Source organism: Lolium perenne, chromosome 6, assembly GCF_019359855.2.
Source record: "Lolium perenne isolate Kyuss_39 chromosome 6, Kyuss_2.0, whole genome shotgun sequence".
In the NCBI taxonomy this organism is placed as follows: Eukaryota; Viridiplantae; Streptophyta; class Magnoliopsida; order Poales; family Poaceae; genus Lolium; species Lolium perenne.
Window position 1 is genome coordinate 269,925,204 of NC_067249.2, and position 72,089 is coordinate 269,997,292.

At 45.9% G+C, this 72,089-nt stretch overlaps 1 pseudogene across 1 annotated transcript; it reads right to left on the reverse strand.

The window, feature by feature from the left end:
* Positions 1–6,485: 6,485 nt before the first annotated feature.
* Positions 6,486–56,057, reverse strand: LOC127326707 (pathogenesis-related protein 1-like; annotated as a pseudogene). Its single transcript, XR_011746946.1, has 3 exons — positions 55,885–56,057; positions 55,552–55,820; positions 6,486–6,675 (listed from the first exon to the last, which is right to left on the reverse strand). The product of XR_011746946.1 is annotated as a pathogenesis-related protein 1-like (transcript).
* Positions 56,058–72,089: the final 16,032 nt, after the last annotated feature.

Below are 72,089 nucleotides of genomic sequence, written 5' to 3' on the forward strand. Positions count from 1 at the left end.
TGAAAAGCAAGCACTTTACAATCTTGCATCAAAATATGATATTCTACCAAATCCTATATATTCCTTCAAATATTTTGCCTAGCCTTTTCGGAGCTGATATCCAAATATAGCAAGTCTTGCTGATGTATGGGCTATTGTACGGGACCTGAAAAAGCAAAGATTCATTGTAAGTATAAAAGTGCTAAAAGATTGTGAAGGGTAGTGATCTCTACTAAGTACTTACGTACACTCACCTTGGTGGCAAGCCAAAGCTAATTCAGCACACAACTAATTTTTTCTATCCTTAGCATTTGAAATAGCTCATAAGATTCGCAAGTTATAGTGCTGACCACACAGATGGAAGTACGGGAGGAAATAATCTGGATATGAAATAACCCTGATGGGATCTGAATGAATCCATCTAACAGAAGACGGGAATATTTTCAGTGACATCCATGTAATGACATCCATGTAATGACATAGCATACAAATTTGGGGCCATGCCGTAAAATCTAACCATTATTATGTGCAGTATTCGGGGTAAAGATACATCTTTGCACAGTCAGAAGCCCCTCGCTGGTCGCTGCTGACCTTAGTCCCTTTGCCTTCCTGTAAAGAAATGGAGTGCACGGAATCAACAAAAGCTATTAGAAAAATTAATTTTAAAAATAACTTTCGAATTCCAGCATACCTGCACAGACTCTGAACCAACGTGAACAGCGACGCATGTTATTTCCTAAATCCTGCAGTGCATTAAACTGTCAGTTCCAACTCTAGTTGTCCTGCATCACCATCAAAAGATAATCTTTTGTCTTACCTTACCCATCAGTACCCACTGCTTCATGTCCTTCACGCTTGCCAGCATCAAATATAACAGGAGGAATAGCACTGAGGCCAGAAGATTACAACCTGAACTTTTTTCACGCAAGACTAATTCCACTAAAATCAGAGACTCTCCCAGCTTCCACATGAATGAATAACTAACCTGCTGCAGTGGGAAATATTTCAGTTGTAGTGCTTGAGAAAAAACATAGATGACGCCAAGTTATGAGAAACATACTTGTATTTTTTGCCAGTCTTTAAATGGTGGACATTAGTGTATCCATATGATTTTTTCAAGCCACCTAACCTACGCCCTGCCCTTTCGTGGTGTCAAAACTATCATTGCAGTTTTAGGCTAATAGGCTAAATTAAGTAGGTGATGAAAAATCATGAATATGCTAGTTTTGCACATGGTTCCACCTTTCGCAGGCATAATACAAATGAATATATTGTCATAGTAAGAAATACTTTACCGGAATTTCTTATACTATGTCACATGTGTGGTTTACCTGATAGTCAGGATGTTTACCTCCAAGTAGACATTTTAGTCTGTTGCAGTTACAGCATGGACAGTTCACATGCTGAAAGGGAAGCAGTTGAGACCATAACAGATGCATCATTTTTTTCGTTTTCTATTTTTCATATGTCCTTCATGAAAGAACCATCTTCACCTGTTCATATAAAGATTTCATTTGTTCAGATAAATGATTACAGTGACTATACAAAGACAAAAATAGTAATGTACAGATTGGCTGCTACCTTGGCTTGTTTCTTTCAGCCCTACAATGCACTGGCACTGTAACAGCCTTCAGCATTATTGTTGATTTGGATCTGATTTCCATTGATTGCATGTACCACTCAAAGATGCTTTTATATGTGCGATTATAAAAGTATAAGGGAATTATCACGATCAGATCATTCCATCAACAAAAATTGTAAATAAGAGACAAAAATCCAACCAGATCATTCCATCAACACAAAACGTAACCTGGAAAACACCCTCGTTTTAAATCAAATAGATTCTGGAACAAGCAATAAGTGTATACATCAGTGTACTACGAGAGTTAAACCGTAGTTAATGAGCAGCCATGTCAAGGCGGTACAGTAAGGTTGCACAAAACATTGGAAAAATGATAAGCGGATCAAGCCAATGGAAAAGGAGAAAACTGAAAGGGGAAAAGAGAAATCACACTCTGGATTACCGGACCCCTCCATCGCGCCTCCAGTGCCCAAACGCATGGCCATGCATCATTGACAGATCATCGGACAAATCCAGCACGGGGAAGATCTCGTGGTATGCGAATGGCAAAATCCAAGCCAAATTCGAGGCAATGGCAGGTGGAACAGAGAGGCGAAGCAGAGAGGAGGTAGATCGCCGATTCCAGTGAATGGTCTAACTAGGGTTAGGTTGGTAATATGCTTCGGGAAGTGGATACACAATTTGGTGGTAGGAACGGAGAAACAAATCAGAGAGGAGGTAGGATCTCAGAGCATCATCGACAGCGCTAGCCGCTAGTAGGAGATTGGATCGGCGCCGGGGATAGGAGACGAGCAGGCGGCAGGATAAGAGAGATGAAGAGATGAGAAGTTTAAGGTGAAAGAGATAAAATCTGGCCGGGAATAAAGGGCCAATAACACGCCAACTGCCCAAAAATAAATTATGGCCCGCGCATCTCCACACTTAGCGCGAAACACAAGTTTAAGTTTCTAATGCGCGCGCAGTTTACCAAATGCAATTCGTGTGCTATCTATGTATCAGAGAACGGATGCAGTCTACAACGTATATATCCGTATCTACCCTATAAAGTTACAACGCATATGGACATCGTTGCAAAGTACGTGTTGGTATAGGATGGGTTCTCTTGTAGTGAGTCTTATAATGCTTGCAATATGTTCTTATGTAAGTTTTGCTGTACCGGTTCATACTTGTGTTTGCTTCAAACAACCTTGCTAGCCAAAGCCTTGTACTGAGAGGGAATGCTTCTCGTGCATCCAAAACCTTGAGCCAAAACCTATGCCATGTGTGTCCACCATAACTACCTACTATGTGGTATTTCTCTGCCATTCCAAGTAAATACTTCATGTGCTACCTTTAAACAATTCAAAAGTTATTATCTCTTATTTGTGTCAATGTTTTATAGCTCATGAGGAAGTATGTGGTGTTTTATCTTTCAATCTTGTTGGGCAGAACTTTCACCAATGGACTAGTGGCTTCATCCGCTTATCCAATAATTTTGCAAAAAGAGCTGGCAACGGGGTTCCCAGCCCCAATTAATTAACTTTCATTAATAATTCTCTTCACATGTTTTGCTCTGATTCATCAGTAAGCAACTTAAATTTGCAAATAGACACTCCTTCATGGTATGTGAAATGTTGGAAGGCACTCGAGGATTCGGTTAGCCATGGCTTGTGTAAGCAAAAGGTTGGGAGGAGTGTCATCCATCAATAAAACTAAAGTACATGTGTAAACAAAAGAGAAGAGGGATGATCTACCTTGCTGGTAGAGATAACGTCCTTCATGGGAGCCGCTCTTTGAAAGTCTGTTTGACGAGGGGGTTAGAGTGCCCACTACCATTCGTTGACAACAACAAACACCTCTCAAAAGTTTACTTTTATGCTCTCTATATGATTTCAAAACTTGAAAAGCTCTAGCACATGATTTAATCCCTGCTTCCCTCTGCGATGGGCCTTTCTTTTACTTTATGTTGAGTCAGTTTACCTACTCCTTTCTATCTTAGAAGCAAACACTTGTGTCAACTGTGTGCATTGATTCTTACATGCTTGCTTATTGCACCTATTATATTACTTTGTGTTGACAATTATCCATGAGATATGCATGTTGAAAGTTGAAAGCAATTGCTGAAACTTAAATCTTCCTTTGTGTTGCTTCAGAACCTCTTATTAAGAATTTATTGCTTTATGAGTTGACTCTTATGCAAGACTTTTTGATGCTTGTCTTGAAAGTACTATTCATGAAAAGTTTTTGCTATATGCTTAGTCATTATCTATTTGTCAGCAAACTATAGATCATTGCCTTGAGTCACTTCATTCATCTCATATGCTTTACAATAGTATGATCAAGATGATGTTAGTAGCATGTCACTTCAGAAATTATTCTTTTTATCGTTTACCTACTCGAGGGCGAGTAGGAACTAAGCTTGGGGATGCTTGATACGTCTCCAACGTATCTATAATTTCTGATGTTCCATGCTAGTTTTATGACAATACCTACATGTTTTGCTCACACTTTATAATGATTTTATGCATTTTCCGGGACTAACCTATTAACAAGATGCCACAGTGCCAGTTCCTGTTTTCTGTTGTTTTTGGTTCCAGAAAGGCTGTTCGGGCAATATTCTCGGAATTCGGCGAAACAAAAGCCAAACCTCCTATTTTACCGAGACGGACCCAGAACACCGAAGGAGAGACAGAGAAGGGCCAAGGGGGCCCCACACCACCTGGCGGCACGGCCAAGGAGGGGGGCGCGCCCAGGTATGGGGTGGGCCCCCCAGGCACCCGCTCGCGCCGCCCTTTCGCCTATATATTCCCTCGCGACGCGAAAACCCTATACCAATCGACGAAACTCCAGAAAGACTCCAGGGGCGCCGCCGCCATCGCGAAACTCCGATTCGGGGGACAGAATCTCTGTTCCGGCACGCCGCCGGGACGGGGAAGTGCCCCCGGAAGCCATCTCCATCGACGCCACCGCCTCCATCATGCTCCGTGAGTAGTTCCCCCATGGACTACGGGTTCTAGCAGTAGCTAGTTGGTACTCTCTATCCCATGTACTTCAATACAATGATCTCATGAGCTGCCTTACATGATTGAGATCCATCTGATGTAATCGGTGTTGTGTTTGTTGGGATCCGATGAATTGTTACATTATGATCAGTCTATCTATATAAGTTTGTGAAGTTATTGTTGCTGCAATCTTGTTGTGTTTAATGCTTGTCACTAGTGCACGAGTGGCATGATCTTAGATTTAAGCTCTATAATTATTGCTTAGATTGTATCTACAAGTTGTTTGCACATGTCTATGTCCGGAACCCGAGGCCCCGCAGTGACAAAGAATCGGGATAACTGGAGGGGATGGCTTAGATATGAGGATCACATGTTTTCACCAAGTGTTAATGCTTTGCTCCGGTGCTCTATTAAAAGGAGTACCTTAATTACCAGTAGTTTCCCTAGAGGCCTGGCTGCCACCGGCTGGTAGGACAAAAGATGTTATGCAAGTTTCTCATTGCGAGCACGTATGACTATATATGGAAAACATGCCCTACATAATTAATAATCTTGATGTTCTGTCTTAATGCTATTTCAATCATATCAATTGCCCAACTGTAATTTGTTCACCCAACACTTGTCACTTGTTATTGGAGAGTTACCACTAGTGTAGATAGCTGGCAACCCCGGTCCATCTTTCATCATCATATACTCGTTCCTACATGTCATTGGAAGTAGTATCAACTATTTTCTGGTGCCATTGCCTCTGTGTTACTGTTACTGCTGCTGTGTTACTGTTACTATTGCCCTCATATTACTGCTGCTTTCACATCACCCCTGTTACTTGTGCTTTTCCAGGTGCAGCTGAATTGACAACTCAGTTGTTAAGGCTTATAAGTATTCTTTGTCTCCCCTTGTGTCGAATCAATAAATTTGGGTTTTACTTCCCTCGAAGACTGTTGCGATCCCCTATACTTGTGGGTTATCAGAGGGCTGCGTTGCCAACGAAATTGAGCATGGCAAATTTGACTTTCATCAAATCTGAGATGCCGTAGATTTCGAAGTACATTTCACAGTTGTCCTTCCAAATGGAGGGATCGGTTCCGTCGAAACGGGGAAAATCCATCTTAGGCGTGAATCGCGAGTGGTGGGTGGGTGGTCTCTCATAGTACTCCTCCTCCCCATGCCCTCGGAGATAGGGTTGAGCAACGATCGTACCATTTTCCGGGGGTAATCGATGAGGTCCGTGGACCTCAGGGATGTTCCCCCATGTAGAGTTGTCGAAGCCGTGCCCATCGGGCCGTCGCGCTGCCGCGCCCACCGCCAGTGGCGTCGGAGGCAGTCGCGACTCGATGATGCCCAACCGCGTGGCGGCGTCCTCTGCGTGGAGCTTGAGCGTGGTCATCGTAGACGCGAGATCCGCCACCGCTGCATCCATGTTCTTCGTCCAGGCGGCGAGCCCAGCGAGCTGCTCCGTGAGCGCATCCAGCTTGGTGTTGGTAGCCTCCGTAGCGGCCATGACGCTCTCCGCCATCTTCCTCTCCGCCACCGTGGGTCGCTTCGGTGCCAGGGTGAAGCCCGATTCTCCGGTCAACCGTCGCAAAATGGAGATGCAGATCGAGACCCGCCTCCCCACTGCTTCGGAATTACGCACGGAAGAAAAAATCTGGTGGTGGATTTGTGGCTCTGATACCAGATGCAAGGTTCCTAGCGATTCAACCTCACGAATTCATCTCCAATTACATGATTCATACGAGATCTGCCCCGAATTGGGGTTACACAGAGAGAAAAGGGAACGAGACTTAGTCTAATCTGTTCAGTTCTCCCGTCCTGGGGTCGTCCTCCTTTTACCGAGAGCTTGACTTCGGGCTCACGTCTTGGGTGTCTTGGGCTGGGCCTTGTCGGGAAGCATCTGGTGGCCCATCTTGTTGGTGGTACCGGCCTGTGCCATGACAAACAACTTCAAACAAACACGCTCAGGTTCACACCCAGCTTTCTTTTATTTAACATCTTAAGTTCACACCCAGCTTTATTTTATTGAACTTGTTTAGTCCACACTCAGCTTGCTCTAGCATACCACTAAGGTTGGAGCAGTTTTATTTGATCACGGAGATGCAGCATTATTTTGGATGATCCCTCTTTAGTCACTTAGTTGCACTAGTAGAAAAAGGGCCTACAGTCCCGGTCCATTTGGACCTTCAGTCCCGGTTTTTCAACAGGGACCAACCAGTCAGGACTAAAGCCTCAACCCTTTACTCCCGGTTCAAATGTGCACCGGGACCAAAGGCCCCGCCACGTGGTGCGGCCAGGGGGCTCGTGGTGGAGGACCTTTGGTCCCGGTTCGTGATACGAACCGGGACTGGAGGGTCTCTGCCGCGGCAGAAAAAATGGCCATTTCTCTGCCGCGGTAGAGGTTGAGGGTGGAGCAGCGTTTCTCTGCCGCGGCAGAGTTTCAGGTTTTTATATTATTCATTCAATTCTACAATGCATACATCATTCAAGAAACCACAAACGTCATCATGTATATATAGACATCATCATGAAATACAGTACAAGTAATGCATGTTTACATTATATAAAGCCGGGACCAAAGGTATCATATCTATTCATATCCCTAACATATAAGTACGAACTCCCGATGGTATTCTCCATTTCGAGCTATGACTTCGCTAAGAAAGAATCCCGCAAGTTCCTCTTGAATTGCTCGTATGCGATCCTCCGTTAGGAGAGAGTCCCGTAGGCGTTCCATCTAAATTAAAAAAAGGAAATCAATATATATGAATGGAACTCAATAGAATTGATGGTAGTAAAATAAGATTGTGAAATATTGTTCACGTACACAAATGGCTTGTATAGCCTCCTCCGGTTCCCTGTGACAGGTCATCTCGCGAATGAACTCGCAGACGTAGAATCCACATAAGTTATTCTCGGGTTCCTGCTTCAAACACTTTACGAAAAAAATAGTTTGATCAAACTAATAATCAAGCATGGTATTGAAACAAAATATCAAAGAGATTCACGGACATAGCTATATATATAGTACTACTTACAGGGTGATCTTTAAATGTAAGCTCCATTTTCCATTTTCCCAGAACAGTATTGATGAACCGTTTCCAAGCCCTGCCCGGCAAAGAAAAAATGAGTTAAATGAGTTATTTGATTAGTTGATGATATCATCGAATGAGAACATATGAAGATGCATCGATACGATATTGATTGAAATTACCTCTGCAGCAGGGCAGCCATGTTCGCCCATTCCTCATGTTCTTTACGTTTCGAGTCCATGACAAGTACTACTCCTTTGTTAAGCTTAGTGATTAGGAGAATATAGTGAAAGCTGCACACGCATAACTCGCCGGATTATTTAGACTTCACATCGAGTAAGCGAAAATCGAATGTATGTAAGACAGTTATAACACTCACTTGAAGTTATAAGGAAAGAATATTTCCTCTTTGTTTGCTTGCTTCAGTAAAAACATTAGAATGTTGTCCTCTGTGTCCTTGGTGTACCGTCAAACCGTAACTTCATGAACGGTGTTTGGGTCAATGAACCCAATGTCATGGAGCTTGCCTTTTTTGCATTCGAACATCTTCATTCTGCATAATATATAGCGTACAAAAAGAATATAGTGAGGATAATTGTTAGTGCAAATGAATGAGCTAAGCTACAGACTTAATGACATAAATAAATCACTTACAGGCAGTAGAAACCAATGATAGATTTGTCGAGGGCGTCTTGATTGAATAACTGAAATAGTTCTTCAAACTCAAGGTTTATCTCCTCCTTCCCCCGGAAGTAGTGCTCATGTCTAACTGCCACCGTGAGGTAGCGATCACAGTTTCGACAGGCTTACAGGTACCATTCATGCAACCTACGCATCCGAGTCCCTAGACGCGCGAGCTCGCCAGGTTTGACGAGATCATGTCCGTATTGATACTTGTTTACGACTTCAGCCATTGGATAGTAATCTTCGTACTGAACATCTCCTCCAAGATCTCTAGCCGCCCGTTCGATCAGCGATGCCGTCTCTAGATCATCATAGGAGTGCACGACGAAGGGGGTAGCGACTGATTTTCCTGTTGTCCAAGCTGGGAAGTTTTTGTCGCTTTTCTCGCTCTAGAGGACTGTCCGAGAGAGGTCATAATCACATGCCAACTCAGCTTTCTTTTGTCTTGTCTAGACAAAGTGCTTCATTGTATTCGGTGCTATAAATAGCTTTGGCGGAGGCTTCTTCGGCGCAAGAAACACCTTCAACTCGGCGGCTGCGACTGCGTTGGTTTGCTCATCAGTCTTCTCATATGGTAACAAATCTGGAGTCTTGGACCTCTTCGGAGCTGATGATCTCTTCAGAGCTTTAAGAGGTGCCGCGGTACTTGGCTTCCTCTTTTGCTTAGGTGGTTGCATACTTGGCGGAGTCTCCTGACGAGGAGGAGGCGGCAGAGTATTCTCACGCGGAGGAGACCGCTCACGCGGAGGAGATGGCAGAGGCGGAGGAGACCGCTCACGCGGAGGAGAATCATCACACAGAGGAGAATCATCATCACGCAGAGGAGAATCATCATCGCGCAGAGGAGAATCATCTCGCGGAGGAGACTGCACAGGCGGCGGAGGCGGCGGAGGAGGCGGAGAATGAGTTGGATGTCGCATGCTTGGCTTCGAACCTGGAAACACAATGTTCTCCTTCCACCATTGAACGGTGGTTCTAAGGGCTTCTCCCAGTTCTTTGATTTCCCCATCTTCACCTGCAGGTTGCTCAAGGATCAACAGCTCATATCCTGCCATCACTTCATCCACCATCACAACAGCATAGTCATCTTGGACCGGACGGCAATGGTAAGTTCTTGAAGGTAAGAGATTGCCGACCGCCGCTTTCATGGATAGGTTGGCAAATTTTACATGCAGCTCACAAGGACGGCTCTCTGTGAGATCATCCACGGGGGGGGGGGGGGGGGGTAGCGAGGAGGCTCCATCACCTTTTCACCATCAATATCCTGCTGAGTGGAAGCCACACTGCTTTTCCGGTATTGAGATTGCAGCGGGACGATAGCATCGAGCAATGCAGTATCTACATGCTGCCCCTGAGCCATCTGGGAGGTAAGTACTTGGGTTACTTGGGCAACGGTGGCTTGAAGGGCACTCATAGAATTCTCTAAGGACGCTATGCGGTCTGTTTCCTTTGCCTTTCTCCTCGCATGGCTTTATCAGGAAATCTCTTCCTTTCCGGAGGAAAGCCATACTTCCACAGAATGGAGCCTTTTGTGCCTCGTGTTCGTCCGCCGTGTTCTTTGTTCCCATGGGCGCGTGTCAGCTCGTCGTTCTCTCTTTCGGGGTGGAACCTCCCCTCCTGCACGTCCCTATGTGCTTGTTCAAGGGCTTGAATGGGTTGCTTAAGATGTTATTTATTATAGATACACTTCCCTGTTTCTGGGTGCAACCTTCCCCCAATCCCGTAGAACCACTCCTTCGACCGTTCGGTCCAACCGAATATCCCTATTCGGATCCCTTTGTTGACCAGTTCCGCCTCAGCTGCCTGCCACTTAGGCCGGTTAGCCTTGTAGCCACATGGACCCGTAATTTGGTGATATTTCTTGAACGCAACATTTGCCTTATTTGTTGCCGACCTTTTCTTAAATTCTTTTGACTCCGTGGTGTACTTCACGAATTCACCCCAGTGATCTTTTACCTTGTCATACCCTGCATTGAAGTCTGGAGTCTTCTTTTTCTTGATAAGGCTGCGCAATCTTTTCTTGTGGTGCTTGAATAGTTCGGCCATCTTTTTCAAAGCAAAGTCATTGACTACCTCCTCCATCTTTGCCTTTTTATCAGCATCCTCCTCTGGAGGTAGGTTGAAATGTGCCATGAGCTTAGTCAAAAGGCTGCGTTTGGCTACATCATCGATATAATGACCAGCTGGTTCATCAGACTCTCCCTTCGGCTTGTGCCATTCTCGACCGGTGATCAGGATGCAGTCCCTAACAAGCACTCCGCATTGACTTATAAATAATTTTGCATGCTTCTCGGGAGCAATCGGTTTACCACTCTGATCGATTTCGGTGATGTAGCGCCTAACACCATCGGCCAACTTTTTGGCCGGGCCTCGCTTCGACTTTACAGAAGAATTGCTCGATCCGGAGGGCTAAAAAAGAAATAATTCATCGTCAATACAAATTAGTTAATGCATCTAGTCAGCAGCGGCTTAATTTATATACCTCGGTGATAACCATGGTTCCATCACCGGAGCCATTATGATCTTCTTCCTCACCGGAGCCATCTTCTCTTCGGTCGATATTATCCGCTCCCTCACCGGAATCATTCAAAAAAGTTGCGGTGACATCGTCACCGCCATCATCCAGAATACCGCCGCCGCCATCATCCAGAGTACCGCTGGCTATGAGCTTAGCCACGAATTCTTCTTGGTCTTCGTCTCTGTATACCTCCATGCTTTCTGCAACGACTTCCAAGTTATAGGAACCATCGTATGATCACATATACATAGATATTAATTAAGGATAATGCAAAAAACTAAAATTGGAGTTACATATATAATTATTAATTAAGGATCGATAATGTAGTGCTGAAAGCAGATAGTGCAGTTACATGCATACTGTCAACACCCGGATTTTTAAGTCCAGATGCCTATTATGCCGTACATCGCACTCCCAGGAATAATGTTTTTGCGAGACATAATAGTAAGTAGCATAGAGTCATCATTTATTACAACACATATTGTCTTACAACCATAGATCACATGATCTAATATTACACGAATATATTGTTCAACATCACAAATAGTAGCGGAAGCGAAGTAGTAGTGGACGATATATTCCACAGGCAACGCTTGACGTTAGAAGACGATCCTAGTTATCGTAGACGTCCTGTTGTCCGTCATCCTGATACAGGTGCTCTCCTTCATAGTCTGGCATTGGAATAGCCAGGGCAAAGCCATGAGTACTTTTAAAGTACTCGCAAACTAACTCTAAGATAAATACTCATTAAGTGTAAGGGGGTGCTAAGCTCTAGGTTTATTTGCATAAAGCCAAGTTTTAGTTTCATAAATCTTTGGTAAAGCCTAAATCATGTGCTAGACTAACTCAAGTGGGAACATTAGTGTCATTCCCACAACTCATTATGGATCACCATAATGTCACCTTTCAAACCACCATTCATTCCTAGAACCAAAACATTTTAAAGATAACGGAGATAGTATGGCCTTTCCAAGCGTCTGTAACCGTGGACACGGCTATTCGAATAGGTTTAACACTCTGCAGAGGTTGTACTCTTGTGCCACAACTTTTGATTACATCCGTCGAGGGTAACCTCGAATCATCGTAACACAGTACGCGGATCATCAATCGAAACCTTTCACTTATATATGCTAGTATGAGCACCTCTCCCCATGAGCTTGGCCTCCCGGTGGAAACCGCAGTCAACCCGGGAACTGCACAGGGCTTGGGCCGTATATTCACCTCATTTCAGCATCAATCCACCAGTAACGGAGGCAGCCGCAGCGTAACCCCTATGATGTTTGTTCAGAGGGAACCCATACTAAAATACACAAGTTTCTAGTCAAGCCCTACCCATAATCAGGTATTGTGGGGGTACTTGTATCATTGGAAAGGTATCGCATTCAAACTCAATCATCTATTTTGTCAAAAATCACCATCTTCTCTTGGTCATATTCACCTTCAATATCTTTCACTTCAAACCATTCACAAATGTTCCCATCTAGAGTAGTCAATTTTAAGTGCTTAGCACTAGCCACTATGTGAAAGGGGTGCTATCTAGCTTTATTTGCTTAGGCTAACTTTGATACTCTTGTTCTAATCTAGACAAGGGAAACATAAATAAAAAGGGTACTTTGGAATAAATAAGCAAAAGCAATTGTAAGTAAAAAACATGGGATAGGTAATACATAAAAGTAAAGTGTGAGGGTGCCTTTGCTCTTGTAGAGCTAAGCACTTGTTTTTAGCAAGGGTTAGCTTGCCTTGAGCTGGGTAGTTATCGAAGTTCTCTTCTTCTTCCTGAGAGTAGCCCCCCTCTTCTTGGTATTCCTCGTTACTAGCGTCTATATACGAATACGAGGTATACATACTAAACCAAGCTCACATGCTAAACTAGAGGCACTCAAAAATAGTTCACACATTAGTCCTATCATCAATCAAACATGGCATGGTGGATTATAGGATTGGTCTTTATTAGAAAGAAAATAATTTCCTCTCATTATTCCTATTTCTTAGATTTGATATGTAGGTCTTTAAAGGATTCCATTTCTTTGTATTACTTAATATTAAGACTTAATCTCTCCATATAATAATAGGGTATGAAATATAGGTTGACCCCAAAGTCAACATTTCATATCTATTACATGTGAGTTCAATTTAATAGAAGTGTTACACTTCACATAGTTTTAAAAACTTGGCATTTAAATGAATTAAAATCTCTAAGTATAATTCTCAAGGGTTCATTAGCCTAAGTCATTCCCCCTGGTTATTAGTACTTAGGATCAAAATTTAAATGAGAGGTAATTCTCATATTGGTGTTGAGTTTGAATTCCACTTAAAAATGCTCTAGAAATGACTACATAGCCATTTTATTTGATCTAGTCCATGATCATACAAACAACAGGGCTATGTTATTGCATAATCAATTAGAGGACATCATTTGTGATTTATTAGAGTTGGAATTACTTCAAAATCTATTCTGGTTGATTTTTAAATAAAGTTTGCATGTGTAAAAGTCCCTGTCTTGTCTTTTTTGTCAAATTAAATCTATAACGAAAATGGAGATGGGGCCAGTGGCATTGGATGGGTAATTTTATGGGCTTTCCAACGGTATAAAACTTGCTAGATTTGGTTTGGTAGAATTTAAACTATTCAATTTTTACTAAACATTCAGCAGAGCAATTTGAATTAAAGAATAAACCAGATTTGAATTTTTGGGCTGGGCGGGAAAAGTAAATGGGCCGAAACGAAATTCGGCAGCACTTCGCAGCCCAACACGCGGCTGGCGCGCTCGGGCCGCGCTGACAGGGTGGGGGCCACCTGTCGGCGCCTATTTAAACGCCGAACCGGTATGTTCTATCTCGACCGTAGGATTAGAGGGAGGATCGACGGTGTGGGAACGTCGTCGTCCCCGGCGGGATTCCGACGAGGGCACGGCGGCAGCAGGGGGTCGGGGAGCCTACCAGGCCGATGCAGGACTCAGGCAGTATGCGCGGTGAAGGTGTAGTCGATGGGGAAGAGGTTGGGAGCAGCGGCGGCGCTTGGGGTGGCGCCAATCGTCGACGGTGAGCTGCGTCCCCCGGCGGCTCCGATCTTGAAATTGCTCCTCCTCCGGCGGCAATCGAACGAACTAAGGTGGTGAGGATGATCAGGGGTGAGAGGGGAGTCGAGTGGTGTGAGAGGAGCTTGCTGGGAGGGCCTCTATTTATAGCGGCGAGGGTGCCGTGGGGTGCTGCAAGGGCGCGGCCATGGCGTGGCGTTTCCGGCGAGCGAAAGGGCAAGCAAAGGACGGGAGCGTGTAGGCCTTGTCCTGGAGATGCTCAAGGAGTAGCTGGCGCGGCAAAAGGGGGATGGGATCGCTCGGGCGCGTGCAATGTCCATCACTGGGCGCGCGGCATCATTTCGTCTCGGCGCCGGCGACGGTGCAGGGCAGGCACGGCGTTCGTCTAGCTCGTAGAGGGTGCGCAGGCGGTGCTCGATGCGATGCTAGGGATGCAGGCGAGGACGGTGGCGTGCAAGTGGACGACGTCCTTGCGCGTCCGTGGCGTGATCACCACGCCGGCTGGCACGTCCTGGCGCGTTTTGGACACGGGCGTTCTGGGCAGGGCCGTGCAATAGCGATCGATCCAGTGGTACGGGCGGGATCCTTATGTATCATAGATGTTCAAGGACATGGAGGAACGACAAGGGAGTGGCCAGGGAGATGGGTGCCAAAGGTGGCCGGCATGGCATTGTGTAGCATGTTTTAGGGTTTCTCCTCCACTTTAATCAGCCATGCAAGTACTGGGCTAGAGGCAGGGGGTGTAGGGGAGGCTGATGATCACTTTGCCAAAGTGGTTTAGGGTCAAAACTGCTGGATAATAGCATGTATCACTTAGTCTAGAGGCTGCACACTGCTCGACAAAATGCCCGCAAGAAACTTTCTTTCGAATTTTGCAAAACTTTTTGGTGATTCTCATTTATATAATTGATGTGATGTATGGGTGGTGGTGGCACTCAATTTGGAATTGATTTGCAACTTTTCAAATTTGGGGTGATCTTCTTCTCTCTCTCGGGTTCCTTCTTTGCCCTCTTATTCTGGTCAACCTAGTCAACTTTAGGGAGGGTGGTCAACACCAAAGTTACTCACCTTGACATGGTCTTGGATGACCTGGCTTTAGTTGACCTTGCTTAGTTCAAGATTTGAGAAATACAGAGGGGTAAAGAGGGGAAGAAAATATTTTTGTGAGAGGTGACCATTATCACATGTGTGAAGAAAATTTGATTTCCTTTGGTTTGTTTCTTGATCCAAGGCTGCAAAAGGGTTAGTTTATCACATTGAAGTATTTTAGAAGCAATGGGGCAAGCTAACTTGGCCTTGGTTGAGGATTGGTTATTTTACATAGAGGGTATGTGAGTGAGAGAGGGGTTTTTCCCAATTTCTTTATTTCTCCCCAATTTAGGGTTTAGTGAACTTGGTTAGGGTTCACATAGTAAGGTTTACACATACTAACACTCATCATGGCAATTGCACAAAAGAAATCACTCAAATGCATTTATCTATATGTGGCCCTATATGCATAGAAAAAGTTTTTGTTAATTGCAAAATATGAGTTTGGGGAAATTTCTCTTTCTTGATTATTATTGTTGAAACTTGAGATGTTACAAACCCTTCCCCCTTACAAAAGATCTCGTCCCGAGATCTGAGAAGACTAGGTACTAAAGAGATCTGGGTACTCAGTCCTCATAAAGTCTTCTCTCTCCCAAGTGGCTTCTTCTTCGGTGTGGTTACTCCACTGGATCTTCAGAAACTTGATACTTCGAGTACGGGTGGTTCTGAAAGCTTCTTCCAAGATGCGAATAGGTACTTCGCGGTATGTCAGATCTGCGTTGATATCCACAGCTCGATGGTCGATGTTCTTGAAAACCTCGGTCTTCTCAGGTACTTCTAAACACTTCCGGAGTAGCGAGATGTGAAACACATTGTGCACCGCTGACATTTCTTCCGGTAACTCCAGCTGATAGGATACTTCTCCTCGGCGACTCAGGACCTTGAAAGGTCCGACATATCGGGGTGCGAGCTTTCCTCGAAGTTGAAATCTCTGCATTCCCTTAAGAGGGGACACTTTGAGATATACGAAATCTCCGATCTCGAAGGTCATCTCTCGGCGTCTCTTGTCGGCGTAGCTCTTCTGTCTTGATTGGGCTGTCTTGAGGTACTCGCGGATCTTGTGAACCTTCTCTTCGGCTTCTCGGAGAATATCTGGTCCAAAGATTTGACTCTCTCCTACTTCCGACCAATTCAGAGGGGTACGGCACTTCCTTCCGTACAGTGCTTCGAAGGGGGCCATCTGCAAGCTGGCTTGGTAGCTGTTGTTGTACGAGAATTCTGCGTACGGCAAGCAGTCTTCCCACTTAGATCCATACTCTAGCACACATGCTCTCAACATATCTTCTAATATCTGGTTGACTCTTTCGGTCTGTCCATCCGTCTGCGGGTGATAGGCTGTGCTGAAATTCAGGCGAGTTCCGAGTCCTTCATGTACTTTCTGCCAGAATCGGGAGGTGAATTGGGATCCTCGGTCGGATACTATCGACTTCGGGGTTCCGTGCAGGCTGACTATCCTTGAGATATATAGCTCTGCGAGTCTCGGTCCTTGATAGGTGGTCTTGACGGGGATGAAGTGGGCGACTTTGGTCAGTCTGTCGACCACTACCCAGATGGAATCATTTCCTTTACTAGACTTGGGCAGTCCGGTGATGAAGTCCATTCCTACGGAATCCCACTTCCATTCGGGAATCAGAGGGGTTGCAACAGTCTGCTGGGCGTTGGTGTTCTGCTTTGACTCTTTGACAGATGTCACACTTGGCGATGTAGCTTCCAATTTCTCTCTTCATTCCATGCCACCAGAATTGTTCCTTCAAATCCTGGTACATCTTGGTTCCTCCGGGGTGAATGGAGTATAGGGTGTCGTGAGCTTCCTTCAGGATAACTTGCTTCAATTCTGAGTCTGACGGTACGCAAAGGCGCTTGTTATACCATAGCACTCCTTCTTCATCTACGGTGAATCCTGGTGCTTTTCCGGCGGCTATTTGGTTCTTGATTCCGTCAATGCTAGCATTTCCTTTCTGAGCTTCTTTGATCTGACTAATCAGGGTGGGTTGGAGTTCAATGCTGGCGAGGTATCCTTCGCTAACCAGTTCAAGTCTAAACTGTTCAAACTCTTCAAACAGGCTAGGTTGCTCAATTGCTAACATGGAGTTCAACTGACACGGCAGTCTACTCAGAGCATCCGCTACCACGTTGGCCTTGCCGGGGTGATAGTGGATTTCCATGTCGTAATCCTTGATTAACTCTATCCATCTGCGCTGTCTCATATTCAGCTCCTTCTGCGTGAAGATATATTTCAGGCTCTTGTGATCCGAATACACCTCGCATCGATTACCCATGAGGTAATGACGCCATACTTTCAGTGCTAACACCACTGCTGCTAGCTCTAAGTCATGGGTTGGGTAGTTCTGTTCATGCGGCTTCAGCTGTCTTGATAGGTAAGATATCACTTTGCCTTCTTGCATCAGCACACATCCAAGACCAATCTTGGAGGCGTCACAGTACACATCGAAGGGCTTGGTAATGTCCGGCATAACCAGTATTGGGGCTGTTGTCAATCTTAATTTGAGCTGTTGAAAGCTCTCTTCACACTTGTCGGTCCATTCGAACTTCCGGTCCTTCTTCAACAATTGGGTCATCGGTCTTGCTATACTCGAGAATCCTTCAACGAATCGGCGGTAATATCCCGCCAATCCGAGAAAAGCACGGACTTCGGTCTGAGTGGTTGGGGCTTTCCATTCTTCAACAGTCTTGATTTTTGCGGGGTCAACGGCAATTCCTCCGCCGACAAGATGTGACCCAAAATCCTACTTCTTTCAACCGTAACTCACACTTGCTGAACTTGGCATACAATTGATGTTCCCGAAGGGTATCTAGGACCACTTCCAAATGTTGCTCATGTTCTTCCTCGGACTTGGAGTATATGAGGATGTCGTCGATGAAGACAACCACAAACTTGTCCAGGAAGTTCATAAAGATCTTATTCATGAGATTCATGAAGTAAGCGGGGGCATTGGTCAATCCAAATGACATGACATTGTACTCATACAATCCATATCGGGTGGTAAAGGCAGTTTTGGGGATATCGGTGGCACGAATCTTCAACTGATGGTATCCTGTCCGTAGATCAATCTTTGAGAAAACTCGGGCTCCGGTCAGCTGGTCAAACAGATCTTCTATCTTGGGCAACGGATACTTATTCTTAATGGTGACATCGTTAAGCTTACGATAGTCCGTAACCAAACGAGTGGCACCGTCCTTTTTATCCACAAACAAAACTGGTGATCTCCAGGGTGACGCACTTGGTTGAATCAGACCTTTGAATAGCATATCATCCACTGTTTCTTCATTCCACTAACTCGCCGGGTTCATGCCGTAGGCTCTCTGGGCTATAGGTCCGGTTCCGGGGATTAACTCGATGATAAACTCGATATCCCGATCTGGGGCATACCGGGTAGATCATCCGGGAACACATCAGATATCGACAAACGACCCTGATCTGATCTAAGGTGGGTTTGGCTAGGCTTTGGTTACAGGTAAAATTTCGGGGCATCTTTTCAGATATGTGTTCGACTATTATTCCGGTGCTACTAGTCATGGTGATGGCCTTCTTGGCACAATCAATCAGTCCATGATGTTTCGCCATCCAGTCCATTCCCAGGACTACTTCCATTCCTTTGGCTCCCGTAACAATCAAATTTGCATAGAAATCTATTTCATGTATTCTGATGGGCACATCTTTGCAAATTTTTCTAGCTTTAGTTGTTGATCCCGGTATTTGAACTATCATGACATGCTTCAAACTGATGGGTTGAATCTTACTAGTGCATGCAAAATCTTCGGTAATGAATGAATGCGATGCTCCAGAATCAAACAGCACTCTTGCGGGTATTGAGTTAACAGAGAACATACCCAAGACAACGTCTGGGGCTTCCCGAGCTTCTTCTCGCATTCATGAGGTAGAGGCGGCCGTTGCGGTTGTTCGGGTTGTTGGGGGCGAACTTCTTGTTGGTGGTGACACGACGCTGCTGTTGCGCAGGGCCTGAGGTGTTGGCGGCAGTCTTGGCGAGCTTCTTGGGGCACTCATAGGAGAAGTGCCGGCCACTCCGCACTCGTAGCAGTTGTAGGTGGACTTGTCCTTGGGGGTGATGGGAACAGCGTTGCTCCCAGTCCTTGGAGCAGTGGTGGAGTGATTGTTGGGGGCGCGAGTTGGGGCGCGGTTGAAGTTGCTGTTGTTGTTGTTGTAGTTGTTGTGTCCTCCAGACCTGGGGTTTCCTCCACTCCTGTTCTGATAACTCGGACGTGGATTCTGCATCGGGGGCTTGTTGTTTCTTGGGGCGAACCCTCCACCTGAGTTGGGACGATACTTTTGGTGGTTGCTGGGCCCACTCTGGTTCATCATACGTCGCTTGCGGTTCTCATTGGCTTGGTGTATCTTCCCCTCCATCTGAATGGCGGAGTCAACGAGTGCTTCTAAGTCAGCAAAGGGGATGTTGATCAGCACAGTCTGCATCTCATCATGCAGTCCATTCAGAAACCTCTCCTTCCTCTTCTCGACGGTGTCCGTCTCATCCGGGGCGTACCTTGACAAAGTGAGGAACTTGTCGCGGTATTCCACCACGGTCATTCTGCCTTGCTTCAGTTCCCTGAACTCATCCCTCATCTTCTTAATCAAACCCGGGGGCACATGATACTTGCTAAACTTGAGTTTGAAGTCTTCCCAAGTCATCAGGTTCCCCGCATGTAAGGCGCGGGTACTTGTCCACCAGGCACGTGCAGGTCCAGCCAGATAGTGGGTGGCGAACAACACCTTCTCGTTGTCCTCCACTCCGGCAACCTCGAGATTGTTCTCCATAGTCTGGAGCCAATCATCAGCATCGAGGGGTTCCTCTGTCTTGTTGAACACAGGTGGGTTAGTGTTCTGGAAGTTTTTCAGCTTTGACCCTGGGTGGTCGTGGTTTCCGTGGCCTTGGTTGCCCTGAGCAAGTTGTTGAAGTGCAGCTAGGTTGGCTTGCCGTTCAGCTCTCTCAACTTCTCTATCAGCCATCATCTGTTGCAGCATCTGCAGCATTGCCTCCTGAGTCATGTTGCGAGTTGGGGGTGCCATCTGAATGGTGATAGGGATCATGAGATAAGAGGGAAATGTCTATGGCTCATTTTGGGATAAAAATACAACTTAACTTGATTCATAATAATAATAATATTACACACACACAAACATAGTCATGGAGGTAGCACATATTACAAGCCAAATGTTCAGGAGGGTTTTAAGAACCCTTTCAACGAACTACGATACATGGGGCGGGTACAAAGGACCAATACATAACACGGGGCGCAAGTGCTCAGACGGGACTACTCGCCGTCGACGTTGATAGGGTAGACATTGTCTACCCCGGCATCGAGGTGCTCGTGGCCATCCTCGTAAGGGTGGAACTCCAGGTCGTCGTCTTCCTCCTCCTCGTAGTCGTCGTCGTTGCTGACGTAGGAGTAGCCGTCCCCCTGGATGTTCTCCCCTTCACCTTCACCTTCCAGCTCCTGGATCTGCTCAGCTTGTGCAGCGATGGTCGCCTTCAGAGTGGCGATCCTGGCCTTCAGGCGGTTGATGGTGTAATCCTTCTTCTGGTTGGCACGGCGGAGTGCCCTGCGTTCTCCGGCGATGACCTTGATGGTCTCCGCCTGCTGCGCCAACTGGATGTGAGTGTGGTTGGCGTATTCGCGGGAGTTGTCGAGGTCGATGCGGGTCTCGCTCAGCATGAAGTCCAGATGGTCAACATGGTGGCGAAGCTGCGGGTGTGACGGCAGGTTCATTGGCACTCCGAGTGAGTTGTGCCTTGCATAGTGCACAAAGCGACTGTCGGTGAAGTCCATGAAGTTTTGCCCGCACAGACGTGCGAGTCCTTCCTGAAGTCCCCTTGCGAGACCATCCGCCCAGTTGTTCTCCCTGAAGGAGAACTGGATCCTTGCGCTCATTGGGAGCGTGAACCTCCCACGAAGGTCCACCATGATCACCCACTGAAGTTGACCACCGGGTTGGTCATTCAGCATTCCGCCAAAGACTTCCGGTGGTGGGCGCCCGAGGAACTCGGAGAGGGAGAAGAGGTCCCTCTCGAAGATGATCTCTCCACCGTTCCCCAACTGATAGAACTCAGTCTGGAGAAAGGGCTGCGCGTCCACAACGTGATCCATCTGTAGAGAGATGAGATGATTAAGTTAGATAGGTGCAAGTGTTCCCAATTTTAATTCTATTAGAAGAAGGGCATGAATTTAAAGTTTGTAAAAGACTCTTCAAGGTAAGGAGGTGAATAAGATTTTCATAATTAGTCAATTCATGGAATTTGAAACTAAGTTTTTGAACGTCCATTCTAACTAGGGTCTCCTAAGGTCAAACAATGGCTCTGATACCAACTTGTCAACACCCGGATTTTTAAGTCCAGATGCCTATTATGCCGTACATCGCACTCCCAGGAATAATGTTTTTGCGAGACATAATAGTAAGTAGCATAGAGTCATCATTTATTACAACACATATTGTCTTACAACCATAGATCACATGATCTAATATTACACGAATATATTGTTCAACATCACAAATAGTAGCGGAAGCGAAGTAGTAGTGGACGATATATTCCACAGGCAACGCTTGACGTTAGAAGACGATCCTAGTTATCGTAGACGTCCTGTTGTCCGTCATCCTGATACAGGTGCTCTCCTTCATAGTCTGGCATTGGAATAGCCAGGGCAAAGCCATGAGTACTTTTAAAGTACTCGCAAACTAACTCTAAGATAAATACTCATTAAGTGTAAGGGGGTGCTAAGCTCTAGGTTTATTTGCATAAAGCCAAGTTTTAGTTTCATAAATCTTTGGTAAAGCCTAAATCATGTGCTAGACTAACTCAAGTGGGAACATTAGTGTCATTCCCACAACTCATTATGGATCACCATAATGTCACCTTTCAAACCACCATTCATTCCTAGAACCAAAACATTTTAAAGATAACGGAGATAGTATGGCCTTTCCAAGCGTCTCAGAATCGTGGACACGGCTATTCGAATAGGTTTAACACTGCAGAGGTTGTACTCTTGTGCCACAACTTTTGATTACATCCGTCGAGGGTAACCTCGAATCATCGTAACACGCACGCGGATCATCAATCGAAACCTTTCACTTATATATGCTAGTATGAGCACCTCTCCCCATGAGCTTGGCCTCCGGTGGAAACCGCAATCAACCCGGAACCGCACAGGGCTTGGGCCGTATATTCACCTCATTTCAAAGCATCAATCCACCAGTAACGGAGGCAGCCGCAGCGTAACCCCTATGATGTTTGTTCAGAGGGAACCCATACTAAAATACACAAGTTTCTAGTCAAGCCCTACCCATAATCAGGTATTGTGGGGGTACTTGTATCATTGGAAAGGTATCGCATTCAAACTCAATCATCTATTTTGTCAAAAATCACCATCTTCTCTTGGTCATATTCACCTTCAATATCTTTCACTTCAAACCATTCACAAATGTTCCCATCTAGAGTAGTCAATTTTAAGTGCTTAGCACTAGCCACTATGTGAAAGGGGTGCTATCTAGCTTTATTTGCTTAGGCTAACTTTGATACTCTTGTTCTAATCTAGACAAGGGAAACATAAATAAAAAGGGTACTTTGGAATAAATAAGCAAAAGCAATTGTAAGTAAAAAACATGGGATAGGTAATACATAAAAGTAAAGTGTGAGGGTGCCTTTGCTCTTGTAGAGCTAAGCACTTGTTTTTAGCAAGGGTTAGCTTGCCTTGAGCTGGGTAGTTATCGAAGTTCTCTTCTTCTTCCTGAGAGTAGCCCCCCTCTTCTTGGTATTCCTCGTTACTAGCGTCTATATACGAATACGAGGTATAAATACTAAACCAAGCTCACATGCTAAACTAGAGGCACTCAAAAATAGTTCACACATTAGTCCTATCATCAATCAAACATGGCATGGTGGATTATAGGATTGGTCTTTATTAGAAAGAAAATAATTTCCTCTCATTATTCCTATTTCTTAGATTTGATATGTAGGTCTTTAAAGGATTCCATTTCTTTGTATTACTTAATATTAAGACTTAATCTCTCCATATAATAATAGGGTATGAAATATAGGTTGACCCCAAAGTCAACATTTCATATCTATTACATGTGAGTTCAATTTAATAGAAGTGTTACACTTCACATAGTTTTAAAAACTTGGCATTTAAATGAATTAAAATCTCTAAGTATAATTCTCAAGGGTTCATTAGCCTAAGTCATTCCCCCTGGTTATTAGTACTTAGGATCAAAATTTAAATGAGAGGTAATTCTCATATTGGTGTTGAGTTTGAATTCCTCTTAACACTGCTCTAGAAATGACTACATAGCCATTTTATTTGATCTAGTCCATGATCATACAAACAACAGGGCTATGTTATTGCATAATCAATTAGAGGACATCATTTGTGATTTATTAGAGTTGGAATTACTTCAAAATCTATTCTGGTTGATTTTTAAATAAAGTTTGCATGTGTAAAAGTCCCTGTCTTGTCTTTTTTGTCAAATTAAATCTATAACGAAAATGGAGATGGGGCCAGTGGCATTGGATGGGTAATTTTATGGGCTTTCCAACGGTATAAAACTTGCTAGATTTGGTTTGGTAGAATTTAAACTATTCAATTTTTACTAAACATTCAGCAGAGCAATTTGAATTAAAGAATAAACCAGATTTGAATTTTTGGGCTGGGCGGGAAAAGTAAATGGGCCGAAACGAAATTCGGCAGCACTTCGCAGCCCAACACGCGGCTGGCGCGCTCGGGCCGCGCTGACAGGGTGGGGGCCACCTGTCGGCGCCTATTTAAACGCCGAACCGGTATGTTCTATCTCGACCGTAGGATTAGAGGGAGGATCGACGGTGTGGGAACGTCGTCGTCCCCGGCGGGATTCCGACGAGGGCACGGCGGCAGCAGGGGGTCGGGGAGCCTACCAGGCCGATGCAGGACTCAGGCAGTATGCGCGGTGAAGGTGTAGTCGATGGGGAAGAGGTTGGGAGCAGCGGCGGCGCTTGGGGTGGCGCCAATCGTCGACGGTGAGCTGCGTCCCCCGGCGGCTCCGATCTTGAAATTGCTCCTCCTCCGGCGGCAATCGAACGAACTAAGGTGGTGAGGATGATCAGGGGTGAGAGGGGAGTCGAGTGGTGTGAGAGGAGCTTGCTGGGAGGGCCTCTATTTATAGCGGCGAGGGTGCCGTGGGGTGCTGCAAGGGCGCGGCCATGGCGTGGCGTTTCCGGCGAGCGAAAGGGCAAGCAAAGGACGGGAGCGTGTAGGCCTTGTCCTGGAGATGCTCAAGGAGTAGCTGGCGCGGCAAAAGGGGGATGGGATCGCTCGGGCGCGTGCAATGTCCATCACTGGGCGCGCGGCATCATTTCGTCTCGGGCGCCGGCGACGGTGCAGGGCAGGCACGGGCGTTCGTCTAGCTCGTAGAGGGTGCAGAGGCGGTGCTCGATGCGATGCTAGGGATGCAGGGCGAGGACGGTGGCGTGCAAGTGGACGACGTCCTTGCGCGTCCAGGGCGTGATCACCACGCCGGCTGGCACGTCCTGGCGCGTTTTGGACACGGGCGTTCTGGGCAGGGCCGTGCAATAGCGATCGATCCAGTGGTACGGGCGTGATCCTTATGTATCATAGATGTTCAAGGACATGGAGGAACGACAAGGGAGTGGCCAGGGAGATGGGTGCCAAAGGTGGCCGGCATGGCATTGTGTAGCATGTTTTAGGGTTTCTCCTCCACTTTAATCAGCCATGCAAGTACTGGGCTAGAGGCAGGGGGTGTAGGGGAGGCTGATGATCACTTTGCCAAAGTGGTTTAGGGTCAAAACTGCTGGATAATAGCATGTATCACTTAGTCTAGAGGCTGCCTGCCACCTGTTCGACAAAATGCCCGCAAGAAACTTTCTTTCGAATTTTGCAAATCTTTTTGGTGATTCTCATTTATATAATTGTTGTGATGTATGGGTGGTGGTGGCACTCAATTTGGAATTGATTTGCAACTTTTCAAATTTGGGGTGATCTTCTTCTCTCTCTCGGGTTCCTTCTTTGCCCTCTTATTCTGGTCAACCTAGTCAACTTTAGGGAGGGTGGTCAACACCAAAGTTACTCACCTTGACATGGTCTTGGATGACCTGGCTTTAGTTGACCTTGCTTAGTTCAAGATTTGAGAAATACAGAGGGGTAAAGAGGGGAAGAAAATATTTTTGTGAGAGGTGACCATTATCACATGTGTGAAGAAAATTTGATTTCCTTTGGTTTGTTTCTTGATCCAAGGCTGCAAAAGGGTTAGTTTATCACATTGAAGTATTTTAGAAGCAATGGGGCAAGCTAACTTGGCCTTGGTTGAGGATTGGTTATTTTACATAGAGGGTATGTGAGTGAGAGAGGGGTTTTTCCCAATTTCTTTATTTCTCCCCAATTTAGGGTTTAGTGAACTTGGTTAGGGTTCACATAGTAAGGTTTACACATACTAACACTCATCATGGCAATTGCACAAAAGAAATCACTCAAATGCATTTATCTATATGTGGCCCTATATGCATAGAAAAAGTTTTTGTTAATTGCAAAATATGAGTTTGGGGAAATTTCTCTTTCTTGATTATTATTGTTGAAACTTGAGATGTTACACATACATAGGTGGGTCCATTCTTATTTAACCCTAATACATCACTAGAGCCTCTCAAAGGCGCCGACCGGGTCCTGAGCCGCGTCGGCTGAACACCCAAAGCCACGGAACAATAAAAGGATCATAGCTAATGTGAGATCCCTGCATAACTGACCATCACCTCCTATGCATGGTGTCTAACGCATACATGTAATGGCGAACGTGCTCGTCCTCCTCTCTAATGCGCTGAGCTACCACCTCCTGCGGGGTCGGCTCCCTCTGAAACGACCGTGGCCCACGCGACCTCCACCAGAGAAGATCCGGGTCGACGACGGGACCCGGATTCCGCACCAAGGTGCGCGCCCCGGAAGATAACACCTCCCAGTGCCACCCCGGCGGAGCCCAGTCCCGGACCTCCCCCATCTCCCGCATCTGGTCCAGAACGGACCCTCCACGACGCGGCATCGTAGCTACGAAAACTAAATCATATATGTAGTAACATAAATAAAAAAACATAATATTGTGCTAAATAAAATAACTATATATACATACTACTAATATTTAGTAAGTAAATATTTCTAACTAATACTACTACTAATATTTAATAACTAAATATTACTAATAATATTTTTATCTAACAAATATTTGTAACATATAATTTCACTACTATTTTACTAACAAATATTTCTAACTAATAAAATTTATCTAACAAATATTACTTTTTTCTAACATACAAATATTTCTAACATATAAATTTCACTACTTTTTAAATTTCACTAACATATTATTTTTTATAAATTTCACTAACTTATAAATTTCACTATTTTTTATAAATTTCACGAACATATAATTTTCACTACAGTAACTATTTTTCTAACTATTTTTCACTACTACTAATTTCACTACACTAATCTAACATAAAAAATATTTCTAACTAATTTGGCAATACTACTAATTTCACTACACGAATTAATCTAACAAAAAAATAAAAAAAATAAAAATACACACATGCATGCCTGCCGGCGGCCTGCCGGAGGAGAGGGGGAGTGGGGCTTACCGGCCGGCGTGGAGGAGGGCGGCGACACGTGGAGGAGGGCGTCGACGGCGTGGAGGAGGGCGGTGACGCGGCGGGCGGCACGCACGGTGGAGGCGACGCGGCGGACGGCGGCGGCGCACGGACGGAGGCGCGGATGTAAGGAGGAGAGGCGGCGCGGGTGGTCGGCGACGCCCGCGGAGGGCGGCGGCGAATGGCGGCGGCGGTGTCGGCGACCAAGAGGAGCGGCAGCCTGGCGGCGTCTCGACAGTTTCCTCCGCGCGATTGATCTCCGCGCGGATATGAAGGGAATAGTTATAGGGAAGACCCCTTTGGTCCCGGTTGGTGGCACGCACTGCGACCAACCGGGACCAAAGGTCAATTTTCGGGCTGTTCACTGCCCGCGCAAAATTACCCTTTGGTCCCGGTTCGTGGCACGAACCGGGACCAAAGGCCAATTTGGATGTGCCCTTTCAAATAATTTTCGTTTCCCGCCTTATTTCAAATCAAAAAATGACATATGATATATCAAAATGTTCAGAAAAGAAATCTCTATGTAATAAAAGTATAATTTATTCATTATGAACATTTAAATATTTACATTCCTTATGAATATGAATTTGAATAACTTATGAATATGAATTTGAATATGAATTTGGATATGAAGTGACTTTTTCAAATAATTTCGTTTCCCGCCTTATTTCAAATCAAAAAATAACATATGGTGGGTAAGTTTCCCTCCAAGATGCCGCGCGGGAAAGTTTCCCGCCACGACGCCGCGAGGGAAAGTTTCCCACCACGACGCCTCTATAAATAGCTCCTACGTCCCCATCTGCCACTTCACTCATCGAACTCTAGCCCATTTCAGAATGCCCCCAAAGCCGCACCCGCCACCGGTGGAGGTGGACCCGTAGCTCGCCGAGATAGAGGAGTGGGAGGAGCTGCAGCAGCTACTGCGGCAGGAGGCGGCAGCCAAGAGGGCAGCAGCGGATGAGGTGGACCCACAACTCGCGGAGATAGAGGAGTGGGAGGAGGTGGCGCTAGCGGCTACCATAGAAGCATTTGAGAGGCAGAGTCTCCAGGAGCTGCATAAGCGGCAGCGTGTGGTGGATCTGGATAGTGAGGAGATGCATAAGCGTCGTCGTGAGGAGGAGCTGCAGCAGCTGCTGCGGTAGGAGGCGGCAGCCAGGAGGGCAGCAGCGGATGCGCGGAAAAACTAGTCGAAGTCTTTATTTTAGTTTAAATTTAGTTAACGTATCTAGTTAAATTCCAATAAAGTCATAGTCATTACTTTGGTTTAAATATAGTTAACGTATCTAGTTAAATTTCAATAAAGTCGTTGTCGGTTGTTTTAGTTTAAATTTAGTTTATATACCCCTTTTATCCCGGGTGGGGGCTCAAACCGGGTCAAAAGGTGGGGGGCTTAATCTGGAGGAGGAAGAAGAGGAACCCAGAGCTGGTGGCTTCATCGTGGCTGACGCTGATGATGAGGAGGAGGAAGAAGAGGAAGCTAGAGCTGGACCATCTAACCTTTAGTCCCGGCTGGTGGGTGCAACCGGGACTAAGGTGGTTTTAGAAGCCATGTACCAAACTATCGGCGGGATAAGGACGTGCGGGCAACCATTAGTCCCGGCTGGTGGGTACAACCGGGACTAAAGATGGGTTTTGTGTCATCTAACAAAACTATCGGTGGGATAAGGACATGTGGGTAACCTTTAGTCCCGGCTGGTGGGTGCAACCGGGACTAAGGTGGTTTTAGAAGCCATGCATGTACCAAACTGTCGGCAGGATAGGGACGTGCGGGCAACCATTAGTCCCGGCTGGTGGGTACAAACGGGACGAAAGATGGTTTTTGTGTCATCTAACAAAACTGTCGGTGGGATAAGGACGTGTGGGTAACCTTTAGTCCCGGCTGGTGGGTGCAACCGGGACTAAAGCTATCGGCAGGATAAGGACGCGTGGGTGGACGCACTGCTCGATGAGATAAAGCATGTAGCGCTCGACGCCCTGTCGAAGGAACAAGACAAAGTAGAAGCGGCATCGTGCCTATAAAAGGAGCATCGATACGCCTTGGCAAGTAGATCAACAAGCCAACCTAGTAGGTAGGGAGAGTTTCATCCCCATAGATGGAGGAAAGGGTTGGGAAATCTCCCGTGGCGGAACTTCTCGAAGATGTCGTTGGTGCACACGCCCTACGGCATCTTCGGAAGTTTCGCCTCGGAAAAAATTTCCTACAAGCCCGTGAAAGACTCCATCTCCTCTAACAGTGTTGGGGAAAGGGTTGGTAAATCTCTCGTGGCGGAGCCTCTCGAAGATATCGTTGGTGCACACGCCCTACATCATCTTCGGAAGCTCCGCCTCGGAAAATTTTCCTGCAAGCCCTTGAACGACTATATCTCCTCTAATAGTGTTGGGGAAAGGGTTGGGAAATCTCCCGCGGTGGAGCTTTTTGAAGATATCGTTGGTGCACACGCCCTACCGCATCTTCGGAAGCTCCGCCTCGGAAAATTTTCCTGCAAGCCCGTGAATGACTACATCTCCTCTAACAGTGTTGGGGAATCTCCCTATATATATGGTACAAAAAGCCAACCATCTCCACTTTTAATATCTTACATACAGTTACATGATTACACAAAATAAATGGGAAATTGATTGCCATGTTGAGATACTCATTTGTGCCATGAACATTCTTCAATTAACTTGATCATGGAGCATCTTCATCATTGAACCTTCTTCGGCCGTAACCATGGAGCATCTTCATCATTTAACTTGATGCTTGGGTCAATGTTCACTGTGAAGGGTGGAATTTTATCAAACTTATTATAATCTTCTGACATGTCTGTCTTGTCCTCCACTCCACTAGTGGAAAACGGGGCAATAGGCCCGGTTCGTTTGGGGATTCAGTCCCGGTTTGCAAACCGGGACCAACAAGGCGGGACTAAAGGGTCCCCCCTTTAGTCCCGGTTCAAAGTTGCACCGGGTCCAAAGGCCCCGCCACGTGGTGCGGCGAGGGGGCTCACGGTGGAGGGCCTTTGGTCCCGGTTCGTGGTACGAACCGGGCCTGGAGGTTCTCTGCCGCGGCAGAGAAATGGCAATTTCTCTGCCGCGGCACAGGTTTAGGCGGCAGAGTTTCAGCAATGCATATATCATTCAAGAAACCACAAAATATCGTTGCGAATATATAGACATCGTCAACAGTACACGTAATGCATGCATATTTACAATATAAAGTCGGATCTCTTTACTAAATCTAGATGCCTTTACGAAGTTGCTCCATATCTACGACCTTCCGATAGTGCTCTCCAGTTGGGGCAATGACCTCGGTAAGAAAGAATCCCGCGATTTCCTCTTGAATTGCTCGTATGAGATCCTCCATTATGAGAGTGTCCCGCAGGCGTATCATCTATATTTAAAAAAGGAGATCAATATATATATGAATGGAACTCAATACAATTGATGGTACTAAGATTAATTGTGAAAATTTGTTATCGTACACGAGTGTGGAGTATAGCTTCATCCGCATCCCTGTGACAGGCCATGTCATGAATGAAGTTGCAGACGTAGTATCCACATAATTTATTCCCGGGTTCCTGCCTCATACACTTTACGAAAAAATAGTTCGATCAAACTAATAATCAAGCATCGTATTGAAAGTAAATATCATAGAGTTTCACGGACATAGCTATATATATAGTACTACTTACAGGGTAATCTTTAAATGTAAGCTCCGGTTTCCATTTACCCGGAACAGTATTGATGAACCGTTTCCAAGCCCTGCCCGGCAAAAAATAATGAGTAAATGAGTTATTGATTAGTTGATGATATCGTCGAATTAGAACAGATGAAGATGCCAATACGAAATTGATTGAAATTACCTCTGGAGGATGGCAGCCATGTCCGCCCATTCCGCATGTTCTTTACGTTTTGAGTCCATGACATTTACGACTCCTTTGTGAAGATCAATGATTAGGAGAATAGAGTGGAATCTGCACAAGCATAGCTCAATGATTACGAGAATAAAGTGGAAGCTGCACAAGCATAATGTATGTTATATATAACACTCACTTGAAGTTGTAGGGAAAGAATATATCCTCTTTGTTTGCTTGCTTCACTAAAAACATTAGCATGTTGTCCTCTGTGTCCTTGGGGTACTGTAGAACCGTAACTTCATGAACTGTGTCTGGGTCATTGAACCCCAGCTCGTGGAGCTTGCCTCTTTTGCATTCGAGCTTCTTCATTCTGCATAATTAATATATAGCGTACACAAAGAATATAGTGAGGATAATTGTTAGTGCAAATGAATGAGCTAAGCTATAGACTTAATTACATAAATAAATCACTTACAGGCAGTAGCAATTGATGACAGCTTTGTCGAGGGCGTCTTGATTGAATAACTGAAACAGTTCTTCTAACTCAAGGTTTATCTCCTCGTCCCCCCGGAAGTAATGCTCATCTCTAAGATACACCGTGAGGTAGCGATCACCTCTTCGACAGGCTTTCAGGTACCATTCATGCAACCTTCGCATCTGAGTCCCTAGACGCGCGAGCTCGCCAGGTTTGATGAGATCACATCCGTATCTATACTTGTTTACGACTTGAGCCGTTGGATAGTAATCTTCGTACTGAACTGATGCTCCCTGAGCTCTAGCCTCCCGTTCGATCATCGATGCCGTCTCTGGATCATCATAGGACTGCACGACGAAGTGGGGTATGGACTGAATGTCCTGCTGTCCAAGCTGGGCGACTTTTTTTTTGCTTTGCCCGCTCTATAGGACTGTCCAAGAGAGCGGTCATGATCACTTCTCGGCTCAGCTCTCTTTATTCTCGTCTCGGCAAAGTGCTTCATTGTATGCGGTGCAATAAACGTCTTCTTCGGCGCAAGAAACGCCTTTTGCTCATCAGTCTTCTCATGTGGTAACAACTCTGGAGTATGTGCCCTCATCGGAGTTGATGATCTCTTCAGAGCTGTAGGAGGTGCCGCGGTTAGCTTCCTCTTTTGCTTAGGTGGAGGCGGCGGAGTCTCCTGACGAGGAGGAGGAGGCGGCGGAGTATTGTCACGCGTGGGAGCTGCCTGTGATTCCTGAGGAGACTGCTCATGCACAGGGGAATCATCATCGTGCATTGGAGAAGGCGGCGGAGGAGGCGGACGAGGTGGCCTGCTTGGTGGCTTCTCACCTGGAAACACAATGTTCTCCTTCCGCCATTGCACGGTGGTTCTGCGGGCTTCTCCCAGTTCTTTGATTTCCCCATCTTCACCTGCAGGGTGCTCAAGCACCAACTCCTCATAATCTCTAAACACTTCATCCACCATCACAACAGCAAATTCGTCTTGGACCGGACGGCAATGGTAAGTCCTTGTAGGTAAGAGTATGCCGACCGCCGCCTTGAAGGATAGGTTGAAAACTTTAACATGCAGCTCACAAGGACGGCTATCAGTGAGATCATCCACGGGGGGGTAGCGAGGAGGCTCGACCACCTGGTCATCATCATCATTATCCACCTGCTAAGTTGAAGCCACGCTGCTTTTCCGGTGTTGAGATTGCAGCGGGACGATAGCATTGAGCAATGCAGGATCTACAGCCTGCCCCTGAGCCATCTGGGATGTAAGTACTTGGGTTACTATGGTTAATTGGGCTTTCATGGTGCTCATAGAATCCTCTAAGGACGCTATGCGGTCTGTTTCCCTTGCCTTTCTCCTCTCATGGCTTTTATCAGGAAATCTCTTCCTTTCCGCAGGAAAGCCATACTTCCACGGAACGGAGCCTTCTGTGCCCCGTGTTCGTCCGCCGTGTTCTTTGTTCCCAAGGGCGCGTGTCAGCTCATCATTCTCTCTTTCGGGCTGGAACCTCCCCTCCTCCACGTCCTTATGTGCTTGTTCCAGGGCTTCAATGGGATACTTCAGATGAGCTTTCTTATAGATGCACTTCCCTGTTTCTGGATCCAACTTTCCCCCAATCCCGTAGAACCACTCCTTCGACCGTTCGGTCCAACCGTGTGTCCCTAATCTGATCCCTTTCCTGGTCAGTTCTGCCTCAGCTGCCTGCCACTTAGGACGGTTAGCCCTGTATCCCCACCTGGACCCATAACTTGGTGATATTTCTTCAACGCAGCATTTGCCTTATTTGTTTCCGACCTTTTCTTAAATTCTTCTGACTCCGTGCTGTACTTCACGAATTCGTCCCAGTGATTTTTTACCTTCTCACTGTCCGGAGTCTTGTCTTTCTTGATAAGACCGCGCAATCTTTTCTTGTGGTTCTTGAATAGTTCGGCCATCTTCTTCTTGGCAAAGTCGCGGACTGCCTTCTCCATCTTTGCCTTTTCATCGGCATCCCCCTCTGGACGTACTATGTTGAAATGTGCCATGAGCTTGTTCAGAATGCTGTCTTTGGCTACATCATCGATATAAAGACCTTGAGCTTCTTCCTCTGCAGATAGCACTAGTCCCTTCGGCTTGTTCCACTCTCGAACGGTGATCGGGACGTGGTCCCTAACAAGCACTCCGCATTGAGCTATAAATGACTTTGCATGGTTCTCGGGAGCAATCGGTTTACCATCCTTAGCGATATGGGTGATGTCGTGCCTAACACCGTCGTCCAACTTTTTGGCCGGGCCTCGCTTCTTCGACTTTACAGAAGAAGTGCTCGATCCGGAGGGCTAAAAAAGAAATAATTCATCGTCAGTACAATTTAATTAGTTAATGCATCTAGTCGATCAGCAGCGGATTAATTTATATACCTGGGTGATAACTACGGTTCCGGAGCCATTATGATGATCTTCTTCCTCACCGGAGCCATTAGGATCTTCTCTTCGCTCAATATTCTCCGCTCCCTCACCGGAGTCATTCAAAAAAGTTGCGGTGACATCGTCACCGCCATCATCTGGAATAACATCGTCGTCGCGATCATCCAGAGTACCGTTGGCTATGAGGTCAGCCATGAATTTTTCTGTGGCTTCGTCTCTGTATCCGTCCATGCTTTCTACAACGACTTGCAAGTTATATATAGGAACCATCATATGATCAAATTAAGGATAATGCAGAAAACTGAAAATGGAGTTACATATGTAGTTCTTAACTAAGGATTGATAATATAGTGCTGAAAGCAGATAGTGCAGTTACATGCATACATAGATCGGGTTCATGTTTATTTAACCCTAATACATCAATCACTACTACAACCTCTCAACCGCGCCGACCGGGTCCTATAACGCGCCGACCGGGTCCTGAGCCGCGCCGGGTGAACCCCCAAAGCCACGGAACAGTAACGGGAGCATAGCTAACATGAGATCCCTGCATAACTGACCATCCGGTCCTATACATGGTGTCTAACGCATACATGTAACGGCGAACGTGCTCGTCCTCTGCTGCAATGCGCTGAGCTACCTCCTCCGGCGGGGCCGGCTCCCTCTGAAACGATCGTGGCCCATAAGACCTCCACGAGAGAATATCCGGGTCGACGACGGGACCCGGATTCCGCACCAAGGTGCGCGCCCCCGAAGCTAAGACCTCCCAGTGCCACCCTGGCGGAGCCCAGTCCCGGACCTCCCCCATCTGCTGCATCTCCTCTAGAATAGTCACACCACGGCGCGGCGGCTATCGCGGCATCGTAGCTACGAAACCAAATCATATATGTACTAACATAAATAAAAAAATATGATATTGTGCTAAATAAAAAAACTTCACTACTTTTTTACTAACAAATATTTCTAACATAATGTCAATGCTTTTTTACTAAGAAATATTTCTAACTAATAAAATTTATCTAACAAATATTACTTTATATTCTAACATGTAAATATTTCTAACATATAATTTTCACAACTTTTTAAATTTCACAAACACTAACTATTTTTCTAACACTAACACTAACTAACTAATTTTTCACTAACACTAACTAACTAATTGTTCACTAAATTTCTAACTATTTTTCACTAACACTAACTAACTATTTTGCACCACTAATTTCTAACTATTTTTCCCTAAAATTCTAACTAATTTTTCACTAAAACTAACTAACTATTTTGTACAACTAATTAATCTAATGAACTACACTATAATCTAACAAATAAAAAAAATAAAAAAAATGAAAATTTGGCCGGCCTGGTTCGGTCGGCCGGAGGAGGGAGACGGGCGCGCTTACCGGTGGAGGGAGAGGCGCGGTGGCGGCGGGGTCGAGCGTGCGCGGCCGGCGGACGGCGAGGAGAGGCGGAGGCGCGCGGTGGCGGCGGCGGTCGAGGAGAGGCCGAGCGCCGCGGCGGGGCGCGCGGGAGAGAGAGGAGGGCGGACGGCGCGGACGGCGCGAGCGGCAGCGGCGATGGCGCGCGGGAGGGCGGTGGCGGCGATGGCGCGCGGGAGACGAAGCGGCGGCGAGTTCGGGCAGCCTGGCGGCGTCCAACTGCTTCGTCTCCGCGGGATTGATCTCCGCGGAGAGGCAGTGTTGGCTTATATAGTGGAGACCCTTTGGTCCCGGTTCGTGGCACCAACCGGGACCAAAGGCCCCCCTTTGGTCCCGGTTTGTAATACAAACCGGGACCAAAGGCCAATTTTTTAAAAAAATTTCGTTCCCGCCTTATTTCAAATCAAAAAAAGGCCACGTACTGTCCACCGCCGTGCCACACGTTTCCACCGCCGCCGCCGCCACCGCCACGTACTGGCCACCGCCGCCACCGCCATGTACTGGCCACCGCCGCCACCGCCGCCACCGCCGTGTACTGGCCACCACCTCCACCGCCATGTACTGGCCACCGCCGCCGCCGTGCCACACGTGTCCCTTCCCCGTGCCACGTGTCTTTTCCCCGTGCCACGTGTCGCCGCCGCTTCCACGTGCCTCGCCCCGCCGCCGCCGGCGTGCGACGTGTAGATGCCGCTTCCACGTGCCACGCCCCGCCGCTTCCCCGTGCCACGTGTCGCCGCCGCTTCCACGTGCCTCGCCCCGCCGCCACCGGCGTGCGACGTGTAGATGCCGCTTCCACGTGCCACGCCCCGCCGTTTCCCCGCGCCACCTGTCGCCAAACTTGCCGCGTCGCTTCGTGTGCTATAAAGCACCGCGTGCGCGCGCAACCACACGTCGCCGTCGCCTCCGCTCATTTCTCGCCTGGATGCCGCCGCGCCGTCGCGGCTCGTCCGGCTTCCGTGGCGTCCGAGCGCGTCCGAACGGTAGGTTCTACGCCGAGATGCGCGCCGGTGGCTTTCGGCTCACCCTCGGCACGTACAACACCCCGGAGCTGGCGGCGCGCGCTTACGACGCGGCCGCATGGCGATTTCGGCGGCCACGACGCGACATGAACTTCCCAGACGTCGAATCGCTAGAGGAGGAGGAGTTCCTCGCGCCGACGCCGTGCCTCGTCGACGATGAGGACCGTCGCCGCCACCGCCAGGAGCAGCGCCGGATCGCCATCGCCGAGCACGACGAGGAGTTGATGCGCCAGTGGAGGGCGCAGTTCCCCAACGACGTCGACAACACCGACATGTTCTTCGCTGACCTCCAGGCACATCGAAGGTCCAACAGGCGCCACCGTCGGGCCATCGCCGAGTTCGAGCTCGACAACCCGAATACAACTTGGGCCGACAACGACCCTCGGTGGGACGACATTTGGACCGAGATAACCTCCGACGACGAGTAGATCGACTAGACTAGTTGTTTATCTATTTTAATTGTATTTTCAATAAAGTCGTTGTGGCAGACGCTGATGATGAGAAAAGTTTCCCGCCACGACGGCGCACGGGAGGAAAAGGGCGGGAAACAATGGGCGGAATAAAAAATTTATTACGATTGAACTGGAAATTAAGATACATGGCCAGATTCGACTGTTCGAGTCATTCAGTCATACTCGTGCCTAGCCCTATAATAGTCACCACTGTAGTCATCGTAGTCGCCGTCATCATCGTCGCTGGCATCGGGGTCGCGGTAGTCGAACCTCGGCGGGAGAGCACGCGTGGGCTGGGACTGAGGGTAGCGCAGGCGGGGGCCACGGTAGGCCATGACGCCCTGGAGAGTCCGGCCGCGCCACCACAGCCGACGGCCAGCCTCGTTGAAGTTCGAAGGAGGCGGGCCGCCCTCCTCATGCCTGGCAAGCGCCCTCTCACGCCGATTGATGAAGAAGCTTTCCCAAGTCGGGCTGTAGTCGGGATGCCACTGGGGATTCCTCCGCTGCTCTGGCGTGAGCTCGAAGTAGTAGTGGTTCGTGATGGCCATCTCGCGCGCCACACCTAGAGGGACAGGAGGGACCGGTACGCCTCCGACGCTCAGCAACCAGCCGGTCGGGACGCGGTAGCCCGGCGGGCAGGGGTAGTTCGACGCGCAAAGCGCCTCCGCCTCCCGGAGGGTTAGAGATACGATGGAAGCCATGGGACAGAGTGATGAGGTTTGTAGTTATGAGTCTAGATGTGATATGTAAATGGAGGCCAAGCCTACATATATATAGTGAAAAAATGGCGGGAGGACGGAGACGGGAAGCAGTGGAAAGCGCGGGAAGAAAAATAGGCGGGAACGCTGCGCCGGAAACTTATCTGGGGGAGGCTTATCTGGTTTCTGCATTATCTGGGGAGGATTAGTCAGGCAAACATTAGTCCCGGCTGGTGGGTACAACCGGGACGAAAGATCCTTTTTTTTGTCATCTAACAAAACTGTCGGTGGGATAAGGACGTGTGGGTAACCTTTAGTCCCGGCTGGTGGGAGCAACCGGGACTAAAGATGTCGGCAGGATAAGAATGCATGGGTGGACGCACTGCTCGATGAGATAAAGCATCTAGCGCACGACGCCCTGTCGAAGGAACAAGACAAAGTAGAAGAGGTGCCGTGCCTATAAAAGGAGCATCGATACGCCTTGCCAAGCAGATCAACAAGCCAAGAAGAGTTTCATTCCCATGGATGAAGGAAAGGGTTGGGAAATCTCCCGTGGCGCAGCTTCTCGAAGATGTCGTTGGTGCACACGCCCTACGGCATCTTCGGAAGTTGCTCCTCGGAATTTTTTCCTGCAAGCCCCTGAACGACTACATCTCCTCTAACGGTGTTGGGGAAAGGGTTGGTAAATCTCCTGTGGCGCAGTTTCTCGAAGATGTCGTTGGTGCACACACCCTACGGCATCTTCGGAAACTGCGCCTTGGAATTTTTTTCCTGCAAGCCCGTGAACGACTACATCTCCTCTAACATTGTTGGGGAAAGGGTTGGGAAATCTCCCGTGGCGCAGTTTCTCGAAGATGTCGTTGGTGCACACGCCCTACGGCATCTTCGGAAACTGCGCCTTGGAATTTTTTCCCTGCAAGCCCGTGAACGACTACATCTCCTCTAACAGTGTTGGGGAAAGGGTTGGGAAATCTCCCGTGGCGCAGTTTCTCGAAGATGTCGTTGGTGCACACGCCCTGCGGCATCTTCGGAAACTGCGCCTCGGAATTTTTTCCCTGCAAGCCCGTGAACGACTACATCTCCTCTATATATATGGTACAAAAAGCCAACCACATCTCCACTTTTAATATCTTACATACAGTTACATGATTACACAAAAATAAATGGGAAATTGATTGCCATGTTGAGATACTCATTTGTGCCATGAACATTCTTCAATTAACTTGATGATGGAGCATCTTGATCATTTAACCTTCTTCGGCCGTAACCATGGAGCATCTTCATCATTTAACTTGATGCTTGGATCAATGTTCACTCTGAAGGGTGGAATTTCATCAAACTTATTATAATCTTCTGACATGTCTATCTTGTCCTCCACTCCCACGATGTTTCTTTTTCCAGAAAGAACTATGTGGCGCTTTGGCTCATCGTTTGATGTATTTGTTTCCTTATGTTTCCTTTTTCTTGGTTTGGTAGACATATCCTTCACCTAGAAAACCTGGGCCACATCCTTGGCTAGGACGAATGGTTCGTCTCTATACCCAAGATTGTTGAGATCCACTGTTGTCATTCCATACAACTTGTCTACCTGAACCCCACCTCCTGTTTTGTTGACCCATTTGCACCTAAACAAAGGGACCTTAAAAGAAGGTCCATAGTCAAGTTCCCATATATCCTCTATGTAACCATAATATGTGTCATTTGAGCCTTCATTCATTATTGCATCAAATCGGACACCACTGTTTTGGTTGGTGCTCTTTTTATCTTGGGCGATCGTGTAAAATGTATTCCCATTTATCTCGTACCCTTGGAAAGTCACTACAGTCAAAGATGGTGTCTGGGCCAACAAGTACAGCTGATCTTCAATATCGATGTTATTCAGGAGATGTTTTTGCAACCAACTGCCGAAAGTCGACATGTGTTCATGTCTAATCCAATCGTTCGACTGCCCCGGGTTCTGGGAGCGTACAAAGTTCTTGTGGTCACCGATATACGGAGCCACCAAGGTGGAACTTTGTAGAACTGTGTAGTGTGCTTGAGTCAAAGAAATCCTGTCCCTACATATCATTGATTTCCTTCCTAGCGTGCCTTTTCCACTTAGTCTCCCTTCATGCCGCGATTCAGGAACACCAATCGGCTTAAGGTCAGGAATAAAGTCAACACAGAACTCAATGACCTCCTCTATTCCATAGCCCTTGGAGATGCTTCCTTCTGGCCTAGCACGGTTATGAACATATTTCTTTAAGACTCCCATGAACCTCTCGAAGGGGAACATATTGTGTAGAAACACAGGACCGAGAATGGAAATCTCATCGACCAGGTGAACGAGGAGATGTGTCATAATATTGAAGAAGGATGGTGGGAACACCAGCTCAAAACTAACGAGACATTGGACCACATCATTCTGCAACCTCGGTAGAATTTCTGGATTTATTACCTTCTGAGAAATTGCATTGAGGAATGCACATAGCTTCACAATGGGCAGTCGAACATTTTCCGGTAGAAGCCCCCTCAATGCAATCGGAAGCAACTGTGTCATTATCACGTGACAGTCATGAGACTTTAGGTTCTGGAATGTTTTCTTCTCCATATTTATTATTCCCTTTATATTGGAGGAGAAGCCAGACGGGACCTTGATACTGCTCAGACATTCAAAAAATATTTCCTTCTCTGCTTTTGTAAGAGCGTAGCTGGAGTAATGACGTCCTTTATCTGTCTCATGCAGTTTTTTGGGGTCTTTCCTACGTTGCTGGTCCTCCCGTGCTTCTGGTGTATCTTTTGTCTTCCCGTACACGCCCAGAAAGCCTAGCAGGTTGATTACCCACAAGTATAGGGGATCGCAACAGTCTTCGAGGGAAGTAAAACCCAATTTATTGATTCGACACAAGGGGAGCCAAAGAATATTTGTAAGCCTTAACAGCGGAGTTGTCAATTCAGCTGCACCTGGAAACAGACTTGCTCGCAAGAGTTTATCAGTAGCAACAGTTTTATAGCAGTAGCAGTAGTGAAATATAAGCAGCAGTGTAATAAAGACAGCAGTAGTGATTATAGTAAACAGCAGGATTAAAATACTGTAGGCACAGGGATGGATGAACGGGCGCTACATGGATAAGAGAACTCATGTAACAATCAAGGCAGGGCATTTGCAGATAGTAATAAAACAGTATCCAAGTACTAAATAACCATAGGCATGTGTTCCGTATATAGTCGTACGTGCTCGCAATGAGAAACTTGCACAACATGTTCTGTCCTACCAGCCGGTGGCAGCCGGGCCTCTAGGGAAACTACTGGTAATTAAGGTACTCCTTTTAATAGAGTACCGGAGCAAAGCATTAACACTCCGTGAACACATGTGATCCTCATATCACAGCCTTCCCCTCCGGTTGTCCCAATTTCTGTCACTTTGGGGCCTCGGGTTCCGGACAGCAATATGTGTATACAACTTGCAGGTAAGATCATAAAACAATGAATATCATCATGAATCAATAACATGTTCAGATCTGAAATCATGGCACTCGGGCCCTAGTGACAAGCATTAAGCATAACAAGTTGCAACAATATCATAAAAGTACCAACAACGGATACTAGGCACTATGCCCTAACAATCTTATGCTATTACATGAACAATCTCATCCAATCCCTACCATCCCCTTCAGCCTACAGCGGGGGAATTACTCACACATGGATGGGGGAAGCATGGATGGTTGATGGAGAGGCGTCGGTGGTGATGATGGCGATGATCTCCTCCAATTCCCCGTCCCGGCAGGGTGCCAGAACGGAGTTTCTGATCCCGAGACGGAGTTTCGCGATGGCGGCGGAGTTCTGGATGTCTTCTGGCAAATTGGTCGAACCCCCGTGCGTTTTTAGGTCGAAACCCTTAAGTAGTCCAGAGGGGAGCGTCGGGGGAGGCACGAGGGCCCCTCCCCATAGGCCGGCGCGGGCCCCATGCTGGCCGCGCCGCCCTATGGTTAGGGCGCCTCGTGGCCCTACTTCGTCTCGTCTTCTGGCTCCGTCAATCTTCTGTGAAAATAGGCCCATTGCGATTATTTCCGGGGATTTTCCTGAAAGTTGAGTTTCTGCACAAAAATAAGACACCAGGGCAATTCTGCTGAAAACAACGTTAGTCCGTGTTAGTTGTATCCAAAATACACAAATTAGAGGCAAAACAATAGCAAAAGTGTTCGGGAAAGTAGATACGTTTTGGACGTATCAACTCCCCCCAAGCTTAGCTTATTGCTTGTCCTCAAGCAATTCAGTTAACAACTGAGTGCGATAAAAGAACTTTCACGAACACATTTGTTCATATGATGTAAATATTATTATGATATGGACAAGTACTTAGGCAATTCATAATAAGATACATGCAGATAAAGTCATCTAATAGCTATGTCAATCATGGAGAAGGTACCAACAAATTAATAATAAGCATCATGAATCATGTCTATCAGCAAGATTGCAATGTTCATAAAAGGATACGATAAAGTGGTATCTCGCTTGCCCGTATTTATACAGCAAAACATAAATGCTCGGGCACCTTTGATGTTCATGGAAAGACTGGAAGTAGAGATTATCAAAGATAAAAGCATCAAAGTTATACCACAGTTAATCACATTTTGGGACAAGCATATTATACTAAGAATGACAGTTGTGCTCTCAAGAAGGTGCTCAAAGAAAGGATAGTGACTCAATGTAAAAGTAAAAGATTGACCCTTCGCAGAGGGAAGCAGGGATTAACATGCGCTAGAGCTTTTCATTTTAAAAACAGGAGTAAAATTATTTTGAGAGGTGTTTGTTGTTGTCAACGAATGGTAGTGGGTACTCTAACTACCTCGTCAACCAGACTTTCAAGAGCGGCTCCCATGAAGGACGTTATCTCTACCAGCAAGGTAAATCATCCCTCTTCTCTTTTGTTTACACATGTATTTTAGTTTCATTATGGATGACACTCCCCCCAACCTTTGCTTACACAAGCCATGGCTAACCGAATCCTCGGGTGCCTTCCAACATTCACATACCATGGAGGAGTGTCTATTTGGAAATTAAGTTGCTTACTGATAAATCAGGGCAAAACATGTGAAGAGAATTATTGATGAGAGTTAATTAATTGGGGCTGGGAACCCCGTTGCCAGCTCTTTTTGCAAAATTATTGGATAAGCGGATGTGCCACTAGTCCATTGATGAAAGTCCATCAGGAGTAAATGACAAGGTTGAAAGGTAAACACCACATACTTCCTCATGAGCTATAAAACATCGACACAAATTGAGAAGTATTTTGAAGGTTTAAAGGTAGCACATGAGAATTTACTTGGAATGGTTTGAAATGCCATGCATAGGTATTTATGGTGGACACTTTGGAATAACTTGGTTTTCAGGGGTTTGGAAGCACGAGCAGCGTTCCCGCTCAGTACAGGTGAAGGCTAGCAATAGACTGGGAAACGACAATCAAGAGAGCAGTAACCGTCATAATCATGCTTGCGACAAAATAAATTAACGGAGGCATAAAAGTGATACAAGAACTCTGAGGTAAAGTAAATCATCGAGGCTTAATTGACTTTTGTTCAGTCATATGCATGCGTGAGCATGTGCCAAGTCGATTCAAGTGAATTATTCAGAGGAGGATACCACAATTTCATACCTATCTATGAATAAAACAATGCAAGCAAATATTTATGACATGCTACTCATATTAATAGATTGGAGCTAAACATGAGAGATCATGAACTACTAGAATTTCTTAAATGACATATACCTCACATGAACCAACTAAGCATGCTCACATGGATGAGTATATGTACAAAAATGAAAACAAATAGAGTTCATACCAGCCTCTCACCACAGTCGAGTTGTCGTAAATCGTCATTATTGCCTTTCACTTGTGTAGCTTGAATAATATGGAATGAAAACCTAGCTCCAGCCACCGAAGACCGTTGAACTCCATAATAAACTTTACAAAACCAAAGAAGAACAGCAAATATTTTTGGTGTTCAAACAAAGCAAAATCTTTTTGGATTTTCTCATAGCAAACCAACGATAGCAAATAAAACAAAATAGGAACAAGAAACCAAAATAAACAAATGGTAAAGAGAAACAACAGAAATATTTTTGGTCTTTTTGTGTTTTAGGAAAGAAACAAAGCAAAAACAAAAGAATGAAAACTAAAAGAGCCACATAAGCACAAAGCAGCAGAAATTCGTCAAACTTGACAGCAGTACAGTAATCGATTTTTAAGAAAATCTTCCGCTGCTCAACTCGAAAAGTGTTCAACTAATGAAAGTTAGATAATAACCTGGGGAACATGCACAAAAATTGGCTTCGCAAAATAAAGTTCTGGCTGTTTTTGGGAATTTTTTTTTGGTATCAGTCCAGAATCTGTTTTCAAACAGCACTTCCCCAAATATCATCTCTCTTATTAGAAACCACCTTAAGAAGCTAAACAAGTATGTACAAGTATGCAGCAATTGTAATATGCAATGAATGAGTGATGCCGGCATACCTCCCCCCAAGCTTAGGCTTTTGGCCTAAGTGGAGATCAATCCCATGGTGCCCATGAAGTGGCACCTCCGTAGTATGACGAAGAAGGATCCTGTTATGGGTATGTGCTGGAAGACGCACCAGGATACGTGATGGTGTACCCGTAGGAGGGCTCGGCGTCCTCGGAGTCATGCTGCTGGTAGAAGCCATGTATCCTCAGCTGCTCATCCACCTCCTCCTTAGAGCGCGACCACGGTCTCCTGTGAACACTGAACAAATCTGTTTGCGGCAAAGGGATTTCCCTCTCATCCCCATCAATAAACAACATTTTATAGACAATATTTTCTAAACTAGAGTTGGTTGTGACAAATTGGTGACTCTTCATAGCAGCAATATCAAGCCTTATAGGAGTTAATTTCTCATCACTAGGATCAAGATGAAGATCTAGATATGTAATAATACGTAAGGCAACAATTCCTCCAAAAATGGGTCCTTTATTAGCTAAGCGACGAGCAATGAGAGCACCAAGATGATAAGGTGTTCTTCCAGTTAGTGCAGCAACTAGAAAAGCAAGATGATAACTAGAAATGTTGCTAGTGTTCTCCCTACCAAGAATGCTAGTAGCAAGATAATAAGCGAAATATCTAGTGGCAGGGAGTTGAATGTTTCTTATCTTGCCGCGCTGAATGGTGCGGCTATCATCATTGGTAACCTCTCGATAGAGCTCCATCAAGGCTTTGGGGCTTTTCTCGATCTTCTTTCTGTACCTACAGGGGTAATATCCAATGCAGCACAAAAATCTTTCAACTTCATAGTAATGGGCCTGTCATAAATCCTAAATGAAACTGATGGTGAGAAGTGTACGTTGTTGAACTGAAAGCTTTCAACAAAGATTTTAGTTAGCATGTAGTATTGGCTCCTCTCATCTTCCATATAGGTAGAAAAGCCCACATTATTGACGAGGAACAAGAAGTCATCAAGCAGCCCTGCATTACGCAAAAAGTCATAACATGGAAAGGATGAAGCATTAGGGACTCCATTATCCTCTTCAGCCTCGAAGCTCGGTGCGATGACATCCTCATTATAGGATCGTCTAATTCGAGTGGCTGCCCTTGAGGGCCTCCCCGTGCTTGTCGTCTCTCTTTCGAACATTTCCCCAAAGGTATGGTTATCCATCTTCCTTTTCTGAAATTTTTCAACAAACATTATAAAAGTTGATTTGGAGACATATAATTGAGGGAAACTACTATAGGAACTTGGTAGAGTACTAAACATGCATCAAAACTAATTTTTACAACTTAGAACAAGCATGCAAGCTCACTTAACATGTTACCTACAGCAGCAAAATACTCAAGATATACTCAACCAAACAAAATTCTATTTGGATAATCGGAGGAGTCACATACCGAAGAGCAAATGTGTCAAATTTCAGACAGAAATCTGGGCTGAGTAAGGAGATCAAGAAATCCTGAACTCTCGGGCAAAAACGCAAGTGAGAACGAACTGGTTCGAGTTTTTCGGGAGAGAGAGTGGAATGAGTGGAAGAGATGACTGAGTGGGGCAAGGTGGGGCCCTCACCACATGGTGGCGCGCCCCCCTCCTTGGCCACGCCGGCCCATGGGGGCCAGCCCTGGGGTGCCCCACTGGTCAGCCCCAGGCACTCCCAGGTTGCATTTTGAAAAATAGGACCAGCGGTATAATTTTTGTAGATTTTTTAAAACTTCGAAAAATGCACATTTCTGGGTGTTAAAGTAACTATTACAGGGCAGAAAAAGATCTTCAAACTTCTAAACAACTAAAGCATCTTGCAAAACAAGTAGTACTACAACAAGCAAAGAAGTGTGGAGAAAGAAAGAAATGTTGTTTAGCTCTTCTATGCATATAAAATGTACTTGTTAACAAGGTTGATCAAGTCTTGCCACCAAATAGATTTTACATGACATAAGAAGAAATAAACCTCAAATCAATCATGTTACCTTATATTGTATTGATATGGATCCAATCATAATACTTTGATATCCTCGTATAGGCTCATATATAGGACAATCAATAACTCCCACTTTGATAGTTCTCAAATTAGAAATTGTATTAACTCCATATACTTTATCAATCCTCTTGGGAAAATAAACAGTATGCTCCTTGTCATCAACATTAAAAGTAACTTTTCCTTTATTGCAATCAATAATAGCCCCTGCAGTGTTAAGAAAAGGTCTTCCAAGAATAATAGACATATTATCATCTTCAGGCATTTCCAACACAACAAAATCAGTTAATATTAAGCAATTGTTAGCAACTTGAACAGGAACATCCTCGCATATACCAACAGGAACAGCAGTAGATTTATCAGCCATTTGCAAAGATATATCAGTTGGTATCAACTTATCTAAATAAAGTCTCTTGTAAAGAGAAAAAGGCATAACACTAACTCCTGCTCCCAAATCACATACAGCAGTCCTAACATAATTATTCTTGATGGAACAAGGGATAGTCGGTACACCTGGGTCTCCCAGCTTCTTTGGAACCTTGCCATTGAAAGAGTAATTAGCAAGCATAGTGGAAATCTCCTCATTAGGAATTTTCCTTTTGTTAGAGACAATATCTTTCATATACTTTGAATAAGGAGGCAATTTAATAGCATCAGTCAAAGGGATTTGCAGGAACAAAGGTTTCATTCAATCACAAAATTTATTATAGTGTTCTTCCTCCTTTGATTTTAGTTTCTTAACAGGAAAAGGCATTTGCTTTTGAACCCAAGGTTCTCTTTCATTACCATGTTTCTTAGCAATAAAATCTTCTTTAGTATACTTTTTATTTTTAGCATGCTTTTCAGGTTCATCTTCAACCTCTTCTTTATCAGAAGCATCATTCTTATCATTATCTTTATCATGTTCATTACCACTTTCGCTTTCAGCATCAGAAATAGAAATACTATTAGGATCATTAACGTGCTCGTAAGATTCTACAACAGTTTTATGTTTCTTCTTCTTTTTCTTAGAAGGATCACTAGTTTCTTTAGTTCGTTGAGAATCTTGTTCAACTCTTTTGGGATGCCCCTCAGGATATAGAGGATCCTGAGTAGAAACACCGCCTCTAGTTGTTACTTCATAAGCATGTTTTTCTTTAGAAGTATTTTTTAACAAGTCATTTTGCACTTTAGTGAGTTGATCAATTTGAGTTTGAACCATATGAAAATGTTTAACAAGCATCTTAACATCATTGGAGGTTCTCTCCACAATATCATGCAATTTACTAATAGCTTGAGAATTTTCCATTAAATGATTCTCTACTCTCATATTAAAATTATCTTGCTTAACAACATAATTATCAAATTCATCTAAACATTGATCAGGAGGTTTTGAGTAAGGAATATCTTCTTTATCAAAGCGTTGAAGAGAATGTACCTCAATTGTGGATGAAGGGGGAGTTATCTTACATAAATCTTCTATGGGGGGTAAATTCTTCACATCTTCGGATTTAATACCTTTCTCTTTAAGAGATTTCTTGGCTTCTCTCATATCTTCATCACTTAATTTAATCATACCCCTCTTCTTCAATATTGGTGTTGGGGTTGGTTCAGGTGTAGTCCAATCATCATGATTTTGGCTTATTCTAGCCATTAATTCTTCAGCATCGTCTGGAGTTCTTTTCCTGAAAACACAACCAGCACAACTATCCAGGTATGCCCTAGACTCAATGGTTAGTCCACTATAAAATATATCAAGTAGGTCATGCTTTTCCAAATCATGTCCAGGCCGAGCTCTGATAAGAGAGCAAAACCTTGCCCAAGCTTCAGGCAATTTCTCTCCATCTTCCTGGTCAAAACTATAAATTTTCTGCAAAGCAATATGTTGAGCACTAGCAGGAAAATATTTTCGAAAGAACACATCAAGCAAACCATTTGGACTATCAATAGAATCAGGAGGCAAACTATTATACCAGGTTTTAGCATGATCCTTGAATGAGAAAGGAAAAATTTTAGCAACAAAATAAGTACGCTTCTTGATATCATCAGAAAACAAGCTACTCAAAGTAGAAAGCTCATTCATATGTTCTACAGCACTTTCTTTTTCAGTACCACAAAAAGGTGTTTTCTCAACAATAGATATATGAGATAAATCAAGAGAAAAATCATAATCCTTATCCTTAATGCTTATAGGAGATGTGGCAAATTTAGGATCAGGAGACAGTTTATATCTAACAGCACGTTGTGCAAGAAGCTTTTTAATGTTACTTACGCTAGTAGTAGCATTACATTTATCAATAAAATCATCATCAAGCTCCACATAATCTTCATCAAAATCATCACTAGAGTGTTCAACAGACTCAGGTGAATTAACAGGTGTAACAGTATTTTCATTAGGAATTTCAGTATTTTCAATTTGTCTAGACCTAGCAATTGTAGCATCTAGAAAAGAACCTAATGAACCATTATCATCAAGCACAGCAGAAGCATCTTTAAAATTGTAAGAGGAATTTTCAGATTCAGCAGAAGTACCAGCATGTGAAGCTTGTGGTGGTGAAACAAGTTGACTTATCACAGATGGTGAATCAAGAGCAGCAGAGGTACTCAGAGTTGTACCTTTTCTTGTAGTGGATGGTAATATGGCGACTTTAGCATCGCGAGATTTACCCATGATGGAGGATTTGCAGCGAACAATATCAATCCAGGTGAACTTGCAAATAAAGCTATGCTCCCCGGCAACAGCGCCAGAAAATAGTCTTGATGACCCACAAGTATAGGGGATCGCAACAGTCTTCGAGGGAAGTAAAACCCAATTTATTGATTCGACACAAGGGGAGCCAAAGATTATTTGTAAGCCTTAACAGCGGAGTTGTCAATTCAGCTGCACCTGGAAACAGACTTGCACGCAAGAGTTTATCAGTAGCAACAGTTTTATAGCAGTAGCAGTAGTGAAATATAAGCAGCAGTGTAATAAAGACAGCAGTAGTGATTATAGTAAACAGCAGGATTAAAATACTGTAGGCACAGGGATGGATGAACGGGCGCTGCATGGATAAGAGAACTCATGTAACAATCAAGGCAGGGCATTTGCAGATAGTAATAAAACAATATCCAAGTACTAAATAACCATAGGCATGTGTTCCGTATATAGTCGTACGTGCTCGCAATGAGAAACTTGCACAACATGTTCTGTCCTACCAGCCGGTGGCAGCCGGGCCTCTAGGGAAACTACTGGTAATTAAGATACTACTTTTAATAGAGTACCGGAGCAAAGCATTAACACTCCGTGAACACATGTGATCCTCATATCACAGCCTTCCCCTCCGGTTGTCCCAATTTCTGTCACTTTGGGGCCTCGGGTTCCGGACAGCAATATGTGTATACAACTTGCAGGTAAGATCATAAAACAATGAATATCATCATGAATCAATAACATGTTCAGATCTGAAATCATGGCACTCGGGCCCTAGTGACAAGCATTAAGCATAACAAGTTGCAACAATATCATAAAAGTACCAACAACGGATACTAGGCACTATGCCCTAACAATCTTATGCTATTACATGAACAATCTCATCCAATCCCTACCATCCCCTTCAGCCTACAGCGGGGGAATTACTCACACATGGATGGGGGAAGCATGGATCGTTGATGGGGAGGCGTCGGTGGTGATGATGGTGATGATCTCCTCCAATTCCCCGTCCCGGCAGGGTGCCAGAACGGAGTTTCTGATCCCGAGACGGAGTTTCGCGATGGCGGCGGAGTTCTGGATGTCTTCTGGCAAATTGGTCGAACCCCCGTGCGTTTTAGGTCGAAACCCTTAAGTAGTCCAGAGGGGAGCGTCGGGGGAGGCACGAGGGCCCCTCCCCATAGGCCGGCGCGGGCCCCATGCTGGCCGCGCCGCCCTATGGTTAGGGCGCCTCGTGGCCCTACTTCGTCTCGTCTTCTGGCTCCGTCAATCTTCTGTGAAAATAGGCCCATTGCGATTATTTCCGGGGATTTTCCTGAAAGTTGAGTTTCCGCACAAAAATAAGACACCAGGGCAATTCTGCTGAAAACAGCGTTAGTCCGTGTTAGTTGTATCCAAAATACACAAATTAGAGGCAAAACAATAGCAAAAGTGTTCGGGAAAGTAGATACGTTTTGGACGTATCACAGGTTCACGCAAAGATTCTTCGTCACGTGCATCACATCGATTGAAGAGCGGACCTCTAAGACTTCCCAATAGGGTAGATCCCAAAATATAGATTTCTTCTTCCACATGGGCGCGTGTCCGGCAGCGTCATTCGGAACAGACCGTCCGCCAGGACCCTTTCCAAATATTACATCTAGATCCTTGACCATACCAAATATATCAACACCATCACGATGGGGAGGCTTCCTCCGGTGATCAGCCTCACCGTTGTAATGCTTGCCATTCTTTCTTACGGGATGGGTATGCCTAAGAAATCGACGATGCCCCAGGTACACGACCTTCTTACATTTTTCCAAATAATCACCTTCGAGCTCATGTAAACAGTGCGTGCATGCATTGTATCCCTTGTTTGACTGTCCTGAAATGTTACCAAGAACAGGCCAGTCATTGATGGTTACGAAAAGCAGCGCTCGTAGGTCAAATTCCTCCTGCTTGTGCTCGTCCCACACAGGTACACCTGCTATGGACCACAACTGTAGAAGTTCTTCGACTAATGGCTTCAGGTACACATCAATGTCGTTCCCGGGTTGCTTCGGGCCTTGTATGAGCACTGGCATCATAATGAACTTCCGCTTCATGCACAACCAAGGAGGAAGGTTATATATACAAAGAGTCACAGGCCAGGTGCTATGGCTACAGCTCTGCTCTCCAAAAGGATTCATGCCATCTGTACTTAGACCAAACCTTAAGTTCCTTGCATCCTGTGCAAAGTTTGGGAACTCTCTATCGATTTTTCTCCATTGGGATCCATCAGCAGGGTGCCTCAACATCACGTCTTTCTTACGGTCTTCTTTGTGCCATCGCAACAACCTAGCGTGCTCTTTATTTCTGAACAAGCGTTTCAGCCGTGGTATTATAGGAGCATACCACATAACCTTGGCAGGAACCCTCTTCCTGGTGCACTCGCCCTCAACATCACCAGGGTCATCTCGTCTGATCTTATACCGCAATGCAGTGCACACCGGACATGCATCCAAATTCTCGTACTCACCGCGGTAGAGGATGCAGTCATTAATGCATGCATGTATCTTTTGCACATCTAATCCTAGAGGGCAGACAATCTTCTTCGCTTCGTACGTACTGGCGGGCAATTCGTTACCCCTTGGAAGCTTCCTCTTAATTATTGTCAGCAACTTTCCAAATCCTGAGTCAGTGACACCGTTCTCTGCCTTCCATTGCAACAATTCCAGTGTGCTGCCTAGCTTTTTATGGCCATCTTCGCAAGTTGGGTATAACAATTTGTTGTGATCTTCTATCATCTTGTCGAAGGCCAACCTTTCCTTTTCAGTTTCACATTCTCTCCTTGCATCAGCAATGGCCCGACCAAGATCATCATCAGCAGGCTCATCTGGTGCCTCTTGATCTTCTACTTCATTGTCTTCATTGCCTTCTGCAGTATCATCGTATTCAGGGAAATTGGGATAACCGTCATCATCCTCTTCCTCTTCTTCATTGTCTTCCATCATAACCCCTCTTTCTCCGTGCTTGGTCCAACAATAGTAACTAGGCTTGAAACCGTCCCGCAGAAGGTGGCCGTGAATGGTACTCGAGTGAGCGTAATTTACGGTATTCTTGCAGTTGACACATGGACAATACATGAAGCCACCATGTTTGTTTGCCTCAGCCACGGCCATAAATTTACTCAGGCCCGAAGTGAACTCGTCAATGCGTCGGTCAATGTACATCCATTGCCGATTCATCTGCATGATATAATGAAGCTGATCAAAACCATTACAGAACATCACGATGTATATATACACATGCATTTTATCAATTACAGATGCAAAGGATAAAGTTGTTAACCTCGATGGAGAAGAAAAAAGCAAGTTAAGTGTGGCTTGATTTGTGTAAACTCAAGTGGCAAATCCTCTTAAGCATTTCATCGAACACCTCTTGTGCATGTGAAGAAGAGAGCAAAGCAATACACCTCTTGTGAAGAAAGTGAAAAAATGGCTAAGTGTGGCTCACACTTGGGTAGGGGCAAGGTTATATAGCCAGATTGGGGACTTTGTCCCGGTTTGTAATACAAACCGGGTCCAAAGGGTGGGCCTTTGGTCCCGGTTTGTACTACAAACCGGGACTAAAGGTTTCCGAGGCCTGACACGTCCTGCCGCACCCTGCCGCCGACCCTCTAGTCCCGGTTTGTAGTACAAACCGGGACTAAAGGCCGCTAACGGACAGGCGCCAACGAGTGGGGTCGCCCACCGCGAAACGAACCGGGACCAATGCCCCCCATTGGTCCCGGTTTGGTTCAGAACGGGGACATTTGCTCCCAGGGGCTTGGGACTAAATGCCTCTTCTCCACTAGTGCTCCCACGATTTTTTTTCTAGAAAGAACTATGTGGCACTTTGGCTCATCGTATGATGTATTCGTTTCCTTATGTTTCCTTTTCCTTGGTTTGGTAGACATGTCCTTCACATAAAAAACCTGGGCCACATCCTTGGCTAGGACGAATGGTTCGTCTCTATACCCAAGATTGTTGAGATCCACTGTTGTCATTCCATACAACTTGTCTACCTGAACCCCGCCTCCTGTTTTCTTGACCCATTTGCACCTAAACAAAGGGACCTTAAAAGAAGGTCCATAGTCAAGTTCCCATATCTCCTCTATGTAACCATAATATGTGTCATTTGAGCCTTTGTTGTTTATTGCATCAAAGCGGACACCACTGTTTTGGTTGGCGCTCTTTTTATCTTGGGCGATCGTGTAAAATGTATTCCGATTTATCTCGTACCCTTGGAAAGTCAATACAGTCGAAGATGGTGTCTGGGCCAACAAGTACAGCTGATCTCCAATAGTGGTGTCATTCATGAGATGTTTTTGCAACCAACCGCCGAAAGTCGACATGTGTTCACGTGTAATCCAATCGTCCGATTGCCCCGGGTTCTGGGAGCGTACAAAATTCTTGTGTACATTGATATACGGAGCCACCAAGGTGGAACTTTGTAGAACTGTGTAGTGTGCTTGAGTGAAAGAAATCTCGTCCCTACATATCATTTATTTCCTTCCTAGCGTGCCTTTTCCACTTAGTCTCCCCTCATGCCGCGATTCAGGAATACCAATCGGCTTAAGGTCAGGAATAAAGTCAACACAGAACTCAATGACCTTCTCTGTTCCATAGCCCTTGGAGATGCTTCCTTATGGCCTAGCACGGTTATGAACATATTTCTTTAAGACTCCCATGAACCTCTCGAAGGGGAACATATTGTGTAGAAACATAGAACCGAGAATGGAAATCTCATCGACCAGGTGAACGAGGAGATGCGTCATAATATTGAAGAAGGATGGTGGGAACACCAGCTCAAAACTAACAAGACATTGGACCACATCATTCTGCAACCTCGGTAGAATTTCTGGATTGATTACCTTCTGACAAATTGCATTGAGAAATGCAGATAGCTTCACAATGGTAATTCGAACATTTTCCGGTAGAAGCCCCCTCAATGCAATCGGAAGCAACCGCGTCATTATCACGTGGCAGTCATGAGACTTCCGGTTCTGGAATTTTTTCTCTGCCATATTTATTATTCCCTTTATATTGGAGGAGAAGCAAGAAGGGACCTTGATACTGCTCAGGCATTCAAAAAAGATTTCCTTCTCTTCTTTTGTAAGAGCGTAGCTGGAGTAATGACGACCTTTATCTGTCTCATGCAGTTTTTTGGGATTTTTCATACGTTACTGGTCCTCCCGTGCTTCTGGTGTATCTTTTGTCTTCCCGTACACGCCCAGGAAGCCTAGCAGGTTCACGCAAAGATTCTTCGTCACGTGCATCACATCGATTGAAGAGCGGACCTCTAAGACTTTCCAATAGGGTAGATCCCAAAATATAGATTTTTTTCTTCCACATGGCCGCGTGTCCGGCAGCGTCATTCGGAACAGACCGTCCGCCAGGACCCTTTCCAAATATTACTTCTAGATCCTTGACCATACCAAATATATCAGCACCATTACGGTGGGCAGGCTTCTTCCGGTGATCTCCCTCACCGTTGTAATGCTTGCCTTTCTTTCTTACGGGATGGGTATGCCTAAGAAATTGATGATGCCCCAGGTACACGACCTTCTTACATTTATCTAAATATTCACCTTTGAGCTCATCTAAACAGTACGTGCATGAATTGTATCCCTTGTTTGACTGTCCTGAAATGTTACCAAGAGCAGGCCAATCATTGATGGTTACGAAAAGCTACGGTAGGTCAAATTCCTCCTGCTTGTGCTCGTCCCACACAGTACACCCGCTACGGACCACGCCTGTAGAAGTTCTTCGACTAATGGCTTCAGGTACACATCAATGTGATTGCCGGGTTGCTTCGGGCCTTGTATGAGCACTGGCATCATAATGAACTTGCGCTTCATGCACAACCAAGGAGGAAGGTTATAGATACAAAGAGTCATGGGCCAGGTGCTATGGCTGCAGCTCTGCTCTTCAAAAGGATTCATGCCATCTGTACTTAGACCAAACCTTAAGGTCCTTGCATCCTCTGCAAAGTACGGGAACTCTCTATCGATTTTTCTCCACGGAGACACATCAGCAAGGTGTCTCAACATCTCGTCTTTCTTACGGTCTTCTTTGTGCCATCGCAACAACCTAGCGTGCTCTTTATTTCTGAACAAGCGTTTCAGCCGTGGTATTATAGGAGCATACCACATAATCTTGGCAGGAACCCTCTTCCTGGTGCGCTCGCCCTCAACATCACCAGGGTCATCTCGTCTGATCTTATACCGCAATGCAGTGCACACCGGGCATGCATCCAAATTCTCGTACTCACCACGGTAGAGGATGCAGTCATTAATGCATGCATGTATCTTTTGCACATCTAATCCTATAGGGCAGACAACCTTCTTCGCTTCGTACGTACTGGCGGGCAATTCGTTACCCCTTGGAAGCTTCTTCTTAATTATTTTCAGCAACTTTTCAAATCCTGAGTCAGTGACACCGTTCTCTGCCTTCCATTGCAACAATTCCAGTGTGCTACCTAGCTTTTTATGGCCATCTTCGCAAGTTAGGTATAACAATTTGTTGTGATCCTCTAACATCTGGTCGAATGCCAACCTTTCCTTTTTAGTTTCACATTCTCTCCTTGCATCAGCAATGGCCCGACCAAGATCATCATCAGCAGGCTCATCTGGTGCCTCTTGATCTTCTGCTTCATTGTCTTCATTGCCTTCTAATGGAAAACAATCCCCCTCTGCAGTATCACCGTATTCAGGGAACATGGGATAGCTATCATCATCCTCTTCTTCTTATTGTCTTCCACAATAACTCCTCTTTCTCCGTGCTTGGTCCAACAATTGTACTGGGGCATGAAACCGTACCGCAGCAGGTGGCTGTGAATGGTACTCGAGGAAGAGTAATTTACGACATTCTTACAGTCAACACATGGACAATACATAAAGCCACCATGTTTGTTTGCCTCAGCCACGACGATAAAATTACTCATGCCTGAAGTGAACTCGTCGAAGCGTCGGTAAATGTACATCCATTGCCGATTCATCTGCATGATATAATTAAGCTTATCAAAAACCATTACAGAACATCATGATTAGTGAAACGATGTATATATATATACACATGCATTTTATCAATGACAGAAAGATGGATAAAGTTGTTAACCTCGATGGAGAAGAAAAAAGATAGTTAAGTGTGGCTTGTTTTGTGTGAACTCAAGTGGCAAAACCTCTTAGGCATTTCATCAAACACCTCTTGTGCATACGAAGAGGGCAAAGCAACATACACCCCTCTTGTGATAAGAAGTGGAAAAATGGCTAAGTGTGGCTCATACTTGGGCAGGGCAAGGTATATGTAGGCAGATGGGCACTTGGTCCCGGTTGCAAACCGGGACCAAAGGGTTAAGAGGCTTGACACGGTCTGACACGCCCCCTTTAGTCCCAGTTTGTATTACAAACCACGACCAAAGACCCCAAACGAACCGGGACCAAAGGGTGGGGTCACCCCGCGCCGAACGAACCGGGACCAATGCCCCCCATTGGTCCCGGTTTGCTTTCAAACCGGGACTATTGCTCCCAGGGGTGCTGGACAAAAGGTCTGTTGTCTACTAGTGTTGTAGGCGTCAGGGTTGGCGATGAGATAGGCCTCAACATTCTTTAACATTTCGGCAGCAGAGTCCTTGGCCTTGAGCATCATGTCATTATCCTGCACGCCCTTGGACGTGCATTCCACCTTCGCCACACTCCCACCATTGGCCGTTGGCTTCATCTTGATGCTCCATGTGGACGTCTCAACACCGTCACACTCTAGGGTGTATCTGCACTCGCATTTGTCCACATCAAGGAACTCAACCTTCTTCTTCATGACGTTGAATGGAATGGCTGCATGATAAACTATGTGTTAAGATTGAACATTTCGGCCGGACAACATGTGCGGTATGTATACCTGAGCCACAATTGTAGTGTCGGACGCTGCCGACGCCGCCATCTCCCTCAACATGCGTGGAGCGGACACCTTTGACTCCAACTCGAGGGTCCAGCTGTTCGTGGAGGCCATTGTTATGTATCAACTACAAATGGGTGCAGATGGTGTGAGCCGCTATTGTACCTAGAGGAGATGTGGTGTTTGAAGGGTGGAGCAATTTCTCTGCCGCGGCACAGGTTTAGGGTGGAGCAGCGTTTCTCTGCCGCGGCAGAGAAACTGGGCGTTTCTCTGCCGCGGCAGAGTTTCAGCAATGCATATATCATTCAAGAAACCACAAAATATCGTTGTGAATATATAGACATCGTCAACAGTACACGTAATGCATGCATATTTACAATATAAAGTCGGATCTCTTTACTAAATCTAGATGCCTTTACGAAGTTGCTCCATATCTACGACCTTCCGATAGTGCTCTCCAGTTGGGGCAATGACCTCGGTAAGAAAGAATCCCGCGATTTCCTCTTGAATTGCTCGTATGCGATCCTCCATTATGAGAGTGTCCCGCAGGCGTATCATCTATATTTAAAAAAGGAGATCAATATATATATGAATGGAACTCAATACAATTGATGGTACTAAGATTAATTGTGAAAATTTGTTATCGTACACGAGTGTGGAGTATAGCTTCATCCGCATCCCTGTGACAGGCCATGTCATGAATGAAGTTGCAGACGTAGTATCCACATAAGTTATTCCCGGGTTCCTGCCTCATACACTTTACGAAAAAATAGTTCGATCGAACTAATAATCAAGCATCGTATTGAAAGTAAATATCATAGAGTTTCACGGACATAGCTATATATATAGTACTACTTATAGGGTAATCTTTAAATGTAAGCTCCGGTTTCCATTTACCCGGAACAGTATTGATGAACCGTTTCCAAGCCCTGCCCGGCAAAAAATAATGAGTAAATGAGTTATTGATTAGTTGATGATATCGTCGAATTAGAACAGATGAAGATGCCAATACGAAATTGATTAAAATTACCTCTGGAGGATGGCAGCCATGTCCGCCCATTCCGCATGTTCTTTACGTTTTGAGTCCATGACATTTACGACTCCTTTGTGAAGATCAATGATTAGGAGAATAGAGTGGAATCTGCACAAGCATAGCTCAATGATTACGAGAATAAAGTGGAAGCTGCACAAGCATAATGTATGTTATATATAACACTCACTTGAAGTTGTAGGGAAAGAATATATCCTCTTTGTTTGCTTGCTTCACTAAAAACATTAGCATGTTGTCCTCTGTGTCCTTGGGGTACTGTAGAACCGTAACTTCATGAACTGTGTCTGGGTCAATGAACCCCAGCTCGTGGAGCTTGCCTCTTTTGCATTCGAGCTTCTTCATTCTGCATAATTAATATATAGCGTACACAAAGAATATAGTGAGGATAATTGTTAGTGCAAATGAATGAGCTGAGCTACAGACTTAATTACATAAATAAATCACTTACAGGCAGTAGCAATTGATGACAGCTTTGTCGAGGGCGTCTTGATTGAATAACTGAAACAGTTCTTCTAACTCAAGGTTTATCTCCTCGTCCCCCCGGAAGTAATGCTCATCTCTAAGATACACCGTGAGGTAGCGATCACCTCTTCGACAGGCTTTCAGGTACCATTCATGCAACCTTCGCATCTAAGTCCCTAGACGCGCGAGCTCGCCAGGTTTGACGAGATCACATCCGTATCTATACTTGTTTACGACTTCAGCCGTTGGATAGTAATCTTCGTACTGAACTGATGCTCCCTGAGCTCTAGCCTCCCGTTCGATCATCGATGCCGTCTCTGGATCATCATAGGACTGCACGACGAAGTGGGGTATGGACTGAATGTCCTGCTGTCCAAGCTGGGCGACTTTTTTTGCTTTGCCCGCTCTATAGGACTGTCCAAGAGAGCGGTCATGATCACTTCTCGGCTCAGCTCTCTTTATTCTCGTCTCGGCAAAGTGCTTCATTGTATGCGGTGCAATAAACGTCTTCTTCAGCGCAAGAAACGCCTTTTGCTCATCAGTCTGCTCATGTGGTAACAACTCTGGAGTATGTGCCCTCATCGGAGTTGATGATCTCTTCAGAGCTGTAGGAGGTGCCGCGGTTAGCTTCCTCTTTTGCTTAGGTGGAGGCGGCGGAGTCTCCTGACGAGGAGGAGGAGGCGGCGGAGTATTGTCACGTGTGGGAGCCGCCTGTGATTCCTGAGGAGACTGCTCATGCACAGGGGAATCATCATCGCGCATAGGAGAAGGCGGCGGAGGAGGCGGACGAGGTGGCCTGCTTGGTGGCTTCTCACCTGGAAACACAATGTTCTCCTTCCGCCATTGCACGGTGGTTCTGCGGGCTTCTCCCAGTTCTTTGATTTCCCCATCTTCACCTGCAGGGTGCTCAAGCACCAACTCCTCATAATCTCTAAACACTTCATCCACCATGACAACAGCAAATTCGTCTTGGACCGGACGGCAATGGTAAGTCCTTGTAGGTAAGAGGATGCCGACCGCCGCCTTGAAGGATAGGTTGAAAACTTTAACATGCAGCTCACAAGGACGGCTATCAGTGAGATCATCCACGGGGGGGTAGCGAGGAGGCTCGACCACCTGGTCATCATCATCATTATCCACCTGCTGAGTGGAAGCCACGCTGCTTTTCCGGTGTTGAGATTGCAGCGGGACGATAGCATTGAGCAATGCAGGATCTACAGCCTGCCCCTGAGCCATCTGGGATGTAAGTACTTGGGTTACTATGGTTAATTGGGCTTTCATGGTGCTCATAGAATCCTCTAAGGACGCTATGCAGTCTGTTTCCCTTGCCTTTCTCCTCTCATGGCTTTTATCAGGAAATCTCTTCCTTTCCGCAGGAAAGCCATACTTCCACGGAACGGAGCCTTCTGTGCCCCGTGTTCGTCCGCCGTGTTCTTTGTTCCCATGGGCGCGTGTTAGCTCATCGTTCTCTCTTTCGGGCTGGAACCTCCCCTCCTCCACGTCCTTATGTGCTTGTTCCAGGGCTTCAATGGGATACTTCAGATGAGCTTTCTTATAGATGCACTTCCCTGTTTCTGGATCCAACTTTCCCCCAATCCCGCAGAACCACTCCTTCGACCGTTCGGTCCAACCGTGTGTCCCTAATCTGATCCCTTTCCTGGTCAGTTCTGCCTCAGCTGCCTGCCACTTAGGACGGTTAGCCCTGTATCCACCTGGACCCATAACTTGGTGATATTTCTTCAACGCAGCATTTGCCTTATTTGTTTCCGACCTTTTCTTAAATTCTTCTGACTCCGTGCTGTACTTCACGAATTCGTCCCAGTGATTTTTTACCTTCTCACTGTCCGGAGTCTTGTCTTTCTTGATAAGACCGCGCAATCTTTTCTTGTGGTTCTTGAATAGTTCGGCCATCTTCTTCTTGGCAAAGTCGCGGACTGCCTTCTCCATCTTTGCCTTTTCATCGGCATCCCCCTCTGGAGGTACTATGTTGAAATGTGCCATGAGCTTGTTCAGAATGCTGTCTTTGGCTACAGCATCGATATAAAGACCTTGAGCTTCTTCCTCTGCAGATAGCACTAGTCCCTTCGGCTTGTTCCACTCTCGAACGGTGATCGGGACGTGGTCCCTAACAAGCACTCCGCATTGAGCTATAAATGACTTTGCATGGTTCTCGGGAGCAATCGGTTTACCATCCTTAGCGATATGGGTGATGTCGTGCCTAACACCGTCGTCCAACTTTTTGGCCGGGCCTCGCTTCTTCGACTTTACAGAAGAAGTGCTCGATCCGGAGGGCTAAAAAAGAAATAATTCATCGTCAGTACAATTTAATTAGTTAATGCATCTAGTCGATCAGCAGCGGATTAATTTATATACCTGGGTGATAACTACGGTTCCGGAGCCATTATGATGATCTTCTTCCTCACCGGAGCCATTAGGATCTTCTCTTCGCTCAATATTCTCCGCTCCCTCACCGGAGTCATTCAAAAAAGTTGCGGTGACATCGTCACCGCCATCATCTGGAATAACATCGTCGTCGCGATCATCCAGAGTACCGTTGGCTATGAGGTCAGCCATGAATTTTTCTGTGGCTTCGTCTCTGTATCCGTCCATGCTTTCTACAACGACTTGCAAGTTATATATAGGAACCATCATATGATCAAATTAAGGATAATGCAGAAAACTGAAAATGGAGTTACATATGTAGTTCTTAACTAAGGATCGATAATATAGTGCTGAAAGCAGATAGTGCAGTTACATGCATACATAGATCGGGTTCATGTTTATTTAACCCTAATACATCAATCACTACTACAACCTCTCAACCGCGCCGACCGGGTCCTATAACGCGCCGACCGGGTCCTGAGCCGCGCCGGGTGAACCCCCAAAGCCACGGAACAGTAACGGGAGCATAGCTAACATGAGATCCCTGCATAACTGACCATCCGGTCCTATACATGGTGTCTAACGCATACATGTAACGGCAAACGTGCTCGTCCTCTGCTGCAATGCGCTGAGCTACCTCCTCCGGCGGGGCCGGCTCCCTCTGAAACGACCGTGGCCCATAAGACCTCCACCAGAGAATATCCGGGTCGACGACGGGACCCGGATTCCGCACCAAGGTGCGCGCCCCCGAAGCTAAGACCTCCCAGTGCCACCCTGGCGGAGCCCAGTCCCGGACCTCCCCCATCTGCTGCATCTCCTCTAGAATAGTCACACCACGGCGCGGCGGCTGTCGCGGCATCGTAGCTACGAAACCAAATCATATATGTACTAACATAAATAAAAAAATATGATATTGTGCTAAATAAAAAAACTTCACTACTTTTTTACTAACAAATATTTCTAACATAATGTCAATGCTTTTTTACTAAGAAATATTTCTAACTAATAAAATTTATCTAACAAATATTACTTTATATTCTAACATGTAAATATTTCTAACATATAATTTTCACAACTTTTTAAATTTCACAAACACTAACTATTTTTCTAAAACTAACACTAACTAACTAATTTTTCACTAACACTAACTAACTAATTGTTCACTAAATTTCTAACTATTTTTCACTAACACTAACTAACTATTTTGCACCACTAATTTCTAACTATTTTTCCCTAAAATTCTAACTAATTTTGCACTAAAACTAACTAACTATTTTGTACAACTAATTAATCTAATGAACTACACTATAATCTAACAAATAAAAAAAAATAAAAAAAATGAAAATTTGGCCGGCCCGGTTCGGCCGGCCGGAGGAGGGAGACGGGCGCGCTTACCGGTGGAGGGAGAGGCGCGGTGGCGGCGGGGTCGAGCGTGCGAGGCCGGTGGACGGCGAGGAGAGGCGGAGGCGCGCGGTGGCGGCGGCGGTCGAGGAGAGGCCGAGGCGCCGCGGCGGGGCGCGCGGGAGAGAGAGGAGGGCGGACGGCGCGGACGGCGCGAGCGGCGGCGGCGATGGCGCGCGGGAGGGCGGTGGCGGCGATGGCGCGCGGGAGACGGCGGCGGCGAAGTTCGGGCAGCTCGGCGGCGTCCAACCGCTTCGTCTCCGCGGGATTGATCTCCGCAGAGACGCAGTGTTGGCTTATATAGTGGAGACCCTTTGGTCCCGGTTCGTGGCACCAACCGGGACCAAAGGCCCCCCTTTGGTCCCGGTTTGTAATACAAACCGGGACTAAAGGCCTATTTTGCTGCGTTTTTCGCTGCGCGCGCAAAATAGGCCTTTAGTCCCGGTTTGTAATATAAACCGGGACCAAAGGCCAATTTTTTTAAAAAATTTCGTTCCCGCCTTATTTCAAATCAAAAAAAGGCCACGTACTGTCCACCGCCGTGCCACACGTTTCCACCGCCGCCGCCGCCACCGCCACGTACTGGACACCGCCGCCACCGCCATGTACTGGCCACCGCCGCCACCGCCGCCACCGCCGCCACCGCCGTGTACTGGCCACCACCTCCACCGCCATGTACTGGCCACCGCCGCCGCCGTGCCACACGTGTCCCTTCCCCGTGCCACGTGTATTTTCCCCGTGCCACGTGTCGCCGCCGCTTCCACGTGCCTCGCCCCGCCGCCGCCGGCGTGCGACGTGTAGATGCCGCTTCCACGTGCCACGCCCCGCCGCTTCCCCGTGCCACGTGTCACCGCCGCTTCCACGTGCCTCGCCCCGCCGCCACCGGCGTGCGACGTGTAGATGCCGCTTCCACGTGCCACGCCCCGCCGTTTCCCCGCGCCACCTGTCGCCAAACTTGCCGCGTCGCTTCGTGTGCTATAAAGCGCCGCGTGCGCGCGCAACCACACGTCGCCGTCGCCTCCGCTCATTTGTCGCCTGGATGCCGCCGCGCCGTCGTGGCTCGTCCGGCTTCCGTGGCGTCCGAGCGCGTCCGAATGGTAGGTTCTACGCCGAGATGCGCGCCGGTGGCTTTCGGCTCACCCTCGGCACGTACAACACCCCGGAGCTGGCGGCGCGCGCTTACGACGCGGCCGCATGGCGATTTCGGCGGCCACGACGCGACATGAACTTCCCAGACGTCTAATCGCTAGAGGAGGCGGAGTTCCTCGCGACGACGCCGTGCCTCGTCGACGACGAGGACCGTCGCCGCCACCGCCAGGTGCAGCGCCGGATCGCCATCGCCGAGCACGACGAGGAGTTGATGCGCCAGTGGAGGGCGCAGTTCCCCAACGACGTCGACAACACCGACGTGTTCTTCGCTGACCTCCGGGCACATCGAAGGTCCAACAGGCGCCACCGTCGGGCCATCGCTGAGTTCGAGCTCGACAACCCGAATACAACTTGGGCCGACAACGACCCTCGGTGGGACGACATTTGGACCGAGATAACCTCCGACGACGAGTAGATCGACTAGACTAGTTGTTTATCTATTTTAATTGTATTTTCAATAAAGTCGTTGTGGCAGACGCTGATGATGAGAAAAGTTTCCCGCCACGACGGCGCACGGGAGGAAAAGGGCGGGAAACAATGGGCGGAATAAAAAATTTATTACGATTGAACTGGAAATTAAGATACATGGCCAGATTCGACTGTTCGAGTCATTCAGTCATACTCGTGCCTAGCCCTATAATAGTCGCCACTGTAGTCATCGTAGTCGCCGTCATCATCGTCGCTGGCATCGGGGTCGCGGTAGTCGAACCTCGGCGGGAGAGCACGCGTGGGCTGGGACTGAGGGTAGCGCAGGCGGGGGCCACGGTAGGCCATGACGCCCTGGAGAGTCCGGCCGGGCCATGGCAGCCGACGGCCGGCCTCGTTGAAGTTCGAAGGAGGCGGGCCGCCCTCCTCGTGCCTGGCAAGCGCCCTCTCACGCCGATTGATGAAGAAGCTTTCCCAAGTCGGGCTGTAGTCGGGATGCCACTGGGGATTCCTCCGCTGCTCTGGCGTGAGCTCGAAGTAGTAGTGGTTCGTGATGGCCATCTCGCGCGCCACACCTAGAGGGACAGGAGGGACCGGTACGCCTCCGACGCTCAGCAACCAGCCGGTCGGGACGCGGTAGCCCGGCGGGCAGGGGTAGTTCGACGCGCAAAGCGCCTCCGCCTCTCGGAGGGTTAGAGATACGATGGAAGCCATGGGACAGAGTGATGAGGTTTGCAGATATGAGTCTAGATGTGATATGTAAATGGAGGCCAAGCCTACATATATATAGTGAAAAAATGGCGGGAGGACGGAGACGGGAAGCAGTGGAAAGCGCGGGAAGAAAAATAGGCGGGAATGCTGTGGCGCCGAAAACTTATCTGGGGGAGGCTTATCTGGTTTCTGCATTATCTGGGGAGGATTAGTCAGGCAAACATTAGTCCCGGTTGGTGGGTACAACCGGGACGAAAGATCCTTTTTTTTGTCATCTAACAAAACTGTCGGTGGGATAAGGACGTGTGGGTAACCTTTAGTCCCGGCTGGTGGGAGCAACCGGGACTAAAGATGTCGGCAGGATAAGAACGCATGGGTGGACGCACTGCTCGATGAGATAAAGCATCTAGCGCACGACGCCCTGTCGAAGGAACAAGACAAAGTAGAAGAGGTGCCGTGCCTATAAAAGGAGCATCGATACGCCTTGCCAAGCAGATCAACAAGCCAAGAAGAGTTTCATTCCCATGGATGAAGGAAAGGGTTGGGAAATCTCCCGTGGTGCAGCTTCTCGAAGATGTCGTTGGTGCACACGCCCTACGGCATCTTCGGAAGTTGCTCCTCGGAATTTTTTCCTGCAAGCCCCTGAACGACTACATCTCCTCTAACGGTGTTGGGGAAAGGGTTGGTAAATCTCCCGTGGCGCAGTTTCTCGGAGATGTCGTTGGTGCACACACCCTACGGCATCTTCGGAAACTGCGCCTTGGAATTTTTTTCCTGCAAGCCCGTGAACGACTACATCTCCTCTAACATTGTTGGGGAAAGGGTTGGGAAATCTCCCGTGGCGCAGTTTCTCGAAGATGTCGTTGGTGCACACGCCCTACGGCATCTTCGGAAACTGCGCCTTGGAATTTTTTCCCTGCAAGCCCGTGAACGACTACATCTCCTCTAACAGTGTTGGGGAAAGGGTTGGGAAATCTCCCGTGGCGCAGTTTCTCGAAGATGTCGTTGGTGCACACGCCCTGCGGCATCTTCGGAAACTGCGCCTCGGAATTTTTTCCCTGCAAGCCCGTGAACGACTACATCTCCTCTATATATATGGTACAAAAAACCAACCACATCTCCACTTTTAATATCTTACATACAGTTACATGATTACACAAAAATAAATAGGAAATTGATTGCCATGTTGAGATACTCATTTGTGCCATGAACATTCTTCAATTAACTTGATGATGGAGCATCTTCATCATTTAACCTTCTTCGGCCGTAACCATGGAGCATCTTCATCATTTAACTTGATGCTTGGATCAATGTTCACTCTGAAGGGTGGAATTTCATCAAACTTATTATAATCTTCTGACATGTCTATCTTGTCCTCCACTCCCACGATGTTTCTTTTTCCAGAAAGAACTATGTGGCGCTTTGGCTCATCGTTTGATGTATTTGTTTCCTTATGTTTCCTTTTTCTTGGTTTGGTAGACATATCCTTCACATAGAAAACCTGGGCCACATCCTTGGCTAGGACGAATGGTTCGTCTCTATACCCAAGATTGTTGAGATCCACTGTTGTCATTCCATACAACTTGTCTACCTGAACCCCGCCTCCTGTTTTGTTGACCCATTTGCACCTAAACAAAGGGACCTTAAAAGAAGGTCCATAGTCAAGTTCCCATATATCCTCTATGTAACCATAATATGTGTCATTTGAGCCTTCATTCATTATTGCATCAAATCGGACACCACTGTTTTGGTTGGTGCTCTTTTTATCTTGGGCGATCGTGTAAAATGTATTCCCATTTATCTCATACCCTTGGAAAGTCACTACAGTCAAAGATGGTGTCTGGGCCAACAAGTACAGCTGATCTTCAATATCGATGTTATTCAGGAGATGTTTTTGCAACCAACTGCCGAAAGTCGACATGTGTTCATGTCTAATCCAATCGTTCGACTGCCCCGGGTTCTGGGAGCGTACAAAGTTCTTGTGGTCACCGATATACGGAGCCACCAAGGTGGAACTTTGTAGAACTGTGTAGTGTGCTTGAGTCAAAGAAATCCCGTCCCTACATATCATTGATTTCCATCCTAGCGTGCCTTTTCCACTTAGTCTCCCTTCATGCCGCGATTCAGGAACACCAATCGGCTTAAGGTCAGGAATAAAGTCAACACAGAACTCAATGACCTCCTCTATTCCATAGCCCTTGGAGATGCTTCCTTCTGGCCTAGCACGGTTATGAACATATTTCTTTAAGACTCCCATGAACCTCTCGAAGGGGAACATATTGTGTAGAAACACAGGACCGAGAATGGAAATCTCATCGACCAGGTGAACGAGGAGATGTGTCATAATATTGAAGAAGGATGGTGGGAACACCAGCTCAAAACTAACGAGACATTGGACCACATCATTCTGCAACCTCGGTAGAATTTCTAGATTTATTACCTTCTGAGAAATTGCATTGAGGAATGCACATAGCTTCACAATGGGCAGTCGAACATTTTCCGGTAGAAGCCCCCTCAATGCAATCGGAAGCAACTGTGTCATTATCACGTGACAGTCATGAGACTTTAGGTTCTGGAATGTTTTCTTCTCCATATTTATTATTCCCTTTATATTGGAGGAGAATCCAGACGGGACCTTGATATCGCTCGTACATTCAAAAAATATTTCCTTCTCTGCTTTTGTAAGAGCGTAGCTGGAGTAATGACGTCCTTTATCTGTCTCATGCAGTTTTTTGGGGTCTTTCCTACGTTGCTGGTCCTCCCGTGCTTCTGGTGTATCTTTTGTCTTCCCGTACACGCCCAGAAAGCCTAGCAGGTTGATGACCCACAAGTATAGGGGATCGCAACAGTCTTCGAGGGAAGTAAAACCCAATTTATTGATTCGACACAAGGGGAGCCAAAGAATATTTGTAAGCCTTAACAGCGGAGTTGTCAATTCAGCTGCACCTGGAAACAGACTTGCTCGCAAGAGTTTATCAGTAGCAACAGTTTTATAGCAGTAGCAGTAGTGAAATATAAGCAGCAGTGTAATAAAGACAGCAGTAGTGATTATAGTAAACAGCAGGACTAAAATACTGTAGGCACAGGGATGGATGAACGGGCGCTACATGGATAAGAGAACTCATGTAACAATCAAGGCAGGGCATTTGCAGATAGTAATAAAACAGTATCCAAGTACTAAATAACCATAGGCATGTGTTCCGTATATAGTCGTACGTGCTCACAATGAGAAACTTGCACAACATGTTCTGTCCTACCAGCCGGTGGCAGCCGGGCCTCTAGGGAAACTACTGGTAATTAAGGTACTCCTTTTAATAGAGTACCGGAGCAAAGCATTAACACTCCGTGAACACATGTGATCCTCATATCACAGCCTTCCCCTCCGGTTGTCCCAATTTCTGTCACTTTGGGGCCTCGGGTTCCGGACAGCAATATGTGTATACAACTTGCAGGTAAGATCATAAAACAATGAATATCATCATGAATCAATAACATGTTCAGATCTGAAATCATGGCACTCGGGCCCTAGTGACAAGCATTAAGCATAACAAGTTGCAACAATATCATAAAAGTACCAACAACGGATACTAGGCACTATGCCCTAACAATCTTATGCTATTACATGAACAATCTCATCCAATCCCTACCATCCCCTTCAGCCTACAGCGGGGGAATTACTCATACATGGATGGGGGAAGCATGGATGGTTGATGGAGAGGCGTCGGTGGTGATGATGGCGATGATCTCCTCCAATTCCCCGTCCCGGCAGGGTGCCAGAACGGAGTTTCTGATCCCGAGACGGAGTTTCGCGATGGCGGCGGAGTTCTGGATGTCTTCTGGCAAATTGGTCGAACCCCCGTGCGTTTTTAGGTCGAAACCCTTAAGTAGTCCAGAGGGGAGCGTCGAGGGAGGCACGAGGGCCCCTCCCCATAGGCCGGCGTGGGCCCCATGCTGGCCGCGCCGCCCTATGGTTAGGGCGCCTCGTGGCCCTACTTCGTCTCGTCTTCTGGCTCCGTCAATCTTCTGTGAAAATAGGCCCATTGCGATTATTTCTGGGGATTTTCCTGAAAGTTGAGTTTCTGCACAAAAATAAGACACCAGGGCAATTCTGCTGAAAACAACGTTAGTCCGTGTTAGTTGTATCCAAAATACACAAATTAGAGGCAAAACAATAGCAAAAGTGTTCGGGAAAGTAGATACGTTTTGGACGTATCAACTCCCCCCAAGCTTAGCTTATTGCTTGTCCTCAAGCAATTCAGTTAACAACTGAGTGCGATAAAAGAACTTTCACGAACACATTTGTTCATATGATGTAAATATTATCATGATATGGACAAGTACTTAGGAAATTCATAATAAGATACATGCAGATAAAGTCATCTAATAGCTATGTCAATCATGGAGAAGGTACCAACAAATTAATAATAAGCATCATGAATCATGTCTATCAGCAAGATTGCAATGTTCATAAAAGGATACGATAAAGTGGTATCTCGCTTGCCCGTATTTATACAGCAAAACATAAATGCTCGGGCACCTTTGATGTTCATGGAAAGACTGGAAGTAGAGATTATCAAAGATAAAAGCATCAAAGTTATACCACAGTTAATCACATTTTGGGACAAGCATATTATACTAAGAATGACAGTTGTGCTCTCAAGAAGGTGCTCAAAGAAAGGATAGTGACTCAATGTAAAAGTAAAAGATTGACCCTTCGCAGAGGGAAGCAGGGATTAACATGCGCTAGAGCTTTTCATTTTAAAAACAAGAGTAAAATTATTTTGAGAGGTGTTTGTTGTTGTCAACGAATGGTAGTGGGTACTCTAACTACCTCGTCAAGCAGACTTTCAAGAGCGGCTCCCATGAAGGAAGTTATCTCTACCAGCAAGGTAAATCATCCCTCTTCTCTTTTGTTTACACATGTATTTTAGTTTCATTATGGATGACACTCCCCCCAACCTTTGCTTACACAAGCCATGGCTAACCGAATCCTCGGGTGCCTTCCAACATTCACATACCATGGAGGAGTGTCTATTTGGAAATTAAGTTGCTTACTGATAAATCAGGGCAAAACATGTGAAGAGAATTATTGATGAGAGTTAATTAATTGGGGCTGGGAACCCCGTTGCCAGCTCTTTTTGCAAAATTATTGGATAAGCGGATGTGCCACTAGTCCATTGATGAAAGTCCATCAGGAGTAAATGACAAGGTTGAAAGGTAAACACCACATACTTCCTCATGAGCTATAAAACATCGACACAAATTGAGAAGTATTTTGAAGGTTTAAAGGTAGCACATGAGAATTTACTTGGAATGGTTTGAAATGCCATGCATAGGTATTTATGGTGGACACTTTGGAATAACTTGGTTTTCAGGGGTTTGGAAGCACGAGCAGCGTTCCCGCTCAGTACAGGTGAAGGCTAGCAATAGACTGGGAAACGACAATCAAGAGAGCAGTAACCGTCATAATCATGCTTGCGACAAAATAAATTAACGGAGGCATAAAGGTGATACAAGAACTCTGAGGTAAAGTAAATCATCGAGGCTTAATTGACTTTTGTTCAGTCATATGCATGCGTGAGCATGTGCCAAGTCGATTCAAGTGAATTATTCAGAGGAGGATACCACAATTTCATACCTATCTATGAATAAAACAATGCAAGCAAATATTTATGACATGCTACTCATATTAATAGATTGGATCTAAACATGAGAGATCATGAACTACTAGAATTTCTTAAATGACATATACCTCACATGAACCAACTAAGCATGCTCACATGGATGAGTATATGTACAAAAATGAAAACAAATAGAGTTCATACAGCCTCTCACCACAGTCGAGTTGTCGTAAATCGTCATTATTGCCTTTCACTTGTGTAGCTTGAATAAGATGGAATGAAAACCAAGCTCCAGCCACCGAAGACCGCTGAACTCCATAATAAACTTTACAAAACCAAAGAAGAACAACAAATATTTTTGGTGTTCAAACAAAGCAAAATCTTTTTGGATTTTCTCATAGCAAACCAACGATAGCAAATAAAGCAAAATAGGAACAAGAAACCAAAATAAACAAATGGTAAAGAGAAACAACAAAAATATTTTTGGTCTTTTTGTGTTTTAGGAAAGAAACAAAGCAAAAACAAAAGAATGAAAACTAAAAGAGCCACATAAGCACAAAGGAGCAGAAATTCGTCAAACTTGACAGCAGTACAGTAATCGTTTTTTAAGAAAATCTTCCGCTGCTCAACTCGAAAAGTGTTCAACTAATGAAAGTTAGATAATAACCTGGGGAACATGCACAAAAATTGGCTTCACAAAATAAAGTTCTGGCTGTTTTTGGGAATTTTTTTTTGGTATCAGTCCAGAATCTGTTTTCAAACAGCACTTCCCCAAATATCATCTCTCTTATTAGAAACCACCTTAAGAAGCTAAACAAGTATGTACAAGTATGCAGCAATTGTAATATGCAATGAATGAGTGATGCTGGCATACCTCCCCCCAAGCTTAGGCTTTTGGCCTAAGTGGAGATCAATCCCATGGTGCCCATGAAGTGGCACCTCCGTAGTATGACGAAGAAGGATCCTGTTCTGGGTATGTGCTGGAAGACGCACCAGGATACGTGACGGTGTACCCGTAGGAGGGCTCGGCGTCCTCGGAGTCATGCTGCTGGTGGAAGCCATGTATCCTCAGCTGCTCATCCACCTCCTCCTTAGAGCGCGACCACGGTCTCCTGTGAACACTGAACAAATCTGTTTACGGTAAAGGGATTTCCCTCTCATCCCCGTCAATAAACAACATTTTATAGACAATATTTTCTAAACTAGAGTTGGTTGTGACAAATTGGTGACTCTTCATAGCAGCAATATCAAGCCTTATAGGAGTTAATTTCTCATCACTAGGATCAAGATGAAGATCTAGATATGTAATAATACGTAAGGCAACAATTCCTCCAAAAATGGGTCCTTTATTAGCTAAGCGACGAGTAATGAGAGCACCAAGATGATAAGGTGTTCTTCCAGTTAGTGCAGCAACTAGAAAAGCAAGATGATAACTAGAAATGTTGCTAGTGTTCTCCCTACCAAGAATGCTAGTAGCAAGATAATAAGCGAAATATCTAGTGGCAGGGAGTTGAATGGTTCTTATCTTGCCGCGCTGAATGGTGCGGCTATCATCATTGGTAACCTCTCGATAGAGCTCCATCAAGGCTTTGGGGCTTTTCTCGATCTTCTTTCTGTACCTACAGGGGTAATATCCAATGCAGCACAAAAATCTTTCAACTTCATAGTAATGGGCCTGTCATAAATCCTAAATGAAACTGATGGTGAGAAGTGTACGTTGTTGAACTGAAAGCTTTCAACAAAGATTTTAGTTAGCATGTAGTATTGGCTCCTCTCATCTTCCATATAGGTAGATAAGCCCACATTATTGACGAGGAACAAGAAGTCATCAAGCAGCCCTGCATTACGCAAAAAGTCATAACATGGAAAGGATGAAGCATTAGGGACTCCATTATCCTCTTCAGCCTCGAAGCTCGGTGCGATGACATCCTCATTATAGGATCGTCTAATTCGAGTGGCTGCCCTTGAGGGCCTCCCCGTGCTTGTCGTCTCTCTTTCGAACATTTCCCCAAAGGTATGGTTATCCATCTTCCTTTTCTGAAATTTTTAAACAAACATTATAAAAGTCGATTTGGAGACATATAATTGAGGGAAACTACTATAGGAACTTGGTAGAGTACTAAACATACATCAAAACTAATTTTTACAACTTAGAACAAGCATGCAAGCTCACTTAACATGTTACCTACAGCAGCAAAATACTCAAGATATACTCAACCAAACAAAATTCTATTTGGATAATCGGAGGAGTCACATACCGAAGAGCAAATGTGTCAAATTTCAGACAGAAATCTGGGCTGAGTAAGGAGATCAAGAAATCCTGAACTCTCGGGCAAAAACGCAAGTGAGAACGAACTGGTTCGAGTTTTTCGGGAGAGAGAGTGGAATGAGTGGAAGGGATGACTGAGTGGGGCAAGGTGGGGCCCTCACCACATGGTGGCGCGCCCCCCTCCTTGGCCGCGCCGGCCCATGGGGGCCAGCCCTGGGGTGCCCCACTGGTCAGCCCCAGGCACTCCCAGGTTGCATTTTGAAAAATAGGACCAGCGGTATAATTTTTGTAGATTTTTTAAAACTTCGAAAAATGCACATTTCTGGGTGTTAAAGTAACTATTACAGGGCAGAAAAAGATCTTCAAACTTCTAAACAACTAAAGCATCTTGCAAAACAAGTAGTACTACAACAAGCAAACAAGTGTGGAGAAAGAAAGAAATGTTGTTTAGCTCTTCTATGCATATAAAATGTACTTGTTAACAAGGTTGATCAAGTCTTGCCACCAAATAGATTTTACATGACATAAGAAGAAATAAACCTCAAATCAATCATGTTACCTTATATTGTATTGATATGGATCCAATCATAATGCTTTGATATCCTCGTATAGGCTCATATATAGGACAATCAATAATTCCACTTTGATAGTTCTCAAATTAGAAATTGTATTAACTCCATATACTTTATCAATCCTCTTGGGAAAATAAACAGTATGCTCCTTGTCATCAACATTA